The 72,089-nt window shown below is 37.5% G+C and overlaps 1 protein-coding gene across 1 annotated transcript; it reads right to left on the bottom strand.

Annotated features, from left to right (window-relative positions):
• Nucleotides 1-17,620: 17,620 nt before the first annotated feature.
• On the bottom strand, nt 17,621-67,136 carry LOC121375506 (jouberin-like). Its single transcript, XM_041502992.1, has 33 exons — nt 67,070-67,136; nt 66,486-66,552; nt 62,646-62,709; nt 61,672-61,819; nt 59,720-59,864; nt 55,143-55,317; nt 54,104-54,179; nt 50,133-50,310; nt 49,189-49,284; nt 48,759-48,852; nt 47,967-48,062; nt 47,601-47,699; nt 46,421-46,546; nt 45,149-45,207; nt 44,380-44,514; nt 42,928-42,982; nt 42,291-42,406; nt 41,624-41,792; nt 40,960-41,101; nt 40,544-40,596; nt 39,513-39,607; nt 38,139-38,272; nt 37,364-37,504; nt 35,159-35,243; nt 33,292-33,406; nt 32,645-32,782; nt 30,729-30,861; nt 30,124-30,197; nt 29,817-29,876; nt 27,416-27,581; nt 23,625-23,695; nt 22,783-22,868; nt 17,621-21,975 (listed from the first exon to the last, which is right to left on the bottom strand). Exons 3-33 carry the CDS (start codon nt 62,646-62,648, stop codon nt 21,864-21,866), a joined length of 3,375 nt encoding a protein of 1,124 aa, XP_041358926.1. The 5' UTR covers nt 62,649-62,709; nt 66,486-66,552; nt 67,070-67,136; the 3' UTR covers nt 17,621-21,863.
• Nucleotides 67,137-72,089: the final 4,953 nt, after the last annotated feature.

The raw sequence follows: 72,089 nt of genomic DNA, 5'->3' as shown, positions 1-72,089 counted from the left end.
GAAAGTTAATAATTTACTTGATTTATTTACTGTACATGTTTGTGAGATGAAAATTTCGATTGTTCTTGATAGCTAACAGCTGGCCTCAGTGGTTGAGTCGCTGAGCCACCGGTCTAGTTATAAATGATGGGTACACATGTCCTGAACGCATGGCCCAGATAGCTGAAGTGTGAACCCAGTAGTTGTGTTTCTGTAGTAGAATAAACCAACGTCCAAAGAGGGGAATTTAAATACGACGACAATGCTTATATCTGGTGGTGGTGTTGTATGTGGTTTTCAGAAGTGTGATCGTTACTCTGGCTATTTATATGACACATTGGCTGTTGATAAAAAACCAAACCAAAAAACCAACAACAACAAAACAAAAAACCCAAACAAAAACATCAACAACAACAACAACAACAAACAAACAAACAAAACCCCCCACAGAAACACAAAACAACAACAATAACAACAACAACAACAGCAGCAGCAGCAGCAGCAGTAAAACAACAGCAAACAACCTTCCAGTTGTGTCTAGGCTACACGGATTCGCACATAGTTTTCAATTAAGGGGGTTCTTTTCTAGCCCCAAATTTAGGCCAATCTCTATATTTTGTATGTAATACTTGAAAAACAAATTTGCACATTTCAGTAATAAATCTATCAAATATATGTCACTATTACGAGATGCAAAATTTGATTCCAAACTTCGAATATATTACATGTGATATTTATATGTTTTTGCACGTCTTTACACTGTTTTACTTTAATTTTTTAATTTTTATATTTACCGCGAACATTCAACTATACATTTGACGCCCATTAGCAGATAGGTTTTTCGTGTTGGAGTGTCGTTAAACATTCATTCATTCATTCATTCATTCATTCATTCCTTTTAATGTCATTGTGAGTGATGAACAATGTTGGTAATGTCACCCCCACCCCTACTAAAACTGCAATTGATAATTATTCAGTCATGATGGTGGGCCCCGGGCCCCCAATAATTTTGGCTTTTTTTTTTTAATAACCTTTACATCTTGACTGAATGTAAACGTTGTAGCGAGACTAACGGATCGAAATTAACGGCGATAGTTACAATAACGAGCAAATAACCTTTGAATCATGCCCCCGGATCCCCCAAATAACTTGCGCCTTTCCCCCCCCCCCCCCTCCCCCAATAATATTCACCATGCTACGAGCCTGTGGGATAACTAAAATCTCATACCATATACCGGTAATATATTATACTTTTATAAACAATATCTGAAAGAATTTATATTATTCACATCACGAAGGAGACGTTACATGTAAAGCAATTAAACTTTCTTCTCGGTTTTTTTTTCCCTACTTCCTTTTTCAAGATTTAAACACAAAAGAACCATAACGTGCTAACACCATATGTCAAACAGAAATATGGATACGATTATATGCGTATGTGTATATGTGATTATTGTATATTGAAACTGGACACAGTATATAGATTCTTTGGCCTACTACACACTTCTATATGTAGCCAATGATTATGTATAGCGTGAAGACTGAGACGCAATAGTGAAAACGCTATTCAACTACCTGTATAATAAAGAGACAATATATACATAACGATATTGCCGCAATTCATCTATATGAATTATGCTCTTGATGTGTCACACAAATATAGCCATGACAGGAAAAAAGTGACTTTTGTGTTAATGATTGATTTATGTACGATACAATAGGACTTGACTATTGATCGAAATGAACCCAAGGTGACTTCAATAAACACTGTCATGAAAGGGAAATAAAAAAATCATGGCAACATCGGTGTCTACAACATGGCATAAACACCGTTCGACAAATCAAGGTCACAATATTTTGTCATCAGTCTTTCAGTCCGTGTTTAGCGATTTAAAGGGACTATCCTAACTGTTCGACACCACTAGAGCACATTGATTTATTAATCACCGGCTATTGGATGACAAACATTTAGTAATTCTGACATAAAGTATTAGAGAGGAAACCTGCTACATTTTTCCATTAGTAGCAATGGATCTCTTATATGCACTTTCCCACATACAGGACGTCGCATATCACGGCCTTTGATAAAACAGAGAATGGGTTCGATAGTTTGTTTTGTTTAACGACACCACTAGAGCACATTGATTTATTAATTACACACCGGCTATTGGATGTCTTAGAGATGTTATCCGCAACTTTTTTCCATTCATATCAAGGGATCTTTTATATGCACTTTCCTACAGTCAGCAAGTCGTAAAGTACTGGCTGGAACGAGAAATAGGCCAATGGGCCCACCGACAGGGATCGACCCTAGACCGACAGCGCATCAGGCGAGGCTTTACCACTGGAGTACGTCCCGCACCTGGGACAATCCTGAGTTTATAGCCATTTTAAAAGGTTTTTGGCAAATTAAATATTTTTAAATTATTAAAATTACAATTTACGTACATTTTTTTTTGCTTAGAATATGACTATTTAGACATAACCAATGCATTTCTGGATATGGTAATATATTTTGTATTATCTCGATTTCGATTTTTTTTGCCTAAAACAATTTCGTACTTATATATGTATTATTTACCGTCCAGCCCCTTCATAGTGTCATGATGTCTAGCATGTTACCGACAGTCAATCCCTCATTACTGACATTCAGTTCATATTACACCTCTGTATTAAAAACCGATATTACGACCCTACAGTTTGGTGTTCACAATACACGTGGTATTGTCAATACCAAATGTCCATATCCTTTCGCTTAAGTATATGTTATACGAATGCACACATGTGTACGAGACGGGGTGAGTGGTTAGTAGGAATTGACGACCCCCCCCCCCCCCCCCCCCCCCCAAGTGCTGGAGCAAATTCTCAAATTCGGGTAAACATTATAGCAATATTCGAGCAAACTGAGCTGTCCTGGAACCGTTTCAATTTGGATTTCCATCATTCTACCCACAATATTAGGTGTAACCCATGTCAAAATGCCTAGTGATTCTTTTGCAACTCGTCGGTGGATCCATTGGGCTATTTCTCGTTCCAGCCAGTGCACCACGACTGCTATATCAAAGGCCGTGGTATGTGCTATCCTGTCTGTGGGATGGTGTATAAAAAAGACCCCTTGCTACTAATGAAAAAATGTAGCGGGTTTCCTTTCTAAGACTATATGTCAAAATTACCAATAGTTTGACATCCAATAGCCGATGATTAATAAATCAGTGTGCTCTAGTGATGTCGTTAAACAAAACAAACTTTAAAAAAACCTTTTGCAACCATATATAGCTATAGCTGTTTGGCAGTAATGCTAACATGAATAAATGTGATTATCGAGATTCGGGAGATTTTATTTAATTCGGGCACAAATCAGCCTCCCTCCCCCAACAAAAATAGGATTCTTAACACCAATGCTGATGCAAAATTGCAAACAGAACTTTAGTTGGTCAAATTCACTTGTCTGTCGTTGCTGTTAATCAATATTATATATCGACAATTGCATCACAATTAACTCACAACTCTTGTCGCCATTAATTAACATAAAGTAGCTCCAAAAAGGTGTAAAATGTGTAATGTGTGTGGTGTAAACGATTTTTGTTTGTGTGAAATGGATTGATAAAAATCAATAAAACAAATATCAAATCAATATAAGTTATAGAATTCGATGCAATTGGCGTTGTGTAATTCGTGAATTCAGCAAATGTCATCAATATGAACATGTTTTGGACACGATAAATCTTAATTAAAAACACCTATAGTAAAACTTTTCATCAACTTGTCATTATCCATTGATATTGAAACAGAAATTGATTTCCAATATGTTTTGTTATAATCCGATCGATAGAAGAGGTGAGCACTCGGTATTGTATCACATACATACGTTTTGATTCTTAAATTTAATATTAACACGCACTGTTTTAAGACCACCCAGTGTGTGTTTATGTGTATGTGTCTAATCCAGCAAACAATTAAAACAATTCGGGGGTGGGGTGGTGTTTCTAGACTGAAAAGCGAAATTTCTAGGGTGTCGGATAATGCTCCACCGGACAATATACATGTATCGAAATTATTAAAAAGTCGCTTTGTGCAGGGGTGAGAATGGAGGCTCGACCCCCCCCCCCCCCACCGAATCCCCCCTCTGTAAACGCGCCTGCGCTGTTCCTAGGTGCCTGGGACATTTTGCTACCAGCTCCACCCGATTGCTAAGCTAGTGATTACAGTGATAAAAGCAAATAATCCGTTTCGTGTAAACTATGTTAGTCGCATTGGTATGTTAGTCAATCCAAACGACTCGAAAGACTTGTTATCTTAGCAGGAGTTGAACAGAAATGAGGTCGGTATCAGACCCGTGGGAACGACGTCTGGTGTGTGTGTGTGTGTGTGTGTGTGTGTGTGTGTCTGTGTGTGTGTGTGTCTCTCTTGGTGTGTGTGTCTATATGTGTGTGTCTCTCTGTGTGTCTGTGTGTGTGTTTATTTGTGTGTGTGTCTGTGTGTGTCTGTGTGTGTCCGTGTGTGTGTCGGGGAGATAATAAATAGTGGACGCAGGCAGTCTCTAATGTGTGTGTGTGTGGGGGGGGGGGGTGAGGGGGACACAAACCAGATTTTTATCTTTATTTTTGTAGGGTAGGACAACAACCCACGTTATTTTTGTCCAGGAGTTGTAGGTAGGGGTGGACACACACCCTCCCCTATTCCTACGGACCTGAGTATACAAAACTGTACACGGAATGAATGTAAGTTTTTAATATTTATAATAATATAATTGTCCATCTTCCGTATGTACTACACCTCTTAAAGCTTGTTACTTTAACCTATATTTCCTATGCACAATTTCTCACTGAAATGCGAGCCATTATTCTATGCTATTACATTATTACTATACTATAAACTCTCCATACAAAGACAAAGTTAATTGGTGCCTTACATGGTAGCTGTGATGACTAACGAACGGAACAGTTAAGGTTTCTTTTGTTTAACGACACCACTAGAGCACATCCATTTTTTAATCAACGGTTATTGGATGTCAAACAAGATAATTTTGACATATATAGAGTTGAAATGCGCTACATTTTTCCATTAAAAGCAAGGGATCTTTTATATGTACCATCCCACAGACAGGGTAGCACATACCACGGCCTTTGCTTTTGTGTATTGGCTGGAAAGAGAAATAGCCAAATAATTGGCCCACCGACGGGGATCAATCCTAAACCGACCGCACGTCAGGCGATTGCTTTACCACTGGGCTACGTCCCGCCCGAAGAATGTAACAAGTCGAGGTGTGACAAAACGTGACAGAGATATTATTCTGGCGAATGTTGTACCTCGGAGGCCATTTCACGAAGCATGAATTGATGATCATAAAGAAACCCGTATTAATTGTATATGGTTGGTTTACACACGTCGTGACCCCCGGCTCCCTGCACTCTCTGTACTCCACACAAATGAGTCATACATTGTCGCTCTCTGTACTCCACACTAATGAGCCATACACTGTCGCTCCCTGTACTCCACACAAATGAGCCATACACTGTCGCTCTCTGTACTCCACACAAATGAGCCATACACTGTCGCTCTCTGTACTCCACACAAATGAGCCATACACTGTCACTCTCTGTACTCCACACAAATGAGCCATACACTGTCACTCTCTGTACTCCACACAAATAAGCCATACGTTGTCACTCTCTGTGCTCCACACAAATGAGCCATACACTGTCACTCTCTGTACTCCACACAAATGAGCCATACACTGTCACTCTGCACTCCACACAAATAAGCCATACACTGTCACTCTGTACTCCACACAAATGAGCCATACGTTGTCTCTCTCTGTACTCCACACAAATGAGCCATAGACTGCCACTCTCTGTACTCCACACAAATGAGCCATACACTGTCGCTCTCTGTGCTCCACACAAAGGAGCCATACACTGTCGCTCTCTGTGCTCCACACTAATGAGCCATACACTGTCGCTCTCTGTACTCACACACAAATGAGCCATACACTGTCACTCTCTGTACTCCACACAAATGAGCCATACACTGTCGCTCTCTGTACTCCACCACACACATGAGCCATACACTGTCGCTCTCTGTACTCCACACAAATGAGCCATACACTGTCGCTCTCTGTACTCCACACACAAATGAGCCATACACTGTCACTCTCTGTACTCCACACAAATGAGCCATACACTGTCGCTCTCTGTACTCACACATAAATGAGCCATACACTGTTACTCTCTGTACTCCACACAAATGAGCCATACACTGTCGCTCTCTGTACTCCACACAAATGAGCCATACAGTCACTCTCTGTACTCCACACAAATGAGCCAAACACTGTCGCTCTCTGTACTCCACACAAATGAGCCATACGTTGTCGCTCTCTGTACTCCATACAAATGAGCCATACATTGTCACTCTCTGCACTCCACACGAATGAGCCATACATTGTCACTCTCTGCACTCCACACAAATGAGCCATACATTGTCGCTCTCTGCACTCCACACAAATGAGCCATACATTGTCGCTCTCTGCACTCCACACAAATGAACCATACATTGTCGCTCTCTGTACTCCACACAAATGAGCCATACGCTGTCGCTCTCTGTACTCCACACTAATTAGCCATAGACATACACTGTCGCTCTCTGTACTCCACACAATGAGCCATACACTGTCGCTCTCTGTACTCCACACAAATGAGCCATACACTGTCGCTCTCTGTACTCCACACAAATGAGCCATACACTGTCACTCTCTGTACTCCACACAAATGAGCCATACGTTGTCTCTCTCTGTACTCCACACAAATGAGCCATAGACTGTCGCTCTCTGTGCTCCACACTAATGAGCCATACACTGTCGCTCTCTGTACTCACACACAAATGAGCCATACACTGTCACTCTCTGTACTCCACACAAATGGACAACAAAAGAAACTCAAATATTAATTTCGTTTTCTTTAATTAATTTAAAATTATTCAGTTTCAATCTCATTATGTTTCGTGCCTTTGGTCGCATCCCAGTGGTAAAACGCTCGCCTGAGGCGTGGTCGGTCTGGGATCGATCCCGGTCGGTGGGCTCATTGGGCTATTTCTCGTTCCAGCCACTGCACCACGACTGGTATATCATGTCTGTTGGATGGCGCATATAAAGGATTCCTTCTTGCTTATGAAAAACTGTAGAGGGTTTCCTCTTTAACACTATATTATGTCAAAATTACCAAATGTCTGACCTACAAAAGCCGATGATTAATAAATCAATGTGCCCTAGTGGTAACAAAGCCAACTTTAACTTTTAACATTTTGGACCTATTTTAACAGTCAATTTACCGAATTAATTGTATCAATAAAACATGTGTGTGTGTGTGTGTGTGTGTGTATGCCTGTCTGTATGTGTGTGTATCTCTCTCTCTCTCTCTCTCTCTCTCTCTCTCTCTCTCTCTCTCTCTCTCTCTCTCTCTCTCTCTCTGTGTGTGTGTGTGTGTGTGTGTGTGTGTGTGTATACATAATGTATTTTAAAATATTCGTTTTGTTTTTTTGTTCAGCATAGATACGTTAAAATGGTTACTGACTACAATGAATTTGGGATTAACATTATTGTAGTGTTTAACCTTATGTAAATACAAATACAACATAAAATACTGATATTTTCGAAAACACTTTCACCTCTGCAGAACTCGATTATTGTGCAAATTGCAATGACCTTGAACACTAATATGCTGGCGTCGTAAATCCTAACATAACGATATTGAAACCGAACCAAACAGTTTTACAAACATATCTAACACCTCATTCAACACAGTTGAAGACAGAGCCAAATAGATTATGTTTGTTATTGAATTCCTTGTTTACATATCTAGTGAAAACTACCCGACTCGTATTTCAATTCGTACTTATGAAGCACGTTATAGTCGTAAATTTCACGTTACGAAACCAGTTATCTTTTTTCCAGTGGTATTTACAGCCGAACTTGCAGGAAATTATGCAGGAAGATTTAGACTAACTAGCGAAGTTTCTTGGGGCTTCCAGTCATGCTCCTCTTGACAATATTAAAAAAAAAAAAAAAAAAAAAAAACCCACTTTGAATAATGAAGGTTTCAACTCCAGACCCCTCTCCCCAACACACACACACGAAACGCGCCTGATTGACAGTTTGTTCTACAGATCTGGGGCCCATTTCACAAAACATCGTAAGTTTACGTTTGCGACTAGCTGTTATCCGGTCATACATTTACAAGTGTTTGGCATCTACTTCACGAAGAAAAGTACATCATTACGGAAAATAGAGCATTTTAAAGACGAATGGAAATGAAATACGTGTACTTTTAACTATATTTGTTGTACTATAACAGTAATAAGAATTATTGTGGTTTAGTCGTAGATTTAAGTTTACGTGCAAAACTAGGCTTACGATGTTTAGTGAAATTGGCCACAGGGGCCCATTTTACAAAACATCGTAAGTTTACGTTTGCGACTAGCTGTTATCCGGCCATACGTTTACACGTGTTTGACATCGATTTCATGCAGAAAATTACATCATTACGAAAGATTGAGCATTTTAAGGACAAAAGAAAATGAAATATGTATACTTCAAACTATATTTATTGTACTTTTAATAATAATAAAAATTGTGCTTTAGTCGTAGATTTACGTTTACATGCAAACAATGCCTTACGATGTTTTGTGAAATGGGGCTCAGACTAACTATTCAAAGTACTTGTGAACTTTTAACATTCAAAGTTTGTTTTGTTTAACGACACCACTGGAGCACATTCATTAATTAATCATCGGCTATTGTATGTCAAACATTTGGTAATTTTGACTCGTAGTCATCAGAGGAAATCCGCTACATTTTTCCTAATGCAGCAAGGGATCTTTTATATGCACTTTCCCACAGACAGGAAAGCACATACCACGACCTTTGTCCAGTTGTTGTGCACTGGTTGAAACGAGAAAAAACCCCAATCAGCTGAATGGATCCACAGAGGCAAGCACCTCAAGCGAGCACTCAACCGACTGAGCTAAATCCCGCCCGTTAACATTCAAATCCAGATGCATTATTAGAACCTCTCTACAGTACTTTCCAGTATTTTCCCGTTTGTTCAGAACTTTCCCGATGCACACTAACCATCACAATTTGTATTGTATTTTAATTCGTCTACTTACTGTCCGATGGCAAACACAAGATAGTAAGTCGCTTGTTATAAAGTCAAAGAAACACAAGATAGTAAGTCATTTGTTATAAAGTAAAAAACCCACAAGATAGTAAGTCACTTGTTATAAAGTCAAAAAACACAAAATAGTAAGTCACTTGTTATAAAATCAAAAGAAACGTAAGATAGTAAGTCACTTGTTATAAAGTCAAAGAAACACTAAATAGTAAGTCACTTGTTATAAAGTCAAAGAAACACAAGATAGTAAGTCACTTGTTATAAAGTCAAAGAAAATGGAAACTTATAGTTTAAATTATGCGGTAAAATCTATATGTTACCATAATTATTACCACCTAATATATTAGGGCTCGGGACCACAAAACTGTAATTACAAAACATACGTAACACAACAATAATAAAACATCCGACTAAGAAACAGTTATTTCTTATTAGAATGCATCTATGAATAGAGTAGGTACTGGGTTCGGATCCCAGTCGAGGCATGGGATTTTTAATCCAGATACCGACTCCAAACCCTGAGTGAGTGCTCCACAAGGCTCAATGGGTAGGTGTAAACCACTTGCACCGACCAGTGATCCATAACTGGTTCAACAAAGGCCATGGTTTGTGCTATCCTGCCTGTGGGGAGCGCAAATAAAAGATCCCTTGCTGCCAATCGGAAGAGTAGCCCATGTAATGGCGACAGCAGGTTTCCTCTCAAAATCTGTGTGGTCCTTAACCATATGTCTGACGCCATATAACCGTAAATAAAATGTGTTGAGTGCGTCGTTAAATAAAACACTTCTTTCTTTCTATGAATACCTGAATGATTATGGGATAGCATTTCAGCGCCAATGGGGTTTCAATTGATAAAAACTTACACATTTTGACGCAGATCCATTCAGTTGCTCTACGACAGACTTGGGGCCCAGTTCCACGAAGCGATCTTAACGCCAAGATCACCTTAAAGTTAAAGTTTGTTTTGTTTAACAACACCATACGAGCACATTGATTTATTAATCATCGGCTACTGGATGTCACACATTTGGTAATTTTAACATATTATTCTTAGAGGGGAAACCCGCTACATTATTCTATTAGTAGGCAAGGGATCTTTTATTTGCACCATCCCATCAACTGTCTCGATGTGTCAATCGGTGACGTCTTACAGATTTCATGAAAACCAGACATAAAAGTCAAACGAACTTATAAAAACTGGAGAAAACTTGGAGTGTTTTCTCTTTTATAGATACATTACCTGTCCTCAAACAAGGGTAACTCCCCCCCCCCCCCCCCCCCCCACACACACGCAAGTGGTCTGGTCCGAACATCCCAACAGCCAATGGGATGGCCTAAATTCTTCTACTGCATACTGCTCTCTAGTTTCGGTCACATGACTAACTTCCTTCTTTTTCCCTGAGCGCATCGCATGGAGAACAGGAAGCGGGGAGGCCCGGGCGGGATGAAATCTTGAGGACAGGTAATGTATCTATAAAAGAGAAAACACTCCAAGATTTCTCCATTTCTTTTCACATTACCTGTCCTCAAACAAGGGCAGCATTCAACAGATGGTGGTGGGTGCCGAGATCCGTAGATGCTTGTGATAACTCCCCAAACCGGAAAGATGCTGACTAGTGGAAGAATAAGGCCAGCCTTGGTAAGCTCTCCTCCTAGGGATGCCCGTCACAGACCAATGCAGGTAATGTTCGCAATAACAACCAGAATGGTGGCATCCGTCAGCAGTGGCAGGTGCGGCTCCTAGAACAAAGGACCAGGAGGCGGTAGCCACATCTCATGCTGGTTCTGACAGGGTGGGAAGACGTAGCCACCAGGGATGCAGGTGTTAGGTAACCCTCACGTATTGAAGTGTTAGTAATAACAAGATCCCCGAGTGTTTTCTGTCTAGTACACCAAAGAATTGTTAGTTCAATAACGACAACAAATAACCACATGCAGTGCAGGGTAAAGGTTATCGAGACAAAAGTTCCGGCACCAGTGCGTGAACTGTGCAAAAGAACAAGTCTAAGCAATCCTCTCCTGTCGATTCGATGGACATCTCGGTATGCAGCCCAGAATCAGACAGACATCAACGGCGACGAGGACGGCTTGTATTCAACAGAGTCTGTGCAGCAACAACCGGACCCAGATGATGGAACCCCTCAACGTCTTCTGTAGAGATATCCCTCAGATAATAGTTGGCGAAGATGGAGTCCGTAGCCCAGAAACAACCAGTGATAATGTGCTGAATGGGTGTGTTGCAGTGCAGGGACATCGTGGCAGCCAAGGCACGGAGTTCATGCGGATTAGTAGCAGATGGAGCAGGGAAACCCTCCTTCTGATAGGCGGTCAGGATAGAAGACCGGATCCAGGTGGCCACCGTGTTCTTGGTAATATCCCTCAACCGACTCTGGTTACAGGAGAGGAAAAGTCTCTTGCGATGTTGTCGAAAAGATCTGGTCCTCTCGATGTACTGGTGCAGGGCTCTGACAGGGCACAACGCCAAGTCCTCAACGTCCGCTGGACCAACGATAGAGGAGAGGGCCTGCACAACATACGAACGAGGCGCTTGGTCTGGTAACTGATTCTTTGCAACAAAGTTCACGAGTAACCCCAAGTTGACCGCACGACGATCTCGGTGAACACGTACTAAGTCCACATCAAGAGCATGGAATTCTGAGACACGGGCAGCCGTGGCAAAACCGAGTAAAAACACCGTCTTCCGCGTCAAGTCTTGCAGGGAAGAGGATTCGATCGGCTCACAAGGTGCGGTCGATAACACTCTTAACACCAGATTCAGGTCCCATCTTGGTGGCCGAAACCGGTGTACTTGATCCTCAAGGCGAAACCCTTTGATCATCTTATGGATCTCAGGAATACCCGATAACTTCGTTCCAGTAGCGACATCACGAACAGTAGCGATGACCGAAACGTACCCAGCGATGGTAGACCCCTTCAATCGTAAAGCGATCCACAGATACAGAAAAAAAATCAGCGAGACGAGGTATCTGGATCGTCTGAGGTTTGGGTTTTTGCCGGACACACCATCGGTGAAAGCAAAGCCATCTGATGTTGTAAGCCGCAGTAATAGATGATCTGTACGCTTTCAAAATGGCCGCCGTGGACTGCGAAGAAAAGCCTTTCTTCCTCAAACTCTTGGAGATAAAATCCACGCGTGCAGTTGGAACAACTGCGGACGTGGATGGTATAGTCTAGACGTGGGATGCAGCAACAGATGATCCCAGTCTGGCGGTGGCAAAGGATGTGGATCGGCAATACGTATTAGATCTGGATACCACATCCTGGATGACCACATCGGAGCAATGAGCAACAGGCGACAATGGTACAGCTGAAACCTCTGAAGCACCCTTGGAAGGAGGATTGGTGGAGGAAAAGCGTACGCGTCCATCTGTTCCCAGCTGATGGCCAAGGCGTCGAGATCCAGAGCTTCGGGATCTGGCACCGGAGACACGTAAATCCTCAGCTGATGGTTGAATCGTGTGGCGAAGAGATCGATGTTTGGTGTCCAAAGTCTATCGCACACCCATCGAAACGCTTCGGGATGGAGCATCCATTCTGTCGGCTGTGGAGACGACGGGCGAGACAGCGTGTCGGCTAGCACATTGGAAACCCCTGGAATATGGCGAGACCGAAGTTGCAGCGGAATCTCGTCGACCAACTTGTAGAGACGATAAGTCAACTGCAGCAGACTGGTGGAGTGTTCCGCCCTGGCGATTGATGTAAGCCGCTGCAGTGATACTGTGTGTGGCTACCATGAGAGAGGCGCCTGACAGCATCTCTCGCCAATGAAGGATGACGTAAAATGCCAACATCTCCAACAGGTTGATGTGTAGATCGGCTTCATCTGGAGACCACAGCCACCAACAGGGACTGGACTGCAGGGCGACTGGTAACCGGATCAGCAAATCTGCATTATTGTACTGAATGCATGGATTCAAAAACAACTGGATACCATAACCTCTAAGCGTCAAATGTTGCGCCGACGTCAAAATTACTCTTGCAATGATACTTCATGAAACAGTAATAGAGTGATTCAGGAATCAAGACATCGGAAACAGCGACCCCGTGATACAGGCAAGAGCCAAAGACAGCGTAGCAACTCGCTACGCTATATGCCCGATATACGTGGAAGTGAAGCAACGCAAAAGAGCAACCAGCTAAAATCCACGGCAGTCACACCACCCGGTGCGAAACATCAGCAGAGACAATCTAGACAGCATCGGTCACGAACGCTGGCGGTAACAACAGTGAACGTCAGTGAGTTGATAAGCCGCAATGAATCATAGGAAAACGGTCACGTTGAAAAACCCGTACCACGTGATGGCAACTGGATGACTTCCGGAACCAGCGGAAGTAGCGACTGTCTTGCATTGCCACCGGATATAGAGAACGATCTGCCGAATGTCGCTGAACCTTCCTCGAACAAGAGAATTTCGGTGCACGGGATCTCAACACAAGTGTCCGGACCAGTAGACTGTCTTCGTCACCAACCCGGAACGCTTGTAACGTCGAACCCCTTCACGGCAAACAGCCGTATGTAGACCACAGGTCTGCCAAGATTACCGGCTTGTGCTGAGTCAAGAATGGATCGCTTCAGGCAAGTCGGTTGACGATAGTGTGCAATCGTAGTGGACATCGACGTCACGGAAGATATAAGGTCGACCAACATTAAAGTCGACGGCTGGAACAAGGCATATCCTCTAGCATCCTGCACATGAGGAGTTATGGTCGCCAGGAAAACATCAAATAGGACAGCATGTACAAACATCTACGCTGAACTGAAGCCATCGACAGGACGTGCCGATCTGTAGGTTCCATTAGACCAAATCAATTCCTATTGCCGATAATGTTAACGTTTACTAATAAAACTGATATAAGCAGCGTTTCAACACACCCAGTAAGTACAGCAATAGAAAGTGTGGAACCTCACATCTAATCTAGCTGCAAGAAAATGTGGGGTCACGTATCATTTAAGAGATTTAATTTATGTTTTTAATAGCAACCGTAATTTTTGCTGAAAATTGCAGTTCCATTTTTGGGGGTACCCCGCATTAGTTTCAACCTCTGGTATATACTGCATAACAACTGTATAACAAATAAAAGTGTATTTATTTATTGTCAATGGATAATAGTATTTGCACAAATAATCAATGTCACATATTACTACCAATCACACCCACAGCTGCTTTTACTCCGTAAATATTTGACGGTGCACGTCGAACGTTGACACGGTACTCTCTTCTTTGGTACTATGCAACCTGTAAGTTCTAGGAAGACGTCTGGTCCCGCCGGAAACAGCGTCATCCAAGGCCGGCGCCACACCGTTGAAGGATAGGTTGAAGACGGGATACGTTCGTTGTGACGAATGGGGAACGGCACAAACGAAGTCGACTCAAGTAAATCTCGACATCGGATCAGTCATCAAAACGGAAACCTTCTAGAAAGGTGCCAGTGGATTGTGCAGTGACGAAAGCATATCATACACCGCAGCGAGACAATCCGTCACAGCCATGTGGGTCACTGCATCCGGATCTTCTATCACGGAAGGTGCCGACGCATCATCTGGAAAATCGCTCAGTAACCTGGCACAGGCAATTCGATCCAATGTACTGGCTGCAATCGGAAACGCGTACCGTGGACGGTCCCGTCAGGAGCCGGTGTAAACCCTGAACGCCGGATCAGCTGCCGACTGGTGTGGACGGTACGATGTACACGGCCGGCATGAGCCGGTGGAACCCTGGACGCTGTACCACTTCGATCTATCACGGGACGACGGTACCGAACGGTGAGCCGATGACGCAATCTTCCAGTTCGTTACAGGGCTCCATCTGCTTGCTGGAACAAGCGATCCGCACGGACTGGTTACTGGTAGCCATGAAAACTGACGGGGGGCCTGTGTCAGCCAACGATCGAATGCCGACATTTGCCGGTGGAACCTCCGTGGCGATCATCGGAACCGGACCCTTCTTGGCTAGAAACGGTGGATGGGCCAGCGGCAGTAGCATATCAGATATGACAGCCAGACAGTCCCTCAGTGACAGGTGGTCCGCCGCATCCAGTACTTCCACACCGCAAGAACCGATACATCATCAGAAAAGTCACGTAGCACCTGTGAACAGGCCAGTCGCTCTGGTCATAGCCCGATGGAGATACCGAAGAACCGTACCGTGGACGATCCCGTGTGGATACCAAGAACGGATGACCACATCCTCCGGAGGGATATCAGTCGCTATCATCAGTGTCGGTCCCTTCTTGGACGGCGTAGGTGGATGTGGCAAGGACGGCAACATGTCGTAGATGGCCGCCAAGCAATCTCTCATAGTCATATGGTCCATACAGTTGGGCTCTTCAATGACAGATGCCGCAGGCTCTTCATCACCAAAGTGTTGTAGAACTCGAGCACAGGCCAATCGATCTACCGTAATGGAAGCCGCCGGTTAAACCGGACCGTGGACGGTCCCGTCTAGATCCCTCGGAGGCCTTGAAAGCCACATCAACTGAAGGTCGGCGCTGACGATCCGTGGAACCCGTAGGGAGCCGTACAGGTCGAGGGGAGCGGCTACGGTCCCGGCTCCGATGCGCCGAAGAGGACTTCCCCGCCGAAGATCGGTGAGCCTTGGAGTATCTGAATGAGCCGGCTTCTTAGAGGGCTCCATAGAGACAGCAGGCCTGTCATCCGAAGTCTTAGGTATTGGTGGAGCTGAAGAAGCCACACCCCCTGAAGAGGGGACTAGAACCGGACCTGACCACGAAACCGCCGGTTTGGGTACGGTCGCCATCGACGCCATTGTTTCTTGAAGCATGGACGGCAAAATGGAGGGTAACACCTCCGCCACGGAGTCTGCTATGGAAGGCGAAGATTCCACCTTCTTGGCCCTCGCTGACACCACCTTCAGGTAAGCCGCGAACTCGACATCTAATAACTACCGAACAAGGTCGCATCTTGAAGTAAGGGCACACGAAACACGACAACCCGGACATAAGTCGTGTGGGTCGCCGCCGGCAGTAACTTCTTACAGCGTAAACACGCTCGTACAAGTCGCTGAACATTAACATCAGACATGATAACAATTTTTCAATCTGTGAAAGAGAAAAAATGGCGTCCGACACGACAACCTGCAATATAAACAACATTTCATGTAAATAAACGCTTGGAAAGTCAAGCGAAATACGCGAAACGACACACGAAAGCTAGCGAAAACGAAGGTGAAAAACATTTCACCCAAACACGAATACAAAACGAAAGGTCGTATAAAAAAAGTTGACTCCAACAGAGCCAAGCAAAAGGACGTCCAGACCCTTTAGCGAAGAGAAAAAGAAGGAAGTTACAGTCATGTGACCGGAACTAGAGAGCAGTATGCAGTAGAAGAATTTAGGCCATCCCATTGGCTGTTGGGATGTTCGGACCAGACCACTTGCGTGGGGGGGGGGGGGGGGGGGGGGGGGTTGAAGTGCCCTTGCCCTTGTTCGAGGACAGGTAATGTGAAAAGAAATTTCTACGTCGCTACCTTTGTTTTTCTAAATCCCAGTACCAACAGAATATCAAATTTCAATCATTAATACGTTGGGCATCTCTGTAGGATGTGCCCTTTTGTTTGGTCTTTGACCACAGCTGCAAGATGGTGAAGGTGATACCTGGAACTTTTTGTCAGTTACTTGTTCCAAGCGGCTGATGTGATAATCCCATACTGTCCTGTGTCTGTTGGTTGCCCTGACCAAGGTGTTCTGTTTGGTTGTACTTGTTTTGTCATTTGCTTGGTGTCTATTTGTTTCCTCACTATCTGGGTTCCCACAGTGGGCTGGAATCCATTACAGGGATACTCGTATTTCCTCTGCAACCTCTTACACGTCTTCCGTCAGATGAGGAAGTGTATTCCCCTCTAAAGCTTTCAAGCCTGAACGAGCATCTGACGAAGACGACTTAAGGACATTCATCTTTTAGAGTTCTTAATGATAGTAGTTTGTTCTCTGCATTATATTTGGAATTTAGATGCTGGTTAAAAGCTATGTTTTGGAGAGGTTTCCTGATGGGAACTTGACAAACACGCCTGTTCCTCCATAAGACAGTCGTCCATGTATTTATGGATCCATGATTCTTGAGGATACTACTCATTAATCATGGCCATCATCTGTGGGTGTTGACTTTGACATCTCCGGAGTCTTCTGTGACTACTAGTATTTGTGGGACCTATGCTGATGTGTAGTTTTGCTTTGCTTAAACTTCCATGGTTATGGGAGATCTGTTGAACTAAATACAAGTGTCTCCTGCTTTGGGGATAAAACTGCTACCTTTCAAATGGTTCTTTGTCAGATCCTAATGTTGAAATTATTGCTGTTCATTTGAGTTCGAGCACAGACTATGTGACACAAAACAACAATTTCAAATCAGTGGATTATGTTGGGTTTTTTTTTACATCATAACAAGAAAATAAGGATAAGACTTAATACTGTTTAACAAACCAACCACAAACATGTTAAGACATATTTATTCAAATCATTAGGTAATGGGATGAATAACAGTACATAATTCGATGTATATTACAAAAATGTTTTTATCCTTTACATTCTAAATTCAATTTCAAGCTTATAATCATTCAATGATATACCACTAAAATGACCAATATATAAAAGAAAGTATGAGAATTCTTGAGCTTTAATGGACACTGTTATTGAATGAATATCTTGCACTTTAGTACAGAGCATGACATTTATTAAAAAAGACTGACTTTACATCTCTTTTCTCAGCTATTTCTTACTGACCCACTTCTTAAAAGATCAACACTATAATCAGACCTATAACTAGACATATCCCAGAAAGAACCTTTTCTCTCTCAGCATTACACCATTAACTTAAAAGCATTAAGTAAAACACTGCTTACAATCACTATTAACGATTCAATTACCAGGCAAATGCAGGAAATTGTGCAGGGGGGGGGGGGGGAGAGTCTAGACTGTGATGAGTGAAGGTTTTATGGGGTCGGGTCATGCTTCACTGGAAAAAACATTTAAAAAAAACATTGTTTGGAGCAGTGTATATGTGGATTTCGACCTCAAAAATTCTTTCTACACATGTGCCCGACTACCTTAAAAACAAAACATTTTCTTCCATATTTTAAATTTAATTTACACATTTTAGCAGCAAAGGTCAAATCAGGCAAAAACTTTAACCCCCCCCCCCCAAAACCATTCTGCCCAAAGAAATTCCAACAACCCAAACCAAAATACTGAAATTGTGCAACTGAAAATAAATCATCTTCTAATTTTGGGAAGATGTATGTATTTGTAAGGTATGGTTTTATTTAACCTTCTGAAAGGACACACTGTTAGTAAAACTCTACACAAATAAGTAAGGAGTACAATGTAAGCTAATGAGTAATAAATATATTTATGCAAAATGCAGACATATTTTGGACGGATATCTAACAAGTGCAAAAAATAACAGGTGCTCTAAAGAAAGTGTTATGCATACCTAGGGTTATGTGATCACCAGTAGGTACTAAATAACATATTGTATTAACACGAATGTCATACTGATGCTTGTTACCAAAAATATAGGTAATTTTCACACACATAAAAATTAAATATTATGTCATATTCTAAGAAAGGAAAAGAATCATATTTATGAAGACAGTATAATAATAAACAATAAGTTACTTGATAGTTGTAGATGTATAATGTACAAGAAAGAAAATACTTTAAAAAGTAACTAACGAGCACATGAGGTATTAGGGCTAAAAACATATATGCGTGTTTCAGATTTCATCCTTGAAAAATATATGGTATAGAGGTAGAATTTACTTCTTTTTTTAAAAATAGAATCAAGCTGAGAAACCGTAATTGGCCGAGGTGTTCCGAATCAAGTTTGCTTATTGCAAAAAATCTAGAATCATGATTTTTTTTAAAAAGCAGAAAGATTTTAATTTACTTTTTTTGCTTCCAAAAAATTTCAGGGTTGCTACATAAAATTAGAGTAGGTTGGGAAACCGGAAACACACATCTTTTTTTTTTTTTTTTTTTTAGGTCTTTCTTATTATCTGTCTCAAGTGAATTAATGTTTCAAACCCAATACTAGAGACAGATAATTTCAACTCACCATAATGAGTTAGGGTATGGTAACTGTTCAGAATTTCATATCAAACCCAATCTACATTAGTTTAATTACGGTACAATTACAAACTGAAAGGTAGGTATCTGTGCTAATTTTTATGTGTCTATTATATCTGATATCCAAAATGTTAAAAAGCTTTTGATATTCATGATTTAGAATATTCGAAAAACAACAACCTCAAAACCCTCCACTCTTACTTGATGCTCTCGTGTGTTAAACATAAATAATACATAAATATTCACGGTGAAGAAAGGTAGTTCAGAGTATGATGATGGTGAATTACACAACACACTCGGTGAATTACATAATGCACACTCAGTGAATTACGTAATGCACACTCGGTAAATTACGTAATGCACACTCGGTAAATTACATAACACACACTTGGTGAATTACATAATGCACACTCGATGAATGACATAATGCACTCAGTGAATGACATAATGCACACTCGGTGAATTACATAATGCACACTCGTGAATTACATAATGCACACTCGTGAATTACATAATGCACTCAGTGAATGACATAATGCAAACTGGGTGAATTACATAATGCACACTCGATGAATTACATAATGCACTCAGTGAATGACATAATGCACACTCGGTGAATTACATAACACACTCAGTGAATTACATAATGCACACTCGTGAATTACATAATGCACATTCAGTGAATTAAATAATGCACAGTCGGTGAATGACATAATGCACAATTGGTTACAACAAGGCAAGGCACATAGAACATAAAAGGGCTCAACGTACTTCAAACCATTCTGGATTTTCCCACCCAAATAATTGTTATTTACATACTTGTGTGCAAGGTTGGACACGTACATATACAGCCTACATTTATTTTAGAAAAATAACAATAAAAGTAAAACAATAGCTCTATAAATAGCCATTCTACCACTCCCTTACCCTTTCCCGATCTTGGCCAGAACTGTCTATCAAAGTCAGAGGTTGTGTCCACAGCAGGCATGCTTGAAGAGTTTTCTGATAGAAGCATGCCAAAAATTTCCCATAGCTACAACAAACATCCACTACACACCACATCTACTCAGTCAATTCCACATTTAACTTCTTTGTTTGAACAATATCATAATAAAAATTCAAATGTAATTTAGTTTTATAGCATATTTACAACTGTTAAAATGGTCGACTGTCATGAAAACAAGTTATTCCAGACCTCTGAAATTGTGTGTGTCCTTTGACTAACACTTTTGCTTAATTTTTTTATGTAGTCAAAATGATTTACAGAAAATGTCAATTCTCAGAAGCCTGTTACTGTACTTCAACAGTCTATACTGCATACCAAAATGTACTTTGATTTCTCTCAAAATTAATTAGCCAATAAAACTGTCATTATCTACTTGCTTCGTTTACAAAGAAACAACTACATAATTTTGTTAAAATGAAGAAGAAAAAAATTCCTTAAATCAACAAACAAAATTTGGGTGTATTAACTCACTGGAAAAGAGAAATCACAAAAGATGTCAATCCTACAGAAAAAATCAGTAAGACAATAAGCTGCATTTTCCTATAGAGGCACAGTAAGTTAAATATATACACCTCTTACACATGGTTATTTCTCTGTTATTAGCCATTATTCCATAATGATAGAAAGTATAAGAAACAACAATATTTTTTTATGTAGCTCACAGATTTAGAGCCAATTTCACAAAACATCATAGTTTACATTCATGGTTTGATGTCTATTATAAACAGAATATGACATCATTATGGATGATTAATCACGATAAGGAAATTATTAACCTTATCACCTGTGTTATTAATCATATATGTGATATATGTGAAAACTGAAATTAGGATGTCCCGACTAATCCCACACAATGTGACTGCCTCCTATGAGAATAACCAACTGCATAGCAACTGATGTAATCATAATGTTCGTCTTGTCAATCGGCTATTCTCCTATGGTGTGTTGTTTCCTTTAGCAATAAATACATGTATTTGTAACACAATGGTTATTTATGCTTTATCACACTTGATTACTTAAATTATATACACCAGAGCCCATGCTTATAAAACTTTTAGAGTCCAGACTCAGTCTCTAATGATGTCACACACATACAATTTGTATGGCATTGCCATGACGATACTGTCTCAGACTCTATTAGAGTCTCGAGTCTTAGAGTCTAAAAGTTTTATAAGCACCGGGCCAGATTTGACTCAAAGTTATGACAAATATATGACCAGAGGTGGGAAACAGTTTACTACAACCACAACAGTAGTTAGACCCATCTGCAGGTGCTTTTTTATAAACCCTAAAACCACGTCCGACACATCCCCTCACAAATAATCAATACTAAAACAAATATGTATGGCCAACAGCTAAAGGTGGGGAAATCCTTGCACTCCTTGTTTTGCCTTAAGCTCAGATCTGTTCCGCATGGTAGTTGAAACATGGAGATTCCAATATAAGGAGCAATAAGAAAGGACGGTTTATGCGCATCTTGTATATAAAAACAAAGGCCGTGAAGACCAAATAAATATCACAGTGTATATCACAGATAAGGGAAGTCCGCCAAGGAAGCTGCATTTTGACTTTGAAGTGGTAGGTCAACCGACTGAGTCAGTGACTCGTCAAGCGTTAGATTCACCCAGACGAACTTTGCGTCTGGATTTGTTAGTCCTCGTTTCAGACCCCGAGTCACTCAAAAGACTATCCTTGGAGTCTCTCTCTGCCTTTGCATGTCTGCAAAACAAAAATTAAACCATTTGTAAATTGAATGTCAGCAAAATAAAAAAAACCCTATTAATTCCAACTGAAAATTTAACATCTTCAAAACAAAATGTTTTACAGATGTAAATTGAATGTCTGTAAAACAAAAACTTAACGTTACCAAAAAAAAAGAATAAAGAAAAAGAAATTTTATATGCACCATCCCACAAACAGGATAGCACATACCATGGCTTTTGATATACTAGTCATAGTACACTGGCTGGAACAAGAAATGGCCCAAACGATGGGGATCGATTCTAGACCAACTGAGCATCAGGCACCACTCAACTGTCCTGCCCCCCCCCCCTTATTGAGAATGCCATCTGGTCTTGATCTCAAAGTCAGAAATTTCTTTTCTCATCTATGAGAGACCACCTGATGCAGATCATTTCCATCTTCAACATACTTTGGAAATCACTTTTGAGACTTGTGAGAGGATGCCCAGTTTCCACAGCAATACCATCCAATGAAATAATCACAGCTGAAATTAAGTGCTCTGTGCAATATAGGTTAACCTGAAACTGACTGCTCATAACATGTAAGTTAATTGCAAGCAAAGGTTCCGAAAATTGGTTTTAACTGGGAAAAATGCTTAAATTTGTTTTAAACCTGTTTTTTGAGGATACATTTAAGTCGGTTAGATCCCATTTATCTTACAACTTGTCGTTAATTTTTTTATTTACTGAACTTGCTTTCAATAATTTGATGTTTTGAAACAATTCATAAGATGAATGGTATCTTATGGTAACTCGTATAGTATTCTATATTTCGTTAAGTTACCTTCTTATTGATAATAATTCATCTTCTGATTCATCTGTGCCCGAGAAAAATTTCAGATCACCATCTTTGGATTTGAAGGCTGACACCTGGAAAGATGCAAAGTCCATTTGAAGGAAGGAAGGAAGGAAATATTTTATTTAACAACACATTCAACACATTTTATTTATGGTTATATGGTGTCAGACATACATGTATGGTTAAAGACCACACAGATATTGAGATCTAGGAAACCCACTATCGCCACTTCATAGGCTATTCTTTTCGATAAGCAGCAAGGGATCTTTTATATGCACCATCCCACAGACAAGACTATCGTGCATCAAGCGAATGCTTTACCACTGGACTAAGTCCTGCCCCAGACCATTTGATGAACTGTTGTTATTGTACTCTGGGGTTTTGTAAAAACTGTCAAAATGCAAAATGTAGAGAAAAACTCTACTATAGGCTTTGCTTGTTCATCAATCTGTACCTGGTGTAGCTGGTTAAGCCATCAGACTTCAAACTTAGTAGGTTCTGGGCTCACACCCAGAGCGAGTTTAACAACTCAATGGGTAGATCACAGGCCACTTCGCCAACTTTTCTTTCACTAACAACTAACATACTGTCCTGGACAGACAGTCAAGATAGCCGAGGTGTGTGCCCAGGACACTGTGCTTAAACCTTAATTGGATATCAGCACGGAAATAAGTAGAAATGAAATGAAAATTATCAACAGTAGGCCTACAAATCATTAATAACTATTGGTTAAAACCCCCAACTAGTTGATAACATATATATTTATGGAAACAGATTTGTTTTGCTGGTGAAAGATGACAAAAAGTAATTTATTAAAAAATATTTACTGTTTTCTTTTTTCTTCTTTCTTTGGACTTGCTATAAACATCAACTAATTCACCTCCATCATCTAGAACATCTGTTAAGAGAATATAAAAAATAAGGTACCTTCAACAACATACATGTTATTATAAGTCTTAAACTGGACAAACATTATTAGATTTACTCAATTGTGTATTAAAATTCCTAGCCAAATTATGTCTCTGAGGTGGTAAAAATTAGGTATAAAGGTTAAACCAAAGGGGAAAACCCCCACACTCTTGAACATTTCCATAAACATGTGATTTGCACACTGTTTAAAAATATACAGCAACAGATTTTTATTTGTGAAACTTGTCTAAACCGGACCCTGAAAAAACTGGAATCCTTTAAAAACCGGCAAAGTTTCTAGGTCCTGAATTTTCTAAATTCTAAAATGTGACCATCTAAAACACAAGATCCTGTTTAAATAGGATAAATATTAGGTCCCCAGGTTTCACGGTACCAATAAACATCAAACTGTGTGTATGTGTGAGTGTGCATGTGTGTGTGTGAGTGTGCATGTGTGTGTGTCTGTGTGTGTGTATATGTATGTGTGTGTCTGTGTGTGTGCATATGTGTGTGCATATGTATGTGTGTGTATGTGTGTATGTGTGTGTGTATGCAGGGGTTTCCCCAAGGCCGTTAGGCGTAGTGGCCCGACACACCTTGGTCCGTAAAGTTAGCGTTTTTGACGACGTGGAAGCGCTTTAAATCAATTGCTGCTACGCCTTGATTTGAAGTGCTTTAGAAAAACAATTTTCACAAGTACGAGCGTGGCAGTCGACTACCTCTTGCAAACAACTTGTGTACCAGTATATCAAGCACACCTAATTACTATTACAGGTAAAACACTTTCTAAATACCTAACAATGGACCAGTCGTCTGCTCACAACTGGTGTTTAGTAATTTTACCACATCTACTGGGACCGCTAATCCAGCTTCATGGCCGATCAAAAAAGATGCCCATTGACAGAATCAACTGTACCATTTAACTGAATAAACGATAGGTGAAGCACTTTTTAAAAGTACAGTTAAGTTGGCAATCAATCATTTCTATCCTAACACCCCCTTCCCAAAACTCCCACACACTGAAAACATCCAAGGCTTGCGCTGTCGGTAGCCAGATTAGCCATTGGCTAATTAAAAATTATTTTAAAAAAAATGGCTAATAAAATTTGCAAGTGGCTAAAATTTTGGCTAAACCATTTTCTATCTTCTGATGTGAACAAACGGTTACATAATCTATCCGACAGCTCAAACATAATAATAATACCAAATATTCAATTAGCTTAATAGCGATCTTGCAACTGGTAACAAGAAAATCCAGAATACAGCGTAGGCCTTATGATGTTTGTTTATTTTAATAATCACTGTTATTAATTTTAACCGCATGCATACGACATGTATGACAGCAATGTGATGGTAATTCAATGTCTGGAAGATCTGTACTTGTTATTTTAACTTTGTAAAGTCTTTGAACCAAAGTAATAAAAACAAACCGACAATGCGTGTCAATTTGAATACACATGCCAGTTCAGGGCCAAGACATGTAGGCTATCCCAAGGGCTGGGTTCAGCCAGACCGAGCGAAAACAAAATGTTCGCTACACTGGTTTGTGCGCTTCACGTTAAACCAAATGGACACGACGGACACCAATCAAATAGTTCACGAACGTTTGTCGGCCAAACCGAGGAAAGCTCTCGACGTGAATATACGTCACGCTTCAGAGTCAGCTGACACCCACGTGTCAAGAGGCTTCGTTGCGGACACTGAACAATACGATTACACAGAAGTAAATCTTGATATAAATTTGTAGAAAAACAATAGTTGTTTGTATCAATGAATACCTAACGGCAGTTTAATTTATTTCCTTTGTCTTTGTTAATTTTGTACCTATAGTCGAGAGATCGCGATAGTGGGAAATGAACATGCATTATTTATACAAATTGCAGTTAAACGTACACTGAATTAGCTTACAATAATCATATTTGTTAGATAATGTTAGATATATATTTGTACGACATTTAATAAGTTAGCTGGATTTTAAAAAGACCGTAAATTTTAATTTTTAGTATAACAGTAGGAAGGCACTGATTTAATTTCAGACTGAAACAAACATATGAGAGTACTGCTAAAACAATACATGTCCCCTACTAGACACAATGTTTTTGTCTGGAAAATAATTTTCATATTTCCTAAGTTCACGGGCCTAAACTGTAACAAATGGATAAATCACCATGAAAGTTAAACCTCATCTATAACAAATGGATAAATCACCATGAAAGTTAAACCTGATCTATAACAGAATGTGATAAAGCTATACACAAATGGATAAATCACCATGAAAGTTAAACCTGATCTATAACAGAATGTGATAAAGCTATACACAAATGGATAAATCACCATGAAAGTTAAACCTGATCTATAACAGAATGTGATAAAGCTATACACAAATGGATAAATCACCATGAAAGTTAAACCTGATCTATAACAGAATGTGATAAAGCTATACACAAATGGATAAATCACCATGAAAGTTAAACCTGATCTATAACAGAATGTGATAAAGCTATACACAAATGGATAATCACCATGAAAGTTAAACCTGATCTATAACAGAATGTGATAAAGCTATACACAAATAGATAAATCACCATGAAAGTTAAACCTGATCTATAACAGAATGTGATAAAGCTATACACAAATAGATAAATCACCATGAAAGTTAAACCTGATCTATAACAGAATGTGATAAAGCTATACACAAATAGATAAATCACCATGAAAGTTAAACCTGATCTATAACAGAATGTGATAAAGCTATACACAAATAAATAAATCACCATGAAAGTTAAACCTGATCTATAACAGAATGTGATAAAGCTATACACAAATGGATAAATCACCATGAAAGTTAAACCTGATCTATAACAGAATGTGATAAAGCTATACACAAATAGATAAATCACCATGAAAGTCAAACCTGATCTATAACAGAATGTGATAAAGCTATACACAAATAAATAAATCACCATGAAAGTTAAACCTGATCTATAACAGAATGTGATAAAGCTATACACAAATGGATAAATCACCATGAAAGTTAAACCTGATCTATAACAAAACGTGATAAAGCTATCCACAAAATTTCAGCTCAATATCTTGAGGCATTATATAAAAAAAAAAGTCCAGGAAAAACATTTTCATATCTCCTTAAGTTCAAGGGCCATAATTCTGTCACAAATGAGTAAATTGCCATGAAAGTCAAACTTGATCTGTAAAAGTACATGACAAAGCTATACACAATATCTCGATGCACTGTGAAAAAACCCCCATCCAGAAAATTATTTGGACAGACAGACAGACAGACAGACATGAAACCTATAGTCCCCTCTGGTTGGACTGGTAGGGGACTATAAAGGGGTTTCCAACAGGGAAATGTAAAATTGGGCAGCATGCAGACAGCTAACTACCAGTTGTTTCATTTAGAAAATGATGTTCTAAAATGGTGAAGCGAGACTGCACAATATCTTGATGCATGTGATAAAAAAACATCCAGAAAATTATGTGGGACAGATGGACAGACTGACAGACGGACAGATGGACAGACACGAAACTTATTGTCCCCTCCGGTTGGACCGGTAGACTATACAGGGGTTTCCATCAGGAAGATGTAAAATTGGGCAGCATGCAGACAGCTAACTACCAGTTGTGTTTTATTTAGAAAATGATGTTCTAAAATGGTGAAGCGAGACTGTAGCTTTAAGACTGTACTAACCTTCGGCGACGACGTAGGTGGCTGGGAAGAAACCCTGCTGACCATCGCGCTGCAGCTCTCCCATCCACCAGTTCTCATTGTCCTTGTACAGCACCACGATGGCGTCACCCTTGAAGAACGTCAGCTCATCTGAACGCTGGGCACGGTAGTTGTACATCGCCACGACCTACAGGTTGAAATAATATGCTCAAATCACTGTACTGAGAATACTGACCCTATTTCTTTTCTTTTTAATCTAAAATGCACTTTTCACTTCTAAAAACATTACATGACAAAGTTAGTGGCTACAACTAGCATTTATTTACTCTTTGTTAAATATTTGACCATTGAAATTTAGTTTATTGGTGGTCATAATGAAATCTAAAATGCCTACTCTAAATCTGAATATCATAAATTAGAGGCAAATTATGAATATTTGGTTCTTGAAATGAAGATTTAGCACCAAACATTTTAAGTTTGTATTTTTTTTTTTTTAAGATTCTGAAATACATATACAGTGAAGCCGGTCTAAACCGGACCCTGAACATACCGAAATCCTGTCAAAACCGGACCCTGAACATACCGAAATCCTGTCAAAACCGGATCCTGAACATACCGAAATCCTGTCAAAACCAGCCATATTCCATGGCCCCGAATATTCTCTTACTTAAACCATGTATTAAAAACCTGATAAAACCGGAACCTGTCCATTTCGGAAACCGGATTGATTTTTAGTTCAGAAATGTAAAATCCTTTATTAATTAACCTGAATAAACCGGCGTAGTATAAACAAATGAAGAGTAAACTTAACGAAAACACAACTTTCAGAAAACAGTGCAGACCAGAATTTCTGCTGTCCAGCATCCGGTTTTACGTCACGGGTCACCGATTTCCAGTCTCAGCCCAGTTTAGCAAACAGCAGAGTGATTAAAGCTTGATTGTTTTCAATTGTCCTGTCTGGTGCAGTGCAGTGCTGAGCAAATTCTTTATAGCTTTTTCACCTTTGATTTTTAATCAATGCACTTTGATAATGAAATACTGACACACAGTGTAAATGTTAGAAACAACTTAATTTAGAGTAAAATATACACACGTGAACGCTATTTGGAACACATTCTGAAACTTGAATCGATATCGATGAACATTGTTCTAAAAAACAAATCTGAACCAAAACAACAAACCATGGACTCGTTTTTTAAACGTTGATCTGAACAATTGTTTCTATCTTTATTCATTGAAAACGTATTTTATTGTAAACAAAAAGATTGGGCACAAGTTTGCCAACTGTCATTTTGCAACCTTAATTGTGGTAAAAAAAAAACCTAAATTATTTATACACCAGTTGTTTTTATTTATGTTTTAATGTTAGTTAATAAATAAAAAAGATACATAACAAAACTGGGATATAGCGACATTATTATGAGTCACCGCTTCAACAGTCAAATTCATTCGGAAATTCTCGGACATGTTACGAATTCGATATCAAGGGAAATAACTCTATATTCTAAAACGTGACCCTCTAAACACTGGATTCTCTCCAAACTGAATAAATATTAAGTCCCCGCCATGATCCGGTTTAGACAGGTTTCACTGTATGAGCAAATATCAAAATGCATGGCAGCCATCTTGAAATTCAAATGAGCTATTCTTAGCCTGAATTTAAAAACTGCCAACAACCCTTTTGTTGAAGTGTTATATTTAGAAACTTTTAGTATTGTTAAACCAAAATTCTACCAATAACTTTCACAAACTGCATTTCCTTACATTTGTTTGTATACCATACTCTGTACACCCATAGATATAAATACTACAAAACCTAACCTTGAAAATTAACATTACATGGTTCATTTCAGAATACAAGAAGCATCTTTGACTCTGCTAGTTCTGTACAAAAACTATCATAGCGTCATGTTTCAAGTTCAAATCAAATTACATTAATTTATTGACCAAGAAAAATAACATCTCTCCAATAGCCGAACTAAATGCTCTACTTACACATGTATATTTCAAACACTTTGAACATGCTATTTAGTAAAGAGATAACTAAAGGAAGGGAAACAAATATTATATTTTTTAAATTTAAGATTCAGAATCGTTTATCATTCTTTTCTAGCTCCTTAAAATGTTGTTAAAATTTATCTCCATGGTCTTCTTCTTCTTCTGTGTTGAAACTATAGTTGATCATGCTTTAGATCTGGAGTCTGGTTGTGGTGATAAAAAACGCTGTCTCTGTCAAGTCTTTTTTCGAACCCCAAAGCTTGACAGCCAGTGTTGCTCTGTTCAGCCAGTGCTTTATCCTGGCTTCATTGTTGAGGGCAGAATTGCAGGATGTGCTCTGGGGACTGTGGTCCTGTTTGACATGGACATTCATCTCCATGGTATATTTTGTTCTTTTATTTAAAACATAAACACTGACTTTTACCTTTTGATGAAGAGGTTTTCCACCAGATGATTGGAACGAGAACTGAGCTTTTCCTAGGGACTGAAAAGAAAATAATAAATTAAATTTGTTTTATTTCTAAAATAGTCACACAGAATCAGTCTCATTATCATTATATCTCTGAACAACTGTAAAAACATACACATAAAAGTTTTTTTTGTTTTTTTGGTGATAGAAAATGTAACTAGTCTCTATTAGAATATGAAATTATACATTTTAGTTATTTGATTTAAAAAAAACCTTTTAGTATTATAATATGTTATTAAAATAGTTTTACAGGTATACTTACAGCACTAAGTGACATCTGCGGTGGACGACCATAGTACGTTTGGCGTGGGCTTACAACAGGGCCTCTCTTCCCAACTACAAGTAAAACCATGCTTCAACATCACAGGAAAGTTTCTTTTGTTTAATGTCTCCACCAGGGAACACTGATTTATTAATCATCGCCTTCAAAAACATCTCATTAAGCGAAGTTAGAATTTGAAACAGTAATAACATAAATGTAGTTGTATTTTATTCAAATTAATATATCTATTTTGCATCATGAAACATTATAGGGGAGGGAAGGGATGTTTGTCAACTCTGTCACAAATGGGTAAAATGCCATGAAAGTTAAACTTGATATATAACAGAATATGATAAAGCTATACACAAAATTTCAGCTCATTATAGAGGAGGGAAGGGGTGTTTGTCAAGTGTTATGTTTCATTTTCAAAATATTTCTTTATATAATAATAAAAATGGGAAGTATTTACATTCAGATTGGGAATTTTTTACTCCAAAATTGGGAATAAAAAACGACATCGCCTTTGGAGAATGGTGGGGAATGTTGCTCATTATCAGAGTTTAAAAACATAGGTAATAAAACCATAAAAACAGAGAATAAATTACCGTCTGAGAAGGAAGGTCTCCAGTTGGAGTCCCCAGACTTGAGGTAGAGGTTCTGAGCTGTGTACTGTTCGTGCTGCAGTCTCGATGACATGCTGTGTGGAGCATGTGGTGAAAAGGTGCTTGGTAGAGCATTCTGAAAAAACATCAAACATATAAAATCCCTCTAAACCGGACACTCTCGGGACCAAGTAAAATGTCCGATTTTAAGAGGTATCCAGTTTAGAGAGATTACGTTCTGTACTGATTTTAAAAAACGGACTAAGAAAAATGTCCAGTTATGGGGGAATTCAGGTTTACAGAGGTTTCACTGTACTATCAAGAAAGAAAAACAGTTTGCTTTTAAACTATATTTCTTTCTTAGTAGTATATCAATATCTTATTTCATCCCTATTTTTTGTTGTTAATATCAACGAGAGAACCCTCTGTATGAGAGTCCAGCACTCTATCAACTGAGCTAATAGGGAACTTTTATGGATTAATAAATATCGGTTTTCTTCTGAATAATTTCAATTAAAAACATTAACTCTTTCACCACGACAGGCCGGTATACCGGCTAGCGATACCAGTGCCTCTCACCACGACAGGCCGGTTTAGCGGCTTGTAACACCTGTTCATATTTGGCGCTGAGTGACGCGTCAATATTATAATTAGACAAAATCTCGTGCGACCATAGCTGCCATGTGACACACTGTAATGGCTGCGCCCATGTTCTAGCGAATTTTGAATGAGTTTTTCCAAGTTTATACTGATATTTTGACTGTAATTAAACATGAACTGAGGTGACGAAATTTCGTCTGTTGAAAACAATGGTTGCGATTCAGATGACGGGTTTTATGGGATGTGGGATAATATGGACTTTGGTGCATTTGATTTAATCGAGATTGGTGATCGTGAACAAAATGTCATTCAACATGGCAATTTAGAAGAAAATGATACCGATGACGAGTTACAAGATGACTTGCCACCGTTTTACCACGCGCCTGAGTTTACCTGGACACATGAGCCATATTCGGTTACCTGCAGATCAACGTTTACTAAAAATCCGGGGCCCGTAAAAGTGTTGACGTCAACACAAACGCCATAGAGTACTTTTTGCTATTTTATTCCAATACAGTGTATGGAAAAATTGTGTAATTTACCAACATGAATGCCAAAAAAAAGCGTGATACAGATCCTGCTAACAACAAAGGTGTGTGGTATGATATTTCTGTTGATGAAATGAAAGCTTAATTTTGCAAAAGCATTGTAAATATATATTTTAAAATTATAAATGGAATGTTAATTAATTAATTATCCAACAAGAAAAAGATTTGTACTGTTTTTTTTTTTAAATTACCAGTCCTACCTACTCAAATAGGCGAGTAATATGCATAGTTTACCTGTAATTACCAGATTTATACCTGTTGAATCTAACATTTTTAAAGTATTATTTTTTTATCTAGACAGCCGTCCATTCACCTTTCTGGAAATGTATAGCCTATAACTAAAATTAATGATAAAACAAGTAGTTTTATCCTTTAACAAAACATGTTCATAAATCTGCTATTTAAACTCAGTGTGCAGGGAAGGTCAAGACTGTAAAACTTAGTGGTGAAAGAGTTAATATACATTATAAAAAAGGAAAATTCCTTCATTTCTTATTAATAACTATCGGCCTTCTTCTCCATAATTTCTGTTAGAAACATTAATACTTATTAAAATCTGTTATTTTGTTCATCTTGTTAATCAGGTATCTACACTATTTTAAGCTAAATTTGAGGACAATTTTAAGTACATTTGTATATGGTTTTAACCAAAAGGTCAGTGTTGATATTTTGTATTTAAAATAACATTTAGGAAACAAGATACCTACACACACAAAATAATTCTAAACAGGTCTTCACTGAAGAGGAATGAGACAGAAAATGAAAGCTTACATCAGCTCTTGGTGTAAGCTGGTATGAAGAAGAACGGTCAAATGTGGAGCCCCAAACACTGCCAGGAATCTGAGTAGAACCAGCAGTCATTCCAAAGGTGGGACTCGGAGCCGGGCCCCTCACCTGTGTCATCTGCATCTACAAACAAACACATACACTAGTGAGAACCACACTAGCATCTACTGTGCACAAACCAACCATCACCTAGTGTCTAGGTATGTCTATTTTAATTACAGAAAGTATAGTGAAAATTAAATATCACATGAAGCATAAAAACTAATTCTAGACATCGCAATATAACAAGCATTTTGAGAGTACTGCTAGAGAAATACACGTCCCCTGTTGGGCCCAACAAATGTTCTTATCTAGTTCAAGGGCCTCAACTCTTGTCAAAAATTGGCAAATCCCTAAGAAGGTCAAATGTTATCTGCAACTCTACATGATAAAGCAATACTAAAGTTTAACTCTGTACTCTGATACATAGTGAAAAAAAGGTCCAGAAAGCTATATGTGGGACAGACACACAGTCCAAAAGATGCAGACAACCTATGGCACCTTCCAGTTGGCCTTATAGGGGACTAAAATCTAAAGGAGAATTAAAAAACAATTTTTTTTTATATGAACACAGGATTTATTGGTGATCTTACTGTTGCCGTGTCGAGTTTGCGCATCACATGCTGATATCGAAGAGATTCTTGAGCTTCAAATTCATCTTTTGACAGCTGGTACGAGCGGCTGGACAAAGGCGGCTGTTCCACCGGACTAAAAAATGTAAGACATTGACAAGTAACATTAATTACACATTCAATATTACCTTTATCCAGTTCTAATTCACATTAAATATACATGTATTGGCAACAATTTCTTCTTTATATTACAACTCCCACATGTAGCAAAACAAATAATAATTGAGAGAGAGAGAGAGAGAGAGAGAGAGAGAGAGAGAGAGAGAGAGAGAGAGAGAGAGAGAGAGAGAGAGAGAGAGAGAGAGAGAGAGAGAGACAGACAGACAGACAGCCAGACAGAGAGAGACACAGACACAGACAACTCTGGGAAACTAAACAAACATTTAAATCCATAATTTTAAGTAATAGTAGGTGCAATTTTCCTTGTCGTCGTCAGACCTGACCAAAATTATTATCTGAAACCATCTTTTTGATTCAAAGGTCAAAGCTCACTTCAGAGTATGCAACATGGCAGCTCTTACTGAAACCACATTTCACAAGGAATACAACACGTATACAACACATATATTTTACATTTACAAGCCAAAAATATAATTAGCATAACATATTTTGTTTTTTGATAATAATATTGGTTAAATTGCAAAGGAAAATAAATGACACATTGTTAACTAATGAGGGTTTGGTAAATTTTACACATACAACGAAAGGGTATTGTCAAATACACATTGCACAACTGAAACAACCATTCATGCAATTTGTGGAGGCTTAAAAGGTTTGCTGCAATTTTAAAGTCATTTTAATGATTGTAATTACATACCAAATATATATTTCTGCATACAATATTAGTGGCTGTATATTAAACGTGTTTCTGATCGTTCTAATATTTGTACTAGGTTAAATTTCATTTTATTTCTTAAAACATTTGTTTTTGTACGTACGAAATTATTTGAAGACAAAATCCAGTTTGGGCTTCTTACCAATATTAAAATGACCAGAAACACATTGAATATATAGACACTGATATTCTAAACAAGAAAATATATTTAATATGTAAATTTAATCGTAGAAATATTTTATTAGTCGGAAACATCTTACAATGCAGCAAACTCAGGAATGTCCCTTTAATTTTACAGCTTCAAGTTTATTGTTGTAATGATGCAGTCTATCATTATATGGGAGGGGGGGGGGGGGGGAATGGACGTATCCCAGTGAGATAAAGTGCTTGCCTGATACATGGTCGGTTTAGGATCGATCCCCATCAGTGGGCCCATTGGGATATTTCTCGTTCCAGCCAGTGCACCACAACTGTTATATCAAAGGCCATGGTATGAGCTATCCTGTCTGTGGGATGGTCTATATAAAACATCCCTTGCTACTAATCGAAAATTGTAGTGGGTTTCCTCTCTAAGACTATTTCAGAATTACCAATGGTTTGACATCCAACAGCCAATGATTAACAAATCAATGTGCTCTAGTGGTGTTGTTAAACAAAACAAACGTTAACTTTTTAACTTCATCATTGTATGGTTAACATATTTTACTGTACAGTCAAACCTGTATTAAGCAGCCACCCAAGAGAGTATTAAAAATTGGCCTTTTAAACAGGTGGCTAATTAATACAGGTCACTTTGTAGTATATTAGATGATTTGTGAGAATAAAACTGTGGCCTCTTAATACAGGTGGTTGCTTAATACAAGTAACAACTGCAGCAGGTTTGACTTTAGTTCAAATACCTTGCAGCAACAATGACAACTGATAATTCCAGATTGACAAGCATTGGAGCTGTGAAATTATAATTTTACTACGGTAACCATAGTAACTAATTACCTGTGTCTTCCAGGCACTTCCTCCATGGAGATGGGCTGTACATCAGTAATCTCATCTGGTGCTATCCCAACATGCAGCTGTGCAACTAAACAAGCACAAAACGAAAACATCAGCACTACTAAAGTATACATTATACATGCAGCATTAGACATCAGAGAAGATTTCTAACAACAAATAAAGTGTGTGTGATCAAATTAAACCAAATATTAATAATTATAAAGACATAATCAGTGTTTCTGCCAGAATGAAATTTTGGGGTATAGTGCTATAGAAATGAATACAACCACAGTCAACAGGGGATATTGGGGGGGAGCTCTCCCCTAGAAAGAAAATGGGTTAGAGTTAAGAAAATCATACAGTATTCATAGAGTAATTAATTTTGTCAAAAAGTTAACTTAAAAAAAAGAAAAAAGAATAAACATTTGGGTATTGTGCCGTATCCATTTTACCCTCTGGCAGAAACTGATAATGTTATCTTTACAAAAGGGATACTAACCATTAGACTATTTAAATAAATTACAATGGTATTTTCAGATTTAAATTACAATATTTTTCCAGTTAACAACAAAAACATGTCTTTTTTTTCATATAGTCTCATAATTAAAAAAAAAAATTTACCAGTTTATTCAGTAGTTAATACTTATTCTTGGGTTTTTCATACTCGTAAAAAAGTAGTAGTATTTATAATAGGAATTAAATTTACTATACATATAAAAATTAACCAATGAATAGAAGTTTAATGACACAACATAAAAAAAAGTCAAGCTGTTGGGTGTCGAAAATGAAAGTCTTTACAGTTTGTGGTCAAAACACAGTGAATGAAGCCATAGCAAAATTATACCTAAAAAAAAGAGTTTGTTTTGTTAATGACACCACTGTTACACAGTGATTAATTAATCATCGGCTATTGGATGTCAAACATTTGGTAATTTTGACATATAGTCTTAGAGAGGAAACCTGCTACATTTTTTCTATTAGTAGCTAGGGATCTTTTATATGCACCATCCCACAGACAGGATAGCACATACCATGGACGTGGATATACCAGTCGTGCTGCACTGGCTGGAATGAGAAATAACCCAATGGCCCCACCGATGGCGATCGATCCTAGACCTATCGTGCATCAAGCAAGTGCTTTACCACTGGGCTATGTCCTTACACCTTAACCCCCCCCCAAAAAAAATCTGTTAAAAGGACAAACCCCCCTGTAGTTGTACATGTGAGTTGTTTCACTGACAGATCCTTTTTGCGACTACATTTACATATTAAATGCATTTTCTTGTTTAGAATACCACTGTCTGTATATCCAATGTGTTTGGGGTCGTGTGCTAATGTTTATAGCAGTCAATTTTCATTTTACTTTGTGATGTACATTTTCCAATACATATGAAATTATTAGAAGGCAAAATCTGGGTTGGGCTACCTTACAAGCATTAGAACAAGAAGCACCTCATTTATACAGACACTGATATTTCAAACAGAAAGAAGTGGTTTTTATTTAACGACGCACTCAACACATTTTATTTACGGTTATATGGCGTCAGACATATGGTTACAGACCACAGATTTTTGACAGGAAACCTGCTGTTGCCATTACATGGGCTACTCTTCCGATTAGCAGCAAGGGATCTTTTATTTGCGCTTCCCACAGGCAGGATAGCACAAACTATGGCCTTTGTTGAACCAGTTATGGATCACTGGTCGGTGCAAGTGGTTTACACCACCCATTGAGCCTTGCGGAGCACTCACTCAGGGTTTGGAGTCGGTATCTGGATTAAAAATCCCATGCCTCGACTGGGATCCGAACCCAGTACCTACCAGCCTGTAGACTGATGGCCTGCCACGATGCCACCGAGGCCGATCTATTTCAAACAGGAAAATATCTTCAATATGTACTGTTAAGCATCAACAAGGCTCTCTTAGTCATAAATATGTTACAATGGCAGAACACTTCGGACAGTCCATTTAACACTCAAGTTCATATAATAAAAAATTATAATCCATAAGTATCACATATCAATGCTTAGCTGGACTCATTTGATTGTGAATTGTATTTGTTTCTCAATAAGATTGTAGCCAGTTCTGCATAAACGTAAAAAAAACCCAGGTACTTACAAAAACACGAAAAAATATGAAAACCCAGTTGTAATGAATGGTAAGTGTATATAGTACATACTGTGAGGGTTGTAGTTATATAGTACATACTGTGAGGGTTGTAGTTGTACAGTAAGACTGGCTGGTTCTCTCCCAGGGAACAGACTGCCACGATGTGGTCTCGTGGGTGATAGTCAACGTCTGTCACCGGCTGCTGGAAGTTCAGGTCGGAATATCTGGCCACCTGGTCACCTACAAATACCATCATCAACATCATCATCATCAACATCATCACCTCCATCATCATAACTACCATCTCCACCATCATCACAATCCCTATTACCACATTATCATCAACATCATTATCATACATCAAAGTTGAACTTATCTTAGACAAGATGAAACCTCATTGTCGTAGATAAATAAAGATCATTTCTGAACAATTCAACACAGTACAATCTACCTTTAAACATTCATTTAACACCAAGAACGCTTATGTCAGATAAAAGCCAAACAATTAAAACCCTATCATGTTCATTATTACATAGTCTGCTTTACGGACTAATATCCATTTTATTGAATGCAAGTTTATTTAAGGCTATCAGTCTAAATTGCACGACGAAAAATTCAAACCATTAATTAACTTTTAGATCAGTAGTTACAAAAGTAACTTTCTGATTTTACAAAAGACTGAACTAACGTCTACACAAAGATCAAATTCAGCTCCTGATACCCTCTCCCCAACCAAACCGAACAAAAACCAACAACAACCCCACCCCCCCCCCCCCCAAAAAAAAACCTGCAATCCCAAAACCAAACATTCAAGTTCTCAACATTGACAAAAATATCAGAATGAAACAAGAGAAAGAAGCCATAGAAAACCTACCTGTGTCTGTATTCCACACATAACAATAGTTATCCTCACTGCCAGAAAACACAAAACTCCCACATGGAGTAACAGTACTTCGAATCTTTTCTCGAAAGTTAACAGCACCAATGTATTTCTGCATAACCTTTTGACTGAAAAAAAAGGAAAGAAAAACACATTGAAGTGAACATACACATAAAAACAAGTAAATAAAAAAAAAAAAAAAAAATTGTTATTCTATACTTTTGTTCAAATCATATTTCTAAAAATATATAACATGCTAACAAGAATAATAAAAGTGTTATTGTTTTAACAAACATTAACAATGTGCAATTTTTTTATTTAACCTTTTTAGGCCTTGCTTTTTATCATTTATAAATATCCAAGTCTGTCTACTCACATCCTCAAGTGAAGCTTGCGGATCATGTTATCATTTACACACTAAGTCTGTCTACTCACATTCTCAAGTCTAGCATGCGGATCATGCTATCATTTACACACTAAGTCTGTCTACTCACATTCTCAAGTCTAGCATGCGGATCATGCTATCATTTACACACTAAGTCTGTCTACTCACATTCTCAAGTCTAGCATGCGGATCATGTTATCATTTACACACTAAGTCTGTCTACTCACATTCTCAAGTCTAGCATGCGGATCATGTTATCATTTACACACTAAGTCTGTCTACTCACATTCTCAAGTCTAGCATGCGGATCATGTTATCATTTACACACTAAGTCTGTCTACTCACATTCTCCCATTGAAGCATGTGGATCATGTTATAATTTACACACTAAGTCTGTCTACTCACATTCTCAAGTCTAGCATGCGGATCATGCTATCATTTACACACTAAGTCTGTCTACTCACATTCTCAAGTCTAGCATGCTATCATTTACACACTAAGTCTGTCTACTCACATTCTCAAGTCTAGCATGCGGATCATGCTATCATTTACACACTAAGTCTGTCTACTCACATTCTCAAGTGAAGCATGTGGATCATGTTATAATTTACACACTAAGTCTGTCTACTCACATCTTCAAGTCGAGCATGCGGATCATGTTATCATTTACACACTAAGTCTGTCTACTCACACCTCAAGTGAAGCATGTGGATCATGTTATCATTTACACACTAAGTCTGTCTACTCACATCTTCAAGTCGAGCATGCGGATCATGTTATCATTTACACACTAAGTCTGTCTACTCACATCTTCAAGTCGAGCATGCAGATCATGTTATCATTTATACACTGTTTGTCTACTCACATCCATAAGTTGAGTATGCGAATCATGTTATCATTTACACACTAAGTCTGTCTATTCACATCCTCAAGTGGAGCATGCGGATCATGTTATCATTTACACACTAAGTCTGTCTACTCACATCCTCAAGTCGAGCATGCGCATCATGTTATCTCGGCTGTGCAAGAGAAGTCGCCGCCCACTCGGGTGCATGACAATGTGGTTGATGGGAATATTCTGAAAACAAACACATCATATAAAAACAGCAAAAACATAGTTTTAAAATTTTTGTTTTGTTTAATGCCAATAGAGCACATTGATTTATTAATCATTGATTATTGGATGTCAAGCATTTTGTAATTTTGACAAACAGTCTGAGAGATGAAACTTCTAAAAACAATTTCCATCAGTAGCAAGGGATGTTTTATATGCACCATCCCTCAGACAGGATAACACATACCACAGCCTTTGATATACTAGTCGTGGTGCACTGGTTATAATGAGACAACAGTCCAGTGGGCCCGACTGATGAACTCTTAAGAATGAGAGCATATAAATCATAAACCTAAAAACATGTTTTAACTATACGATGAGTGCATATATGTCACTGATTGGAATGGAAAAATACTCAGAGAGTATTCAATCCTACAACCCAAGCATCTGAAGCGAGCTACCGGCCTCGGTGGCGTCGTGGTTAGCCATTGGTCTACAGGCTGGTAGGTACTGGGTTTGGATCCCAGTCGAGGCATGGGATTTTTAATCCAGATACCGACTCCAAAACCCGAGTGAGTGCTCCGCAAGGCTCAATGGGTAGGTGTAAACCACTTGCACCGACCAGTGATCCATAACTGGTTCAACAAAGGCCATGGTTTGTGCTATCCTGCCTGTGGGAAGCGCAAATAAAAGATCCCTTGCTGCCTGTCATAAAAGAGTAGCCTATGTGGTGACAGCGGGTTTCCTCTCAAAATCTGTGTGGTCCTTAAAAAACCCATATGTCTGATGCCATATAACTGTAAATAAAATGTGTTGAGTGCGTCGTTAAATGAAATATTTCTTTCTTTCTGAAGCGAGCTAAAGCCCACACCATGACCATTATGATTCATACCTTTATATCTTCGAACAAAGATAGGTAGTCTGTAATGAAAATAGTTAAATAAACAACACTAAATGTACCTTTAATTCAATATCTTTTATTTCTTGATACAAAGTCCAGTCTCTTAAAAATGCTGAAAAAGAACAAATATTTAATTAAACAACAAACAAAAACAATGTCCCCTATTTCAAAATTGTTAAAAGTGAAAAAATATTCTTGTTACAAGTACAACTTCACAAGTACATGTCAATATTGTCATTAACTAAATAATTTGCAATCAAATATGCCAAAAAACTGGTTATCAGTGAGTGATTACAAAATAACAATTTACTGAAATGCATAAAATATAACCACATAATTACTTACTGAATGTTTTTATATTTAAATTCAACTTTCTTCTTCATACCTCTTCATGTTTGATAAGCAAAAAAGCAAAAGTTCAAAAGGTCAAATGATAATGAAGGTTTTACTATTTAAATTCGACTGTTTTTCATACCTCTTCGTGATGTTTGATCAGTGACGAAGACGTTCCATATACACAGAACGCCGACGCTGTCTGCGGAATACATCTTGTCGCCATCGTCGCCGAAACACAGCGAGTTGATGTGGCCATGGTGGTCCTCAATCTCCTGCATCAGCTGAACAAGACAAATATTACAAACATAGAGATTATTATACCAGCTTGTGTGTCGTACTGATTTTACGAAACGAGTGTCAGGATTCTTGTATTGCTCAAGCGAGCGTAATACATGAATCCTGACATGAATTTCATAAAATCAGTATGATTCAGATGCAAGTGTAATAATTTCTTTATTATCCATAATATTTCTATGAATAACAAGGACCATGTCAAAACGTTTCAAACGTAACGAGGAGACAACAAAATGTCATTTTTAGAAATTAATGGTGGTGTGCCATCGGACTACAGGCTGGTAGGTACAGGGTTCGCAGCCCGGTACCGGCTCCAATCCAGAGTGAGTTCTTAAGGGCTCAATGGGTAAGTGTATGGCCACTGCACCCTCTTCTCTCTCATTAACCACTAACCAACTAACAACTAACCCAATGTCCTGGACAGACAGCCCAGATAGCTGAAATATTGTCCCGTGATGATGATATGCTATACAACATAAGGCAATGAAGAATGTGAATTTTAGACGTACCGATCCGTGAGTGTCCTCTCCTGAGATGTCCCACACTCGAATCACCTGATCATAGCCTCCGGTCACCACGATGCTGCTCACTCGAGGGTGGAACTGGGCACAGTACACGAAGCCAGGGTGGGGCAGCAGTCTGTCACTCTTATCACCAATATCATCAACATTCCACATTCTGTCAATAACATATGTGAAATATTACATGAAGCCAGGGTGGGGCAGCAGTCTGTCACTCTTATCACCAATCTCATCAACATTCCACATTCTGTCAATAACATATGTGAAATATTACATAAAGCCAGGATGGGGCAGCAGTCTGTCACTCTTTCACCAATCTCATCAACATTCCACATTCTGTCAATAACATGCATGTATATGTTTAAAACCAATCTCATCAACATTCCACATTCTGTCAATAACACGTAAAATATTCAACAAAGCCAGGGTGGGGCAGCAGTCTGTCACTATTATCAGCAATCTCATCAACATTCCACATTCTGTCAATAACACGTGAAACATTACACGAAGCCAGGGTGGGGCAGCAGTCTGTCACTCTTATCACCAATCTCATCAATATTCCACATTCTGTCAAGAACATGTAAAATTTTACATACAACAAAAAAGTAAGTACCTTTAATTTGAAGTACCTTTAATTTGTTGAAAATGTATTTACCTTGCTGTGCCATCGGAAGCAGCTGACAACAAGTGTGTGTTATTCTTGGACCAACTGAGGTCGTAAATGATTCCAAAATGACCAGAAAACTCTCCTCGTAATGTGCATGAAGGAATCTGAGGGATAGAAAAGGTTATCAATCATTACACAGTACACGAAGCCAGGGTGGGGCAGCAGTCTGTCACTCTTATCACCAATCTCATCAACATTCCACATTTTATTTTGCTAGTATGACAAAATTTATGTTAAAGTTTTAAAATTAAATACAAATTATTTGTCGTGAAAAGAGAATAAACAAGTTAAAGAATTCATGCTAAAAATCCATCTACTTTATTTGAAATTGTTTTCTTGAAAAATGAGTTGATATCAAATACATGCTTTACTGAATGGAATAGAAAAAAAAAGAGAAATGATTTTATTTTTAATGACACTTCAACCAAATTGTTTTATCAGAGAATGGTCCCCCGAGAAGATTAGATCCTACGACCCAAGCACCTCAGGTGAGCACTCTACTGACTGAGCTAGATCCAGCCCCATTTTCTGTGAACAGAGTAAAGACATAACAGTCAATTATGACTGGATTTTTTGTTTATAAACATGTATTACTCTTCAAATTAAAAAAATTAATAAGCCAAACCTCATATATTTTTATTGGATAACCTTCTTTGTCCTGGCATGCACAAGCTAGACTTCTGCAAAAAACAGAATAGGGCGACAGAAATAAATAAGACTGAGCAACAGTCAATCCTTTTGACCCAATTTAATTATAAACAAATGATAACGGCATTTGAACACAAAGATTATTTGACTGTAAAATGAATTATCTGTTTGATTTATTTATATCATATCATTTATTAAATATTTTATTTAAATATAAACCAAATCATGGTAAAAGCGACAGATTTTGTAAATCAAATTTTGAAAAACAAGACACTGCATTTTGTATAACAAAACAGTGGTATCTCATACTTTAAGGTATTTGTGTAGCTGAAATGTAAAATACATGTACATATTAATGAATTACACAAAATAAATCTTGGCTGGCGTTCATCTGGGTATGAACAAAACAAATCATCTGCAAGCTGTGTGAATCGGCCAAGCCAATCTCACATAAGTTGTTTTTTTCACACCCCCGATGAATGTAAAAGAAATAAGAGACAATCCTTATAATTAAATTTGAAACATACTTATTAATAATAACATTATAAGTTCACATTTTAATTTGAATTATTTTTTGCTTCTTAAACAATAATGCTCAATAAGGCAAAATACCAATATACTTGAAAAAAAAAAAAATCCAGGACATTTCCAGGACATTTAACAAACTTTCCAGGACATAAAATGTTCAATGAATGAATGTTTTTATAACAAATTGTCTGAATTTAGACAAGTTATGTCGACAACAAAAGTAAAGATGCGAAAAAAAATAAACCACCAAATGTTTGGCCTAAATACCCTAGACATTTCCAGAACACAATCAAATTTAATACTTTTTTCAGGACATTCCAGGCCTGGATTTTAAAATCACAAAATTCAAGGACATTCCAGGATTTCCAGGATGCGTAAAAACCTTGATATAAAGTGACGTCATCAGATATGACGTTCCCTAACAACAGTATTTTTATGTTCATCGAGAAATGAACAAACTTGCACTGGTATGGCTGAACTAATGAGATGACGTTAAATTGAATGAATGCAACTGAAATTTAATTATAATGGATAAAACTGGAGGTTCAGTTTAATGTAAGTGATTGAAGGCAGTCCACAGACAAATCCTTCAGAGTAAAGTAGGGCTACTTTGTTATGTCTCAACCAGCCAAATTGGATTATATAACAGCAGAGAAATGTTTTAATTTTAATTTTGACTACCATAATTTGCCATCCCAGAACATTAGTCCAACATGAATTTAATTTAGGCAAGTTAGTTTACGATACTGTATAGTTAAATTAATTTGCAAAACATATTGGTATTAGCCCACTCCTTCCCATTTTCAACCATCATCCCATGGATTTTATTACCAAATGCCTCTTTTAATCTGAAGCTGTAATTTGTTTGATCACTTTATAATTTTGCGTGCAAATAAGTTACCTTCCATCATGTGAAAACTTCAAAACATAGCATCCCATTCGGCCTGCTGGAAGTGACTTCATCACGCTGTTTGGAATGCGACACATCTGACCGAGAAGTCTTGTCCATGAGGCCATCGGTCTCTTAGAGTCGTCTCTGGGAACAAAACCACCAATGTTATCATTCATAATACACTATAATAATCAACAGGCATTCTGTGAGTACTGCTAATAAAGCAACACATGCCCCCTACCAGGCCCAACAAAGTTCTGTATTGCCTAAATTCAAGGGCAATAACTCTGTGAACAATGGGTAAATTGATGTGAAAGTCAATCCTGATAAGTAACAGTACTTGATGAAGCTATACACATCGTGGAAAAAACATCTGGAAAACTATATGTAGGACAGATGGATGGACAGACAGACAGACAAGATAGACAGAATGATGGAGACGAAATCTATAGTCCCCTCCGGTTGGACCAATAGGGGACTAACAAAAAACATTCACAAAAATTTCAATTTCATAACAGTAAAAGCAGAATTTTATGCAATGACAACATGACAAAATGATTTTGTAATTGAATTTTTTTTAACTGACCATAACTCACATAATATTGGTAATGAGGTAACAAAAATAACTGTAAAAATTCTAAATTACTTGATGAACATATCAATTTGTTAAATTAATCATTTAAATGAAATCAAAAAAATTATTGTTGGTATGTAATAATACTCCAAACACTGAGATAAAAAAAAAGTAAATGTGGTAATAATCAAACAATGTACTAACTTTGTTCTCGTTCCCCAATGCATACTTTTCAAATCTTCAAACGTCATTCGACCTTTTTCCTGAAAAACAAATCAAATAAACATGGCCTTCAATGAACATTCTCAGCTGGACAACAGATGATGCTTGTGAAACACTTGTTAAAAAAGTCAGTCACGTTTTATAAAACAGTAAATTTGCGACTGTAAAACCACTAATATATGTCCGCAAATCGGAAAACACAGTAGGGTTATCCCTATTCTAATTAAACTGTTTGCTGGTTGATTTTAAATAAGAAATTGTCACATTTTTAGTAGGAATAAGCATATAAATGTCACCAGCTGGTGACGTCATTAGGCAGCCCATTAACAGACGATGGGTGATCGGACAGTTACCAGCTCGAACATAGATGTGTAATATGACATATTTTAATCTGCTCTCATGATTAGATAACGACTAATAAAGAATAATATGTTCATTTCTGACATAAAAACGTCTCAGTATTTAATGACTTCTGTACATAATATGAACGCTACAGAAATTGTCTTTATAACATCATTAGAAAACAACCCTGTTCTTTGCTTAACATATGACATATTTCTGCCAGAAAATTTGTGACTGGTATATTGGTGATTTTACCACCTGAAATGTTTAGTGGAGATCTAATCAGATTCGTTCTTACAAATGTGTTGAATTAGAATTTACAATCAGAAAAAGAATATTTGTTTAATGATACTTCAATTCATTTTAAACTATAGTTATTTGTTTATTTCAGTATTTGATTGACAATGTGAGGAAACCTGCTTCTGAAACACAGAATATGCCTACCAGCAGCAAGGGATCTTTTATATGCACTTTCCCACAGACAGGATAACACATAACATGTCCTCTGACAGGGGCAATGGTTGAGATGAAACCAAGACACTGAGTTCATCAAAGGGAACTGATCATATAACCCACACCTAAGGTCAGCGATACAACATCAAGCTAAATACTGTGCAAGGCAGGAAGCAAATGCTGCTCAAAATGCAGTTTCACAAGCAGCTTTTGCTTTTCATCTTATTTTTAACAGTATTCCAGATATACCTACAATTTTCAGGAGTAATAACATAAATCATAAACTTTTATGTGCATCCGTCTGAAGTTTCTTGCTGTTAATAAAAGTCATACTCCAAGTCTAATGAGTTGTCTAATTTTCATACTTACTGCTTCTCATTCCACAAAATGAATTTTGAGCCTCGTTATTGTAGGCTGAATAAAATATTTAGAGGTATTCATTAGAATGGGAACATTTACCTCCTGAATTGCATACATGGAGCGGCCCGCTGGTTCTATATCTTCAGGTGGTTTGATTCCCTTCAGTGTCACATACAGAGTGGAAGGGTAGGTAACTCTTGTAGTACCACTCCACCACTGAAAGAGCTGAGAAAAACAATTTAAAAACATTAAAACTGGCCTCGATGGCACCGTGGTTAAGCCATCGGACTACAGGCTGATAGGTACAGGGTTCACAGCCCAATACCGGCTCCAACCCAGATCGAGTTCTTAAGGGCTCAATGGGTAGGTGTGAGGCCACTACACCCTGTTCTTTTTCACTAACCACTAACCAAATAACAACTAACCCACTGTCTTGGACAGACAGCCCAGATAGCTGAGTTGTGAGCCCATGACAGCGTGCTTGAACCTTAATTGGATATAAGCACAAAAAGTACGTTGAAATGAAAAAAACACGCCAAAACATTAAAATAATCCCAATTTATTTATATTATATTTAAAGTGTGAAACCATAAATAAATTAATAACTATTTTAAGTAAACAGAAATTTTAACAGATGGGTAAAAAGGCTGTTAAAAATATAACCACAGCTACATGTATTCCATAAATTCAACAATTTTGCAGTACACATTCAGTGTTTAAACAAAGGCTTATTCTTCATTAGCTTTTTTGAAAATATGTTAAGAAATATATCAGCTAAATTCATTCTCAATTTGGATTTGAAAATTTAACCTGTACATGCAACAATAAAAACCTGTGGCCAAATCCACAAAACATTGTAATTTAGCATTTACATTACATATATTGGGCATCTATTTCATGCAACAAATTATGTAACTGCAGATATGGATCATGTTAAAAACAAAAGAAAATTATGTATATTTCGAATTCACTGTAAGCATTAGGATTTTTTTTTTATCTTAGATTTAATATCCTAGTTTTGCACAAAACCATAAATTTATGATTGTATAACTACATGTATTGTTACAATTGCAAACAGTACAAATAATAGTTTGAAACATACATAAATTATTTCCTTATGTCCATACCATGACTGATGTGATTTTCTGCATGACATATATACCTAATACTTGTAAACATATGACAAATTACACCATAAATACTAAGTTATGATGTTTTATGAATTTGGTTTGAGAACACTTTTTTTCTTAGTTTTTTTTCCCTTTTTCTTGATTCTTACTTCAGTCATATCTGGTTTGGCACGATATCGCGTTGGTGGTAGATACAACTGAAGACGAACTTTGCTGTCAACATTTATCTTGTTGTTTGCTCCCCTAACCTGAATATAAACAATGCATTATAGTTTTCATTTCCTATTAAAAGAATACGCATAGACATGTATGCACATTCAAGAATGTTTAAATATAATATATATTAATTACACAGATTAAGTAAAAAAGCACTTTAAAATATTTATTAATGACTTTATTTCGGAATACTGATATTACATTTAAAATTTAAAAAAAATAAAAAAATATCAAGGCTATATTTTAAATATCAGAATGTATTTGAATTATAAAGTATCTTAAAAGAAACCGATAATTACTTTCAAGAAAGCCCAGGCTATGCGATGCCAGCCACCTTCATTCTTCACATTGTTATATTTTCGAGCTGCAGCATTCATGCTAACAAAATCCAACAACTGAAATCAAAATTCCTTTTTAGTGTTAACATCATGGCAAATGTTATTGAATAAAAGTAACTGGTCCAAGTTTCCAAGGTACCGCAAATATAACGCTCATCAGAAAGAACATCTGATTTGCCAAAATGTACAATTTTAAGTATTAAGTGATGCATAATTTAACAGCAAGAAAACAAAGAAGCTGTAAGGTATATTTTTTTATTTACTGCCGCAGAACAGTTTAATAATATCAAGATTAGATCCCTAAAATCATTACTTATAAACGTATAAGCCTGGAAATAAATACTAGATTTATGCTTTAATACAGTTGTACTATTTAACATTGCATGGCAAATTGGGTGAAGGACATTGCGCCATTTCCTGTTTTAGCTAGTGCTCCACAACTGGTGTTACAAAAGCTGTGGTATGTACTATCATGTCTATGGGATGATGTTTATAATAATTGAAAAGAGTAGCCTATAGTGTGGCGGCAGTGGGTTTCTTTTCTAATTAATTCCTTGGTCCTTAACTATATGTCCAACACAATTTTAACCATAGTTAAAATGTTGTGTGTCATTAAATCAAACATTCCTTTCCTTTTATTAGAGTCATTGTTCAGTTAGAACGAGAATGTTAGAGGTGGTAATACCAGTATCAGGCAATACAAGAACTATTTAAATAGTTTGAACATCCTTAGTACAGTTGTAAACATCTCACCTCAAAGAAAAGAATGACGTTTGACTCTTCACTCACGAAGTAGTTGAAGTTCTCATTAAAAACAAGCAGATCCTCCCACACAGGCAACACAGACCTAAAGTTGTAAAATTAGGAATCATTTAAAAACAAAAACAAAACAGACACCACAATAGATAAAAAGGGAACCTTTTTTCAATATTTCATCATGGTTCACTATTTAAGTTTCATTGATTGCTAATCCATTTAAAAATATTAAACAGTGCTTGCTAGTCACCAAAAATCACTGCCTGACACTTATTAATAAACATCCTGTAAGAGTGAATTAATTTTATAAATCGGAGGCTTTGGCAAATGTTTACAACATTAATTCATGAGGGACAGGTAATATGCAATTTTATCAGGCATTACGTGATATACCCCTAAATTACATGTTACCAGTTCACTAACATACCTGTGTAGTTTGAAGTCAAATGGCTGGGTCATAATAGGAAGAATGTGGATCAACTGCTCATTTTGAATTTCATAGTAAGAAGTAACCGGTCTATCCCTGGAATATATTGAAAGAATATTTATAAACAAGACAATATTACTGTAACATAAATGAAGACAAAAAACAACAACTTAAGACACTAAAACACTACAGTGAAGACATTATCTCAAAGGACATGCATAATGTTTTAATACTTTATATTTCACAAGAAAGTAAGAGCAATAAAGTAAAGTACAAAATAATTTTTTAACTCCGTATGGGTGAGTATTGCTGTTTTATTTATATTTAGACCAAACTTTGTACAAAATATACATAAAAACTCCATTTTTATTATGATCAAAACAAGATTAACACAATCTATCACCATTGTGGGGTATAATTAAGGCAATTCCTGGGGCATTTGGAAACTGTCTAGCTCAGGGGCCAGATAGCTTTATCTAGCACTGTGTACAATCTGGCTTATTCAATACTTTTCGTTTTTATGACAAGCCAAACTGAAATCATTGATAAAAAATACTTAAGAACCTAGTTATGGTGTAACAGCACTCGACAGCCCACGGAAAGCAAAAAGTGGTTTATTTTTAGACCTAGCAGGTGAAATAAAAATTCACCTGCTATCCATCGCACCAAAATGGCAGTTAATGTTTCCAAGAAAGAAAAGCATGCACTATTATCTCATCTGCTAATTAGCTCTTGATTCTGATTGTATCTTACATCCATAATGCTCTAGAATACATCTCAGAGGTCCTAATTTTTCACAAATACCCTTCTCTCGTCCTATGTTGTCCATTTTCAGCAAGTCACATTTTTGGACAGGTCATATTTCTTTTGGCCTGCTATTTAAACTAAAATACCAGCAGGCCATATTTTACTTCCTATTTCGAGCTCTGTGTATGGTGACTCACTTGTGCTGTTTGGCGAGGTAGTAGCCAGTGTTCATGTCGACGACGTGGACGCGCACCAGTGGATGCAGGATGTTAAAGTCGTTCTTGAGCTTGTCCGTGCGGTGGATGATAATGCTCAACACTCGCCCATCGTCCTCAATTTCTTGTGGTCCTGGGGTCTCTTCTTCAACAGTTTCCTCTATGAAAGAAAAAACAAACATCTTCTTGAAAACAAATTTAGGTGCAGTTAGTTGTTATGAGAACATCTGTGTATCAAAAAGGACAGGTTGATGCATGATGCCCATCAAAATATATATATATTTTTTTAATGATTTTGTAGAAAAACGAAATGCCCTCTTAAAGCAAGGATATTTATGGCAATCTTACGGAAGGGGGTAATCATACAATATAGTTGAAACAGATTTGTTTTATCGATTTCAGGGATGTGAGAGGGGCTGGGACAAAAAAAAATCACAGCTGCAGGGGTCCAGGGGCTGTTCAAGGTCCCTGAAGGAAAACTGCCAAAAATTGCATTCAATGCTAACAAATCTAAACTGGTTATAACTTATAATATAAGGCACACATCATAAACTTGAAACCATGAAAATATTTTTAGACGAAATGGAAAAGCGCATTTAAGCATTTCCACGTAGCTCTCATATCCCTGTGATTTACTCTAATGTCCAGATGCTTATGTTTTTTGTTATATGGAATTTTTTTTGCAGTAAGTCTGACTGCACTCTGTAGTGATTCTTGCGTTATAAGCACATACATTGCATGGTAATCATCATACATACAGCCAAAACACCCCAAAAGAACTTGCCCTAAAAGCAATGAAAAGTAATTGCTTATTATATATATATGGAACTGACCGGCCTCGGTGGCGTCGTGGTTAGGCCATCGGTCTACAGGCTGGTAGGTACTGGGTTCGGATCCCAGTCAAGGCATGGGATTTTTAATCCAGATACTGACTCCAAACCATGAGTGAGTGCTCTGCAAGGCTCAATGGGTAGGTGTAAACCACTTGCACCGACCAGTGATCCATATTTGGTTCAACAAAGGCCATGGTTTGTGCTATCCTGCATGTGGGAAGCGCAAATAAAAGATCCCTTGCTGCTAATCGGAAAGAGTAGCCCATGTAGTGGCAACAGTGGGTTTCCTCTCAAAATCTGTGTGGTCCTTAACCATATGTCCGACACCATATAACCGTAAATAAAATGTGTTGAATGCGTCGTTAAATAAAACATTTCTTTCTTTTATATGAAACTGTACAAATGGAATCCTACCTTAAGACTACTTCATGATGATAGATAGAGATGTGATAGTTATTTTAAAATAAAATCTGAAATATGCTAAAAGTATCCCACACTCAAATAAATGTAATTTGTTCAGCATTCGAGATCAAATTCTTACTTTTTATTTTAAGAGAAAAAAAAACGAGAGATGAAATCAGATAAACAATTAAAACATCATATCCATGTTTAATCATGTCAAATGACCTGAAATAGAAAAGGAAACACGTATTTGTTTAACACCGTCTCAGCACATTTTTAAATCAAATATTTTGAAAAGTCACTAGCCACAGGGCTAGTGGGTTTGTGAAAACCACCAGCCCACCAGGATAAAGCACTAGCCTAAATACCTGATCAGTTATAACTGGATTTTTATATAATTTTTGTAAGATAACACTTTTACGAGTATAACAGTTTAATAAAACAAACACTTAAATCATGTTGTAACTTTCAGTTTTTTGTCGTGTTGTACGTTTGTTTTTTGTCAAATGTGATCCATCGTCATTGTTCCGTTTTCGCTTTTGCCCTACCCCTGTGGAAAAATAATTGAGCAAACTCATGGTTGAAATCTAAACCCACTATCAAAATAATTAAATTTAAATGAGGGTACGACAGTGTGACACACGGTAATAGATGGTTCAGTGTATTCGGTAGTGGGTTATACATTTAGAGCCCTACTATTTATGTCGCCAGGAACGGTGATGCCAATTGCTCAAATACAGGGCATTATCCCGTGTCAGACTGATATGAAAAGAATATAACGGCGACATCTAATCCATTGTTAATTGATGAACAAAAAAAGTATCATCTTGTATTGGCAGCTGTGACGCATTATCCAGACCGCTACACGTAATAGGCCAAGCAGAGTCATTGCATGTGCGGTTACCATTAAAGTAAATTGTTTTCATGATTGCCGATAACCACATGTCAGCGAAGTGTTAAATTAGAAAACAATAGGTAAATAAAACAAACACTGAAATTCAAAGCATGACTGGGGTTTACTTGATTGAGATTAACCTGTCGTCACATATGTGCGAGATTAACTACCACATGAAGTGTCCAACCAATCAAAATATGCATGTCATTAGACTTATTTCCTGTGCCAGAAACTTGAAAGGGAAAAGTAAACAATGCATGCTGTAACTGTGGTGATGTAGAGATAGCATGTTACTGCAGTTTGCAGACCTAGTTCAAGTGGATTATTATTATATACTGATTGCGTTGTTGATATTATTCGATGACAAATGTCACAATCAAATTTATTAAACGAAATTTCAGCCGAGAGAAAAAACCCACACACAAAACCATCATGATTGAGCGATAAAGAGGGAGGCGGAAACCACTAGCCCTGCGGGCTAGTGGTTTTGCGTTTCTCACTAGCCCGAACTTAAAAACCACTAGCCACAGGTGTCGGGCTAGCAGATTTGTCGAACTCTGAATCATGGCTATTTGACATTTAACATATGGTTATTTTGATATATGGTCCAGAAAGGAAACCTGCTGCCTCCACAAAATGGCAGGGCTGCAAGAAATCTCTTATTTTCATTTTTTTAAAGGGACATTCCTGAGTTTCCTGCAGTGTTTAAGATGTTATCGACTAACAGACTTTTTAACGATTGTAATTGCATATCAAATATATTTTTCTGTATAAAATATTAGTGGCTGTATATTAAACATGTTTCTGATCATTCTAATACTTGTACTAGGTTAAATTTCATTTTATTTCCTAAAATAAGTTTTTTTCGTACGTACGAAATTATTTGAAGACAGAATCCAGTTTGGCCTTCTTACAAGTACAGTATTAAGATGACCAGAAACACATTGAATATACAGACACTGACATTCTAAACAAGAAAATATACTTAATATACAAGTTTAATCGCAGACTTATTTTACTAGTCGGAAACATCTTACAATGGAGCAAATTCACGAATGTCCCTTTAAGTGTCAATATCATAGTATGTTAGACACCAAATTGTGCTGAGGTGTTATTAAACAAATATCCCATTCCTTTCCTACCGAAAAACTTCAAAGGATCTGGTATATGCACTTTCCTATACACAGCAGGACAGCACAGGTCACAGCTTTTAATGTACCAGCAGTGGAACAAAGGTTAAACTTTGTTTTCTTTAACGACAACACTAGAGCACATTGATTTATTAATCACTACCCCACAGGCAGTATAGCACTGGCAGGATCAAGCCTGGATACGAGGATCGATCATCTGACCTAGAGCACCTCATGCGAGCATTCTAACACCGAGCTACATCCCAACAAAACAGGGGGTGGGACATAGCCCAGTGATAAAGCACTCGTTCAATGCGCAGTCGGTCTGGGATTGATAACCATCAGTGGGCTCATTGGGCTATTTCTCATTCCAGCCAGTGCACCACAACTGGTATATCAAAGGCTGTGGTATGTACTACCCTGTCTGTGGGATGGTGCATATAAAAGATCCCTTGCTGCTAATCGAAAAGAGTAGCCCATGAAGTGGCCACAGCGGGTTTCCTCTCTCAACATCTGTGTGGTCCTTAACCATGCCATATAACCGTAAACAAAATGTGTTGAGTGCGTCGTTAAATAAAACATTTCTTTCTTTCTTTACATCCCGACAAAACATGAATAGTCCCCATCAATTAACCAGTTAGTGAAGAAAATAAACTTCAAGTGAATGAAGTGTCTGCAGTTCCTTTTTTTAACCTTTTTTCTTTTTCCGTTTCTTTTTCTTAACGACAGTCTTCGGTTCCGTTTCTTCAGGGGGCTGCTCCTCTTCATCCTATCAAATAAACAGGATGAATAGCGATGCTTGCACACAAGTACTACAGAAAGTTTAACATACATGTACATATACCACACGCAATTAATTTAAAATTAACTACTGATTTTAAAGGCTGAACTCCTGTTTTTAATGTTTAGTTTTCTTCTGATGATGTCAACATTTAGTAGACGAAACGTTGAGATTTTAAAACTTTTTGTTTTAAACAGACATTACTTTTATTATAAAATTAATTTTTCAAATATTTACTTTTAAAAAAATTAACAAATTAAATAATTAGTGATGGATGCCAATGAATATCAAAATATAAATATTTCTCAATTACAATTAATATTCAATACACAATATATGTGTACAGTATCACTGAAGCCTGAACACTTCTTAAGCTGTTTTCCATTAAACTTTTTTTTAACAAACTACTACTACATGTGTATGTTCAAATACTTGTAATTAGTTAACCACTACACCTATTTCTTCTTCTCTCAAATTTGCAATACGTGATTCAAAACATCTACACACACATTCAATTAAATATTCTAAAAAGGTCCACCACAAAGCTTGAAATTCATTCTGTGGAGTGGGATGCAATCTTTGATTTAAAATCTTTAAAGTAAAAGTCAGAAATTTGGCAGCAGTTCTAAACCACAAGTATTTGTATAACTAGCTGAACGCGATTATTAGAAAACCGTTTGTGTATTTGGAGCAGAGCTAGCTCTGGGTGAGCAAAACATTTCGCCAAATTGTCAAATAAACTTTAAAAATTGCAGAAACTGTCAGTTATCGTAAAACAAAGTCAATTATTACATGAAATTATTTTGCCAAACTAAAATAAAATTTGCCAAATGCTTTCAAAATTCACAGTCGGTGAATTTGGCGAGTGCCAGAGCTAGCCCTGTAGAGTAACAGCTGCCTCTTCTCTCTATGAATTTTGAGCTTTGCAGAGACTACAGTGTTAACTCCTACTTTTGGCTTGTCTTCTTCCACTTGCTCATGTACATCAGCATCAACCGTCACCACTTTCGTCTCATCCGAATCTACCGGGGATTTCGGCTTCTTCTTTTTCTTCTGTTTTTGTTTTTCTCTTGGTGATGTCACCTCTGATGATTTTTCTTCTTGTTGGTCTGAAAGTAATGCCTCCCTGAAAGTAAACAAAAAAGAAGCAAATTCTAAAATTTTATATACAATATAACAATAAAGTGGGTTTTAGCAAATCTTCCAGAATTTTTCGTAAATTCGCTAGCCATGGGATCAGTGATTTTTAAAATGTACTAGCCACAATTAAAAATTCACTAGCCCTACTTTACTTTAAGTTAATACAATTTTACTAAATAATAGTAATACTGTAATATACTTTATTTTCGAGGGGTGTAATTTTCGCGCTAAAGAAAAATCACTATGTTCGCGGAATTAATATTTTGCGCATCCTTGATTAAACTTTTTTTTTTTTTTTACACCACCATTGTTTATCAATAAATCCGTTTTTTACAGTCAATGCATAAGCAGTATTAACTGTCGGTACCTTGTCATGGGCTTAATTAGTCCTGAATAGTTTATCAATTAAGACTTGGTCTACAAATAAAGACGACCAATTGATCGTGTCAGCATTCTACCAGATCAAATGATTAGTGTTATAACAGGTAAAGGGTCTCCCTGAGATTGGGTAAATGGCCACTTGTAAGCATTATATTATATAAAGAGGTGTTAGTCTTTGTAATTCAGTACCATCCACCATTCGCTTCTTGCAGTTTCAAATATGCAGCCAATCCAACCAGACGTTGTCGAGTGCGCTGTGCAATTACCCCCCCACCTGGGGGGACTAATTGCTACTTATGGAAGCCTGATCGAGTACCGGGTCTCGTACACCGGGTCACGGGCAACCGTGACCTTGGTGTACGGAGACCGCGTACAGAAGAAAGGAAGGTGGAGGAAAAGGAGACGTGCGCCAGCGGCGGCGCAGGGGGGGGTCAAAACCGGTGGCTAAACCGCCGGCGGCGACTCCTTCTGTTAGACCGCCCAACGCCACTCAACCGAGGAAGACGACCAAGATGGAAGAGGTTCCGGCCCCCGGCTGTCTCGGCTACCGTCCCTCAGGAAGATGACGAATTGGACGAGCTTGACACAGCCATCTGTGTCACCCCGTTCAATCGGCCACCTGCACCAGTTCCTACTCAAGCGCCTCCGGATGTGTCGCCGATCCAGTCGACGACACCCGTTGAAGCGCAGGCCCGGAAAGAACCAGTTGTGAAGAGGAGGAAGGCGAACACTCCCCCGAGTGCCACTCCAGCCAGGCCAAGTCGCCCCTCTCAACCGCCGCAGCCGGGGACAGAACCAGTGGAGCAGTGGTCACTGCAGGCCGGCCGTCTCCAACAGCGCTACCAACAGCTGGTCAAGACTAATCTCACGGACGTACGCCTTCTGATGAGTCGTCCAAAGGAACAGGCATACCAACCTCTACCAGACTGACTCAACGAGGGGGAATTCGCGGTGCACCGGCTCAAGATGCGGGAGGGACAAAGCGCTGTGTGCGTAACCATCCGCCGGAACGGAAGATTCAATCAAGGTCTGCTGCTATCGGAGATGGACAACCCGACATTACATCGTGTTCTCAAAACCGTCGTGGGTCCTCACTACCGTCCAATCACCAAGTCGTTAGCAGACTCCGATTACCGGCAGTTCCTCCTGCATCTCGAGATCACCGACTACATCGGATCCCCCTAGACACCAACCTTTCCTAGGACAGGTATCAACCTCTTTTTTTGAGCTAGTTAGACTTTAAACGTTTTGGAAGCAGTTCAAAATTCTTATGTTTATTTTTTTATAAGTAGTCTAACGCATTTTACTTTGGCGCCCGTTCAATTGCTCAAAATCACCTTAAAAACCTTTTGGCTGAGCAGTCTTAACTATTTTGGGTTAAATTTTAGAGTCCGGACATGTATTTGGATGCAGTTACTCTTTGTAGACTTAGGTAAAATACAGGCTTCACCGAGGAATCGAAATTCAGCCAATCAGAGCACGGCTCCCACTCGGTGTACTTCAAGTTTGCGAAGTGTCTGCTATTTGGTCCGCGCTCGCGTTGACCTTACTAAATGGCTTTTTTCCAAATTCCGCCCACCTCAAACTTACCCCCCCCCCCCCCCCTGCTCCGGAGTTAGTCACTGGCGAAGTCAGAGGCTAAATCCGTGGTGGGCGTGCCTGAACCTTCGTGGATAGGGGCACGTTAATAGAGTTTCCAGTTCAGTTCCAGTACCATCCACAATGTCTTTACTTACGTGGTTAAAAAATTCCCCGAAACCTAAAACGCCCGGTTTGCCAAATCCATGCGAAAGTAAAACTGAAAACCAGGCAGAAACAATAGTTGCCGCAAATACGTCAGTTGACAAGCTGACGTCAGAGGAAAATCCCAAAAAGAGAAAGCGTGGGGAATACCAAACGTACAATGAAACAGTGCGGGCAAAGATAGCGGTCTATGTCATTGAAAACGGAGTTATGAAGGCGATGAGAAAGTTTTCAACAGATTTTAGCCAGAAACTGTCAGAGTCAACAGTAAGAAGTATGAAAAAGGCATTTTTGAAAGAGCAGACTCACACAGGTGATACCCCACGTCAGCTTGTAAAAGCACAGAGAGGTCAAAGGCCAAAGTTAGGAGAGAACGAAGAAGAGGAAAAACTTTGGATTAGGAAAACACGATTAGCAGGTGGTGTTATTAACGTTAGAATGGTCTTGGCTGCAGCAGATGGGATTTTGAGGAAACGGCACAAATTGACGTTGCTTGATCGTGGATTGGCGTAAGGGGACAAAAGACGTCAAACACCTTCCAGGCGACTTTGAAGAAATAAAGGAGGTCTTTCTTAAACGGGTGAGTGATACAGTAAGCAAACATTCAATTCCCGACAAGCTGGTAATTAACTGGGACCAGACTGGAGTATCACTCATTCCTGGGGGTGATTGAACCATGGAAGAGAGAGGCGCTAAACAGGTGACAATATTGAGTGTTGACGACAAACGACAGATCACGGTTTTGTTGGTGATCACCAAAAGTGGAGACATGTTACCACACCAAGTCATCTACGCTGGAAAAACAGACCTATGTCATCCAAATGTAAACTTCCCCACTTACTGGGATGTCACCCACACGGAAAGTCATTGGAGTACCGAATTGAGCATGCTGCAGTACATCGAAAACGTAATCGACCCGTATGTGACCTGGACCCGCAAACAACTGGGGCTGCCATGTGATCAAAAAGCTTTGTGTCTTTTTGACGTTTTCAAAGCTCACAGAACTGAGAAAGTTCGCGAATTGTTGGCGCCTGTACTGATCAACTTCAGCCATTGGATTTAACAGTGAACAGAATTTTTAAAGATGAACTCAAACAGTGTTTTCATGTGTGGTATTCGAGTGAAGTGATGAAAAAATTGGATGAAAATGACGAAGCGTCCGAGGATGAACACCGAGTTCATACTGTGAATGTTGACATCAAAACGAGCATTGTGAAACCCATTCATGCCCAGTGGGTTATAGAAGTGTGTGAGATTGTCTCCAAGAAGAAGGATCTGATTCGAAGTGGTTTCCATAAAGCCGGCATTCTCAAAGATTGACAATGACAATAATCATTGTTTAGGCCTATTCCATGTAAATACTAATATATCGTTCATCAATTACTGTATTACATGCATTGTTTTGTGTTTTTGTAATAAATTTTAATAGTTAAATTTCTTTCTTTTGTTTGTTTGTTTATTTTATTTTGTTTCTTTGATCACGAGTCATCCGTGTTCATTTGAATGTTGCTGAATACTAGTACTAGTAGTTGTAAGTTGTCATTATTGGGTCATCTACAACAATTAATCGGTCACAATCTGTTGGGTTTAATTTTTAACGGGATCCTAAAATTCGCGCTAAATGTCTTTGTGCAAATAGCGCAAAAATTAAGTTCCCGCGAAAATAAAGTATTTTACAGTAATCAGATATGTCACCTAAAGAGGGAGATACCTTAAAAACATTAGCATTGAAGAGTTGGAGTGCTGGCAGGATATTTATATTTACAAAACAGACTGCAACATTTAACTCTTTTTTTTTCCACTAACCATCGGGCATGGCAATGGTAGTTATTTACTAGCCCAACATTGAATATCACTAGCCATGGGAGTGGGGCTACCATAATCTAGAAGCCCTGGTTTTAGTAAAAGTTATTCCAGACCTGGTCGGATTACTCAATAATTAGCATTGTAATCTGGTATTTTTGTTAAAACGACAAGCAAACTCCAAATTTTCATTTCAAATACAATAAAAAATTATTATTATTATTATTATTTTATTTTTTTGAGGGGTGGGGGCTATTTATTGCTAATATATTTCATTGTGTCTTTCAAAAATGTAACTCTTTCACAGCTGTCTACACTATCTTTATTAATAATTTTATATTTTTAAATTGATCTTGACCATTATATACCTTTGTTTAACACCCAATAACTAATACGATTTTTGGGTGCTGGGGTGTTGTTTAACATTCATTCATTCACTGATTATTTTTTTTATTCCTTACATTTCAATGACAGTCTCTTGGCGTTCTTTAACTTCCGGAGATTTGTCTTTCTTCGGTTTCCTCTTCCGAGGAGTTTTCACAGGTGTTTCATTTATTAGTTGTACTTTGTCCGTCTTGTCTTCTATCTCTTTTGTTTCCGATTCATCTACAAAATACGATGAAACATTGTACAGTTCACACCTTCCCGCTAAGCCATTAATCATCTCACTGTAGGTGGGAGCTAGTACCAGGATGTGAATCCAGTACCTACCAGCCTTAAATTTGATGGCTTAACCACTAGACCAACAAAATGGGTTTCTGCATATTTCCATATTCTTCTGTTCAGCAACAATCTTAAATAATGCACCACAAAATGGTTTATCACTTCTCATTATACATCACAGAGCTGTGGATGCTGAAGACATTTGTAGTTTACGTCATTTCATTTGGAATGAAAAAGAAGAAGAAGAAATGTTTGATTTAACGATGCACTCAACACATTTTATTTATGGTTATATGGCGTCAGACATATGGTTAAGGACCACACAGAGTTTGAGAGGAAACCCGCTGTCGCCACTACATGGGCTACTCTTCCGATTAGCAGCAAGGGATCTTTTATTTGCGCTTCCCACAGGCAGGATAGCACAAAACATGGCCTTTGTTGAACCAGTTATGGATCACTAGTTGGTGCAAGTGGTTTACACCTACCCATTGAGCCTTGCGGAACACTCACTCAGGGTTTGGAGTCGGTATCTGGATAAAAAATCCCATGCCCCGACTGGGATCCGAACCCAGTACCTACCAGCCTGTTGACCGATGGCCTAACCACGATGCCACCGAGGCCGGTTGGAATGAAAAAATGTACATGTGAAATAAACTGCAAGATTATAAGAAACACTGCATTAAAAAGTTCTTATTTTATCTCTCTGACCTGTGAAAACAGAAAAAAATTGCATGCATATAAATTTTAGGTCCAAACTCATCACAAAATTTATATGCACGTATCATTTTCATTACCTATGCAGAAAGCAACAGTTGTTCACAAATTTTACATGTCGCGAACATGCGTTTTAAATCTGATTTTCAGTATACTGATTAGATACCGACATGTATCCTATAACTTACCAATAATATCCATGTCATAAACCCATTTGATATTTACCATTTTTAACTTGGTTAATAAGACCTGTATACCTGAGTGTAATGTTTTCATAAGATTTAGTTAAAAGTATATGACATCAAACTACATTTGTGCTAATCGTGATGATGTCATATTACCAATGGAGGTGACTTTAGAACTGTGATTTACAAAATTTCCAATTAAAATGTTATTTTAGAACTGGTATAGGATAAATAGAATTCACTCCTCGTGTTTCTTTAATATGTACAATATCAACCTGGTCTAGTTAATTGGTATTAGAGCCTCAACAAATACCAATTAATATTGATTCAGTTGTGACGAATCGTGTCACATGAAAGAATCAAAGGCAGGATGCAGTTCAGTGGTAGTCTTTGTCCATGTTTGACAGAAAATAGAGTTATTTTAAAATGTGCTGTGGTATCGTTAAACAAACATTCCTTTCCTTTTCTGATAAGATTAAAAAGCAAATGAATGTAAAAGTTTGTTCGTTTTGTATAACAACACCAATAGAGCACACTGATTAATAAATCATCGGTTAATGGATGTCAAACATTGGGTAATTCTGACTTGCAGTCATCAGAGGAAACCCGCAACATTTTCCCTAATGCAGCAAGGAATCTTTTATATGTACTTTCCCACAGAAATGAAAGCACATATGACAGCCTTTGACCAGTAGTGGTGCATTGGTTGGAATGAGAAAAAAAAAAAAATCAGTTAAATGGATCCACCGAGGTGGTTCAATCCTAAAATGCAAGCACCTCAAGCGAGCACTCAACCGACTGAGCTAAACCCCGCCCCCTGAATGTAAAAGATACATGTATGTAAATCTCACCCTTTTCTTCCTTCTTCATTTTCTGTCTTCTTTTGTTGCTCTTCTCATTCTTCGGACTGTTATCTGGATCGTACGTGTTGGCCACAAGTGTCTCGTCCTCATCTTTGTGCAGACCAACGATGCCTTTACCTTTTCGCAACGATTCCAGCTAACCAAAACAGCAAGTCATTTTATTAATACAGTAAAGCCAGAAACCAGGGAACACTCTCTTTTCAACATTATGATTTGGGGCAACTGTTAATCAATCAATTTAAAATTATTGATTATCAACTACTATTTAATATTTTAGAATGTGTTCCCTGAAAACATTTCTGTTTTTTGTGTAACCACACTTTGCATGTCGTTACCAGAAAACAACTCAGTTTGCCGTATATGTACACACCAGGGGTGGGAATTGGTGAACTGTAAAAAAAGATGTAATCTAGAGGGGTCCCGGAAATTCTTGAAATCCTAAGTTAAAATCTGTGCCATCTGACATATTTTGGAGGAAAGGATGATTAAAATGCGAGGAAATGCAATGTTCCATGAGAGGAAAACAGCTGATCCGAGGAGAATTCCCATCTCTGACACACGTAAGACTAACCTTAAGACAAATAGTTTGTTTTGAACTATCAGTAAAACCCAATCAACTAATTAATAAAACCAAACACCTATTTGTACCGAATAAAAATGACGAGGCTGAACATCATTCAATGTTAGAACCAATCATACTTAGTGGATCCTTCGGTTTCCCCCTCTCAATCAGTGCCCCACATCTGATATATCAAAGGCCGTGGTATGTGGTGACCTGTATTGGAAAATGCATATATTATAAAAGAACTGATGCTGCCATTTGATAGAGTAGCCGACAATGTGGTCACAGCAAATATTCCTTTCCTCTCCAATAAAATATGAACAATTTACATCGATTAAATATTAAAAAATTGTAGGCCAAACTGTATTCACTAAACGCCAAATAAACAAAACTGTCTCACCATTTCAGCTTCCTTTTCAGGACTTTTCACCTTTTTCTTCTTTTTCTTCTTCTCTTTTGCATCACTGAAATAAAGTAAAATGAACTGTACCAGCATTTGTAATATACACAAAAATTCATTTCTCATTTTTTTTAAAGTTTTCTTTTCTATTCCACCTGAAATGAATTTGAAGCTACCACAAAAACATGGATAACCAGAAACACATTGGATTTGTCCAAATTTAAAATCAATAATTTAAGCAATGTGGAATTTATTGGTCGATAAGCATTCTTTGAGTACTGCTAAAGCAATACATGTGTAGGTTGGACTATACCAATTCAAATCCCATAGGCGACCATGTTAACGTTTGTGTTTAAAAACACTATATGCAATATATCAACCAAACTGTGACCCATAAATATCAGTACTACAACCCCTACCTCAAAGTATTAACTGCAGAAAATGGTACCTTTCATGGCTCATTTTCGGTATAACCAGAAGTTTCTGCAACACCCCTAGTTTCGCACAAAATTTGAGTACTTTTTTTTACAGGTACCCCATACATGTTCCAAGCACAAGGCTACTTGACACGGTGGTACTACATCAAATAAAATTGCATACATTTTTAGCCCAGATAAAACAATTTTTTTTTACAACCAACACACTCACATTTATAACCAATCACAGGACTTGTGGTGTTAACTTCTCTATCAAAAGTTCGGTACACCTCGAACTTCGACCCAGCCGGAAATTAATTGGTATAGTGCAACCTATACTGATAACATACATGTTTCAAAAGGTGGTGAATCATGTGTTTTTATGACAACCAGGATCTGGTGTCTTCTGACATAAACTGACAACCTCACTGAAACTGTTGTTTCTACAGTGCAACCTAATTTAATGTACACCTCACAAAGCACATGTATTTTGTACAGTTTTGTACAAATGCAATATGTCATATTTGAAAAAAAAAATTTTTTTTAAATAATACTCCTGAAGATATTTACTGTCAGATGTGTGTGTGTGCTCAGCTATATATGTAGAGACAGCATGGCTATTCAGAGTACCTCAACTCCTTAAACTTATTCCATTGAAACACATGTACTTGACTGACCCCTAGATTATGAAGACCTCAATAGGCACATCAAAGAAATATCAGTATTAAAAAAATACAATGTCTGAGGAAGGAAAAACCAACATGACTGCATCTGTATGAAGTAATGACTTAATGTCCTGCACATCACTGTTGGAAGAAAATCCTGTATGCTGAGTGTGGGCATCTTCAAGTTACCATGTGCGGGAATTTCAAATCCATCAGCTATGCAGATTTTCAAATTGGACCATCAAAACCATTTGCAGCCACCAATATTCCTGACTATATTTTATGTATACCCTACTGTAGTTGGAGGTTTTAAATATTTGTGATATCTGGAATTATCATGCAGCTTTCGCATATTTATTTTTGATTCATTATTAAAAAAAACTGTTTTTAAGTGACATAATTACCCGAACATCTATTTTATTGCATTATTTTCTAATCCAGATCAATACAATATGTATATTGGATGTATTCCTACAATCTGTAATCCAGCATATCATTTAGCTATTAACATTGGATAATACAGCATTAACAATAAAATAAATCATCAAATTACACCAAGGTAGATAATCAAATCTGGAAAAATTGGTTCCAAATCTAGTATACACTTAAAATACACTTCATGGGAGCAAACTAAGTGATTATTTTAAAAAAAAATTTGATCTGGAGACCTAAAGATATGTTTAACAAGCTTATTGTTATGTATAAATGAGAACAGAAGGCACAATAGTGACCAAAATTTTAATTATGGCTTTGGTAAAAAATTTCTTCAAAGTAAAAAAAAATTTCCCCTAAAACTACAAATTTGTCTAAAATATGACTTAGCACCCTATAAATATGCCAAAAGGACAATAAAAATCAAGGTCTTTAAAAAGTTAAGCTTTCAGAAGTACACACATGAAACATTAACTATGTTTATAGAAGTTAAAGACATTATCCCAATATTGGCACATGTTATTTTTAATATAAAAATAAATTGCTATTAAAATCTAAGTTCAGACTGCCTAGATATATTAACATATTTAAGAGCAGTTGTATATGGCAAGTCAAAAACCATGTAAATAAGAACATTCAAATCTGTATAGTATGAATTATAGGCCAAAACCAACTTTTCCTCAGTGCTAATTTTTGTTCAAACTCCATTCAGAGCTATGTACAGTAATTATTGTCAAGGTCAAGGTCATTGTGAACTTGCATGGCCGAGTGACGGCTAATTAATCAAATAGTGTAGTTTAATTTAATTAAATCACAAAAATCATAATCTTTTTTATTATGCACTGAATATGTGCTATAGGTTGGACTATACCAATTCAAATCCCATAGGCGACCATGTTAACGTTTGTGTTTAAAAACACTATATGCAATATATCAACCAAACTGTGACCCATAAATATCAGTACTACAACCCCTACCTCAAAGTATTAACTGCAGAAAATGGTACCTTTCATGGCTCATTTTCGGTATAACCAGATGTTTCTGCAACACCCCTAGTTTCGCACAAAATTTGAGTACTTTTTTTTACAGGTACCCCATACATGTTCCAAGCACAAGGCTACTTGACACGGTGGTACTACATCAAATAAAATTGCATACATTTTTAGCCCAGATAAAACAAATTTTTTTTACAACCAACACACTCACATTTATAACCAATCACAGGACTTGTGGTGTTAACTGCTCTATCAAAAGTTCGGTACACCTCGAACTTCGACCCAGCCGGAAATTAATTGGTATAGTGCAACCTGTATATGTCCCCTGCCGGGACCAACAAATTTTTGTATCTAAGTTCAAGGGCCATAACTCTGCCAAAAATGAGTACATCACCATGAAATTCAAACTTGAAAAAAATTTGGAAATCTATATGTGTATCTTCTAAGATCAAGGCCCTTAACTCTTGTCAAAAATAGTTAAATCGCCATGAAAGTCAAACATGATCTGCAACAGTACTTGATTAGCTATACATAAATTTGAGATTAATATCTTGAAAATATGTGGGGAAAAACATCCGGAAACTTATATGTGGGACAAAGATGGACAGAGATGAAAGCTACAGTCCCCTCTGGATGAACTGATAGGAGACTAAAAAACTGTACAGCCTAAACTATTATAACTACCTGTCTTGGTGGCATCGTGGTTAAGCCATCGGACATAAGGCTGGTAAGTACAGGGTTCACAGCTCGGTATCGGCTCCCACCCAGAGTGAGTTTTAATGACTCACTGGGTAGGTGTAAAGCCACTACACCTTCTTTTCTCTCACTAACCACTACAAACAAACAACTAATCCACTGTCCTGGACAGACAGCCCAGATAGCTGAGGTGTGTGTCCAGGACATCATGCTTGAACCTTAATTGGATAAAAGCATGAAAATAAGTTGAAATAAAATGAAATATTATAACTACCTAATAAGTTAGACACATTATTTTAGCATTTACCATATAGTTGTACACCCAAAAGTTAAACATCTATTCTATGTAATAACTTAGGATCAGGGTTGTTCCAGAATTGATCAGAAGAGGGATGGGTGGGGGAGGGAGGTACCATAATTATTATTTTATGCAAGGTGGATCTGTTGTCATTTTCTTTCTTGATGTATACTTTATATTTTATATTGGTGATTGGTATGAGCAGACTGATGGAAATATATCCAGCACTGGGCAGCGTGGATGTGTGTGTGTGTGTGGGGGGGGGGGGGCGCACAGTTGACCAATCCCGATCCCCCATCTTATATGCTAACGAAAAATAAAGATTGACTTATACATACTTAGCTGTTTGCTGAACAACCTGTTGTAGCACATCACTAATGCGCTGGTCTGTTTGTACCGAATTAGCTGAAATGAGACACACTCACCAACTAGTACATGTATCATTAACTCTTTATAAGTGCAACAAAGAATATTTTTACAAATTATTTATGGCGTTATTTTTATTTAAATACAAACATCCTTAGTTACCAAACACTAAAACTGAAAGAATTTTTTTAATGTACATTCCTTACTTTTTGCATTCATCCAGGCCTCAAACAAACACACAGACAAACACACACACACAGAGACATACAAAGACAGACAGACACAGATACACACACAAAAACACATACACACACATGCAGAACATTCTGATTAAATGCCTTGGAGTCTTTGTAATATTAAAGACACTGTTATTAAAGACAATATTATATATTAGAAGTTTTGTGATTTTTCACACCCTTGTTCTGCCTTTGTACACAATAAATATAACATATCCAATGATAAAAAATGTTATATGATATATTAGACAAACAGTACTTTTTAAAAAATTTCATCTTTTAAAACTTGAAACTAATATTTTGTCTAAACAATAACTCACTTAATGGAATTTCTTCAGATGGACCAGATTTTATCTTTTTCTTCTGCTTTCTTGGTTTAACTTCTGCAACATCTGCAGTGTAACAAAACCCATTTATACATCAAAACACCTGTAGTTTTCTACAAGGATCAACAATTTCTGTAAAATTGTGAGATCACACATTGATAATTTTTCTATTACAACAAATAAAAGGGCTCTAAAAATTACTAGAATTCCACAGAATCAGTTGTCTGGCCTACCATAAATCTTTTCGGTATTGGGTGATGAACATCCATAGATGCCAAATGCGACCAATGTCCTGTTTGGGCAACTTAAATATTAAAAAATAATGGCATTAGTTGCCCAAATAATATTATTTGGTCGATCATCTTTAGAGCTATAACATAAGCCACTATTAATATTTGTATTGCATATATTTATTCCACATTATCTTGCTCATAGTTCATGGTTTGCTTACCTTAATTTACCAACATCCATTATTATTTTTTGGGCCACCATATTTTTTGGCGAGTTTCGAGCCCTGTGTATCATGGAGTAATGAATAGTTGTGTACATCATAATTTTTTCTAAAGCTTGCGAGCATGCACGAACCAATGATGTTACATTTATCAACAAATAAAGAACCAGCACTTCCTGGTCCGTTAACAGAACATTTTGATAAGTAATTTATGTAATTTCTTTTTTCATCAATAAAAAGTTTAGTTTTTTCTAATACCAAATACAAGAATCCAGAGACAGAAATTACCAAGCATATAATGAAAGTGAAATGTGCAACTATCTGTTACGCTGCATGCAGCATGCCAAAAATGGGATCTATTTAAAAACTTCCTTTAGCACATTAATTCGGCAGTAGATATTAACAAACATTTTGAGAGTACTGCTGAAGCAATACTAATCTACTACTGGGCCCACAAAATTGTTCTTATCTCCTAACTTCCAGGACCATAACTCTGAAAAATGGGTAAATCATCATCAAAGTCAAACGTGATCTGTAACAGTACATGATAAAGCTATACACAAAATTTCAGCTCAATATCTTGAGGCAGTCATTAAAACAATTTTGTGTATATCCTAAGTTCCAGGGACATAATTCTGTAAAATAATTGGTAAATCGTCATGAAAGTCAAACTTGATTATTAACAGTACATAATAAAGGTATACAAAAAAATTCAGCTTAATGGCATTTTGATACAAAAAAGTTTGGTCTGTAACACTACATCATAGTACATGAAAAAGATATACACAAAATTTCAGCTCAATTTCATTCTGAAAAAAAAGTCTGGAATTAAAAAAAAAATGTATCTCCTAAGTTCAAGGATACTGATATGTAACATTACATGATAAAGCTATATACATAATGTTAGCTCAATATTTGGAGGTATTGTAAAAAAAGGTCTGCAAAACTACACTCTGTATATATGTGAGACAGGTAGACAGACAGACGGTTGGACTGATAGTCCTCTTCGATTGGAAAGGTAGGGAACTAATACCAAATAGTGTGTTTTATATATAGCTCTGAACCAACAAGTTAAGTAAATCATATTTACTTCTTGCTTTTTGGTTACACCTGCAGATCCTAATCTAGAATTGAAAAATTAGGAAAAGTGACTTCTCCCTTCCCAGAAAAAAAGGGGAAAAGTTTGATAAAAATTGGTGACGTAAAAATTTGTTGGTACATTTCTTAACATTTCGCCATGTTCCGCATTCATTCGAAAAAAATTATAAATTATACACTCGGTTCTAATTGTAATATTTTGATATAAAATAATAGTAATAATAATAAACTAATAAACAATTGTATGTTTCATTAAAAATGTGATATTATTAAGTAGTTGATAACGTGTCATTATGTCAAAATGAAAATAATAATTAGTATTTTCTGGCATTACTGAAATGAATGTGGCTGAGGATTAATAATGCTTGACTGGTCACAGCAAATGGTGCAACATGCGGCGATGTACAATCTGGTGCCAAAGTAAAAACATGGACCGACATACGGCGAAAAGTTGGGATCTTGACATCGGTTGTGAGACTTTGTTTTTGAAATTTGATTAGATCCAAAATATTATGGAGACTTCGACTTCTCACTACTGCTTATAAATAGTCGACTTGAGCAAAGATTAGGGCCTATATGTTGTTGTTTTTTTTATTTGAAGTTTTTTTTTTTTTTTTTTGGTCACATTTTCACACACTATATATATTTTTTTATACATACATACACAGATCAAAATTAGTTAATATAAAATAAAACAACAAACCTCTTGCCAACACGTTATTGAACCTCACTCAGTACTAAACACTCAAAATTTCTTATACATGTATATATGGTAATAAATACTTTGATACTGTCAGTGGTTGATGATGTCGAGATATTTATTCAAACAACTTATGGTATACATTTTTTTTTCTAATATATAATAAGAATGTATATGAATTTTTAATATTTTAATATCTAGTGATTTCTTCAGAAATGTTGAACTATATATAAATTGCTTTGTCAAAAGAGCAATAATGTCAATTATGATATTGTTCTTTGAGTGGCCAAGAAGAAAACTGGTATGAGAGAAGATAACTATAATGTCTGCAGCTTCTCTTATCCATTGCTCGACTTGTTTAATTAAATTTTGGACATGTACACAATCAATATACGCATTACAGAAGCTACACTTTGTACGAAAAAATTATATTTTAGGAAATAAAATGAAATTTAAACTAGAACAAATATTAGAACGATCACAAACACGTTTAATACACAGCCACTAATATTTTATGCAGAAAAATATATTTGATATGTAATTACAATCGTTGAAAATTCTCTGTTAGTCGATAACATCTTAAAACTTGCAGCAAACTCAGGAATGTCCCTTTAAACTAGTCCAAAGGGATGTAGAATGTGTGGTTCTTCTACGTCTGAACCTTGTTACATACCCTATATGTAGCTGGTATTCAAAACTTGTGGCACCATATTTCAAATGTTTCTCAACCAAAATAGTGCAAAATATGGACACACAAACCAAAAATGTATAACCTACCATACTCACTAAATCCCGACTGAATTACTGTAACTTGCTTCATTATTAACAAAATAAATCTTCCAACGACAACCTTTAAAAAGTCCCCCGCCATTTTAAATATGCTACATAGAGGGAAGCAACTCACTGTGCACATTAAGAAAAGTATTGACATAACCGTGATAACGTGCTCCGTCCCCTAGCAGTAGCATTAAACCTAAATGGTAAATCAGAATTGTATAATTTTATTACTAACAAAACTTTTACATGAGTGCTATTTTAGCAGAGTAGGATTGCATGACTATAACGTATATTAATTTCAAATACTGAAAAAGAAGAACAAGAAAAAATAATTTAAGTTACACAACGATAACTGATCATATCACGATAGGTTTGTTCAAGTTGGATCATGTTACCAAGCACCTGTTGACCGCCTAGTAAGTTAAAACGTGGTGCTAGTCCATACATAACTCAGGAGCAACTACATTATTATTAACACTTGCATTTCTTTCCTACAAATGATACGCAAATCACAAATAAAATGTATTATATCACATATAAATGACAACAAGCGCTAAAATACAAACCATCTTCCGCCATTATTGTTTATGTTCAGGTCTGAGGAAATATAATTGGACTGTTTTTATTGGATAAAATTCATAACATCTATCTTCTCATAAACAGCGATGTTAAAAATTATTAAATAGATAAGGCCATTATAGAACTGTTAGTTCTCCTATTTATAACGTGGGTAGAGCAGGCGGTTAAACAAAATAATTTATGTCCTATTTTAACGGTATCAGGCGCGGATCCAGGGAATGGTGTGTGTGTGTGTGTGTGCACCCTCTCCTCAACTTGACTGTGTGTCCCGTTTATATGGAATGTTTAACGTTGCGAATAAATACAAGGAATCGATTTAATTTGAATGAATTGGTTGTAATATCTGAGTCCACTGGGTACCATTATCAGCTGAGGACCCCAGGCTCCACTCATATCAACAGCAGACTGGTACGCGGGAAAAAAAAATGTCATGGGTGAAAATGTCAAAAGAAAAAGAATCAAGAGAAAATGTCAAAGGAAAAATAGTCAACACATTGTACTATTGTACGACAAATAAAATTAAAATTATTATATCATTTGCTAATTAATGACAAGCGTCAACTTGGCAGTTGCCTTTCAGGGAAATGTTTTATGTAACTGTTGAAGTTGAACTCCGTAAATTGTTAACTCAGAAGTAAATAGTCATGTTGTTGATATTAATTTCTAACTTATAACCGGCCTCGGTGGCGCAGTGGTTAAGCCATCGGACTACAGGCTGGTAGGTACAGGGTTCGCAGCCCGGTACCGGCTCCAACCCAGAGCGAGTTCTTAAGGGCTCAGTGGGTAGGTGTAAGGCCACTACACCCTCTTCTCTCTCACTAACCACTAACAATTAACCCACTGTCCTAGACATGCAGCCCAGATAGCTGATGTGTGTGTGCCCAGGGCAGCGTGCTTGAACCTTAATTGGATATAAGCACGAAAATCAGTTGAAATCAATCAATCTAACTTATACTTTCATGGGCGGGACGTAACCCAGTAGTAAAGCGATCGCTTGATGCGCGGTCGGACTTGGATCGACCCCCGTTGATGGGCGCATTAGGCTATTTCTCGTTCCAGCCACTGCACCACGACTGATATATCAAAGGCCGTGGTATGTAGGTCTACAGTCTTGTCTGTGGGATGGTGCATATAAAAAATCCGTTGCTACTATGATATAAATGGAAAATTGTAGCGGGTTTTTTCTCTAAGACTATATATCAAATTTACCAAATGTTTGACATTCAATAGCCGACGATTAACAAATGAATGTGCTCTAGTGGTGTCGTTAAGCAAAACAAACTTTTATACTTTCATTGTTTTTAATATCGCTTTCTCATATTCAAATACTGCGGGTGGTAAACATAATTATTATTTTCTATGAACTGTTATTGGAATTAACAACTCGAACAGCTATACAAGTACAGGTA

This window comes from Gigantopelta aegis, chromosome 6, assembly GCF_016097555.1.
Source record: "Gigantopelta aegis isolate Gae_Host chromosome 6, Gae_host_genome, whole genome shotgun sequence".
Classification (NCBI taxonomy): domain Eukaryota; kingdom Metazoa; phylum Mollusca; class Gastropoda; order Neomphalida; family Peltospiridae; genus Gigantopelta; species Gigantopelta aegis.
This window is presented reverse-complemented; position numbering and strand designations above follow the sequence as displayed.

Bases quoted from the DNA above. Each gene is read 5' to 3' on its own strand.
- LOC121375506 (XM_041502992.1), bottom strand. The intron at 38,273-39,512 runs GTGAGTAGACAG...CTTTTTTTTCAG, and splicing joins CGCATGCTCGACTTGAGGAT to TCAAAAGGTTATGCAGAAAT. The intron at 33,407-35,158 runs GTAATTAGTTAC...TACATTTTTTAG, and splicing joins GAAGTGCCTGGAAGACACAG to TCCGGTGGAACAGCCGCCTT.